This window comes from Podarcis erhardii, assembly GCF_964252035.2.
Source record: "Podarcis erhardii genome assembly, chromosome: 15".
NCBI classification, from domain to species: Eukaryota; Metazoa; Chordata; class Lepidosauria; order Squamata; family Lacertidae; genus Podarcis; species Podarcis erhardii.
In genome coordinates, this window is record NC_138505.1 from 24005925 (window position 1) to 24067512 (window position 61588).

At 48.2% G+C, this 61588-nt stretch overlaps 1 protein-coding gene across 3 annotated transcripts; it reads left to right on the forward strand.

The window, feature by feature from the left end:
• Positions 1-571: 571 nt before the first annotated feature.
• AP1B1 (adaptor related protein complex 1 subunit beta 1) lies at positions 572-51684 on the forward strand. 3 transcript variants are annotated; one of them, XM_081841774.1, is made up of 22 exons: positions 572-677; positions 12318-12379; positions 16018-16123; positions 21297-21432; positions 23973-24218; positions 26230-26420; positions 27886-28107; positions 29552-29672; positions 30372-30467; positions 31404-31519; positions 32679-32844; positions 33964-34062; positions 35175-35434; positions 37721-37922; positions 39717-39737; positions 40489-40629; positions 42547-42692; positions 45065-45194; positions 46933-47017; positions 47434-47520; positions 48828-48982; positions 51473-51684. In XM_081841774.1, exons 2-22 carry the CDS (start codon positions 12343-12345, stop codon positions 51545-51547), a joined length of 2838 nt encoding a protein of 945 aa, XP_081697900.1. In that variant the 5' UTR covers positions 572-677; positions 12318-12342; the 3' UTR covers positions 51548-51684. The 3 variants fall into 3 exon arrangements, with proteins under 3 accessions (XP_081697900.1, XP_081697899.1, XP_081697898.1); XM_081841772.1 differs by lacking the exon at positions 572-677 and adding an exon at positions 12135-12156; XM_081841773.1 differs by lacking the exon at positions 39717-39737 and having other exon boundaries at positions 575-677.
• The last annotated feature ends 9904 nt before the right edge of the window (positions 51685-61588 follow it).

A 61588-nucleotide genomic window follows, 5' to 3' on the forward strand; every position in this document is an offset into this window, starting at 1 on the left:
ATTCATTCTGGAGGTCCGTTCTTAACCTGAAACTGTTCTTAACCTGAAGCACCACTTTAGCTAATGGGGCCTCTCGCTGCCGCTGCACCACCGGAGCATGATTTCTGTTCTCATCCTGAAGCAAAGTTCTTAACCGGAGGTAATATTTCTGGGTTAGCGTATGTAACCTGAGGTACCACTGTAGTCCTCTGGAAGGACAGTGTGGGCTGGCAGCCAGGTGTGAAACCTTTATTATTTATTATTATTATTATTATTATTATTATTATTATTATTATTATTATTATTATCTTAATAACCATTATTGCAGGCTCTTCGGGGCAGGGCCCTGCCCTTGCCCGTTATGCCTGCCGCCTTGTGCGGGGAAGGAAGGAAAGAGGGAGAGAAAGAACCTCTCGCTAACCAAAAGAACCCTCAGCAGGCCAAAATCCGAGAGCCCGGGCGGATGAAGCCGGCGCCCCTCTTTTTCTCTTCCCCCGCCCTCCTTCCGGTCCGTCCCTCCTTTCGCCCCGGCAGTGCTTCTGCGTGGCGTTTTCTTGGCCCCCCCCCCCGCCATCCACGGCTGCTCCTCCTCCTCCTCCTCCTCCTCCTCCCCCCGCCGTCACTTCCGCTGGGGCCAGAGCCAAGAGAGGGCGAAGCGGCTGCAGCCGGAGAGGAGCTCAGCGCCAGCGGCTCCGGAGGTAGGCAGGGAAGGGCCCGCCGGGGCTGCCTGCTCGACCAGCCCCGAGTGACCCCACTACCCCTGAAGGGTTAAATGCTTGCGTGCTCTAGGGGAGGGGGGGTCAGAGCCCCTTTGCCCCCACTGCTTTTGGGGAGGAGGGTCATGGGAGACCCTGCCAGCTTGCTTACCTTGCTTATGGGGCAGGGAGGGCTATATGGAGCTCGCTTTGCCCGCCCTTTGGGGAGGGGAGTCTATGAAAGACCCCCCCCCCTTGCCTGGCTGTACTTGGAGGTTGGAGGGCAGATATCTCTACCCCACCTCGCCTGCTTATGGGGAGGAGGGTCGTGTAGGAGACCCGGCCGGCTTGCTCAGCTATGGGGTGGGCAGGTTGTAAGAAGCTCTCTCTCTCTGCCCTCCCTTGGGGGCCCGTGACAGACTGCCTGCCTGGGGGGCAATAGGGGATATCCACTCCCCACCCATCGGCCTGTCCGCTTATGGGGGGTGGGATGGGGCAGTAGGAGACCTGTCCGTCTGCCCTTGAGGAGGGGGGGTCCGTCTGCCTGCCTCTCTTACCTATCCGTACATAATCTTCAGGCTAGAGAAGATTGCTCCCCCCCCCCCGTCTGCCTGCTTATGGGGAGAGGGACTATTAGGAGACCTTCGACCTTCCTCCTTGCTTGCTGTCTACCCCTTGGAGGGGTCTGTAAGAAACACCTCCCTCCCCGCCGCCGCCGCCCTCTCAGTCTGTTCTTGGAGATTAAGGAATATAGGAGATTACTCCCCTGCTGCCACCTGCCTGTTGGCCTGCCTGCTTATGGGGAGGGGGGCAATAGGAGACCCTGCCTGTCCATCTGCCCTTGAGGAGGGGACTGTAAGAGACACCCCCCCCCAAAAAAAATTGCTTGTCTCTATGCATTGGGGGCAACAGGGATAGACCTTTACTGTACTTGCCTGCCTATATTATATCTATGGGGAGGGGGCAGTAGGAAGCCTGGCTTGCCCCTCAGTGGGGAAGGGGCTATAAAAGACGCTGTACCTGTGTTTGTTCATGGAGGTGGGGAGCCAACCTCCTTATGGGAAAGGAGCAGAATAGGAGATTGGCTGCCCTGCCGAGGGGGGGTCCCCACTTCCTAAGTGATGTCTGGAGAGCCCCATTGCACAACTCTTTGCTCCCCCCCCCCATGCCCTCACAGTTCGGGTCAGGTCTTAAACTCCCCCCCCCCGACACCTGTGAAAGCCTTTTAATAGTCATGGGTCGATTGTCCTACCTCTTGTTTGTGTGTATGTTTCTGTGAGCTTTACAATATTAAGATGGGGGGGGGGAGTGTACCGTATTTTTCGCTCTATAGGACGCACCCGACCATAGGACGCACCTTGTTTTAGAGGGGGAGAACAAGAAAAAAAAATCTCCCCTTCTCTACCCAGCGCCCCTTCAGCAAAGTGGGATGCTTCCCACTCGCTGTCATGGCTTCTCTAGCCCCGCACAACCTCTCCGGCAGGGAGAGGCTGCGCGCAGCTATAGCAATACCCCCACCTCCCGCAAAAGCCCACAGGAACTGCGCACCCATTAAGGAGTGCACAGCTCCTGTGGGCTTTTCTACGAGGAGGGAGAAGGGACTGACTGGCCGCTTCAGTCCCTTCTCCCTCCTGAGGAAAAGCCTGCAGGAGCTGCGCGGAGCTTGTGTGCGGATTTTGGGGGCTTTTCCTGCCTGCCTCCCCTCTGCATTCGCTCCATAGGACGCACACACATTTCCCCTTCATTTTTGGAGGGGAATATTGCGTCCAGCCACTGCATCTGTTAACAATCACTGGCTTGTGCTTCTTTTCAAAAAAATACTACAAGCCAGTGATCCCTGAGCATGCATAAAGTGCATTCGATTAAGAGAAAATGGGTTTCATGATTTTGGAAGATATTACCAGTCTCCAGTCACGGCTTGAGTCTTGTTTTCTTTTCCCTAGAAATATCTTAGCTGCTGGGAATGGTCTGGCTTGGTCAGTTGGGCAACAAATGACCAACAAGCTAGTGTGTTTTTCAGGTCTTACAGCACAAAGGTCAATATGCTCCCTCCTCAACCTCTGACATGTTATTGGGTGAGGGGCTCTGCTTCTTTTTAAAACATGGAAGGTTGTGTAATGTGCATTAGCGCTGTGGCAGCATTTTGTGGGGGAGGATCTAGGCCCTATAGATTTCACTGGATTACAGCTCCCATGGTCCCTGACCATTGGCCATTCTGGCCTAGTCTGATGGGAGTCCAATAGTACTTGGCAATTTACTATCCCTTTAAAGGGTTAACTGCACACATAGTGTATGTGTGTGTTTTAGGGGGGGAAACACTATTGACTATTAAGTGCACACGCAGAATTGCAGAGTTGAGAAGGGACTCCAAAGGTCATCCAACCCCCTGCAATGCAGGAATCACAGCACGTAAGATACAATCCATGAACTGGAACATAAGGATGTCCTCTCTTTTTTTGGTACACTCAGCTGAGCTATGATTGGTGCCATGCAGTTGTCTATCAAGCGCACCCTTGGTGGTATAGGAAAACAGGAAGCTGCCTTATTGTTCAGACCTTTGGTCCAACTAGCTCAGTATTGCCAATACTGACTGGCAGTGGCTGTCCAGAGTTTTAGGTGAGGTCTTTCCCCCAGCCCTACCTGGAGATGCCAGGAGTTGAACCTGCCTGCAAAGCAGATGCTCTTCCCAGTCCTGGCCTGTTGTGATGTAACGTGTTCAGTGGTGTAAAGAATATAGAGGCAGGGAAGTTCCTGGTGCACATCTCACCTCTGTCATTTGCTAGAGATTGTAGCTCTGTGGGAGCTCTCAGCAACCTGAACAAACTACAGTTCCCAGGATTCTTTCTGGGGGGAGGAAGCCACGACTTTTAAAGTGGCGTTGGAGTGCTTTAGGTCATTGTCACGGTACTTCCAAGTGGTCGCTAGATCTTCCTGCTGCTGCCTTTAATTGGATGCGTGTGGATGGGCACTCACTTGGTTCGGTTGCTGCAATAAGTAAGAATCACATTGAAATGAACAGGCAGCTAAGTTTTCCTGGATTCCCCCCCCCCAACCCATTTCCCCTTAAGCCACAAGTAACTAACTTGAGAAGATGTAGGTGAGCAGGCAAACAAGGTAAAGAGTTGTGGACTAAACTTACAGCACTGTTTTCTCCCTGAGATCTGGTTCTCTCTCTCTTGTTTGAACCATTGTGCTTGATTTTCTTGTTCTTTCATCCCAGTCCTTTTATAGGTGTGAGGGTAATAATGCGTGCCTGTTAGGCAAATTCTTCACCTTAACACTCTAAATAGTCATTCCCCCAACCTGGAGCCCTCTGGATGTTTTTAGACTACAACTTCCATCATCCACAGACAGAATGTGCTTGTTGTAGATGATGGGTGTGGTAAAGGTAAAGGGACCCCTGACCGTTAAGTCCAGTTGCGGATGACTCTGGAGTTGCGGTGCTCATCTTGCTTTATTGGCTGAGGGAGCGGGCATATAGCCTCTGGGTCATGTGGCCAGTATGACTAAGCTGCTTCTGTTGAACCAGAGCAGCACACGGAAATGCTGTTTGCCTTCCTGCTGGAGTGGTACCTACTTATCTACTTACACTTTGACATGCTTTTGAACTGCTAGGTTGGCAGGAGCTGGGACTGAGCAACGGGAGCTCACCCCGTCGCAGGAATTCGAGCCGCCGACCTTCTGATCGGCAAGCCCAGGGTTCAGTGGTTTAGACCACAGCACCACCCGCATCCCTGATGGGTGTTGTAGTCCCAAACAATTGAAGGGCCTCAGGTTGGGATAAGGTTGTTTTAAACATTGTCTAGGCACTCGTGTTGCAGTCCTTTGTGTGTCTGCTCAAAGTTACTCAAAGGGAATCATTGAGCTATATATTATGCGGCTGTTCATCTTAGTCCTGTGTTCGCAAAAAGCAGTTATGTGGAAGAAATCCCTCTGCTTTGTATCGCGTGTTTAATGTCAATTCTTGCCTGTTTTGGGGATTGTCGGTCTCTAAGCCTGTAGTTCTAGCTAGCGGACTTTCAACTCCCTCACACAGGTAGCGGGGAGTTGTTTACGAATTTGCTGCAAAGGCAACTGACCTGTAGGGTGAACTCTGCTTATTTATATTTTTAGGAATTGCAAGCCACTGATATCTCTCTGCCCCCATTCATCTTTGTAAGAGCCAAGTTGTGTGAGATCTGCTTAACCAATTATTTGGTTATCTCCCTCTGTTTCTGAACTTCCCTGGTCCGTGCCGTTGCCCACATAACCCAAATGGTGCTTTCCTTGTTGAAGAGGGAAGTTTTGGCAGGCTTGAATCCCAAGGTTTGAAAAAGCAAATTAATTTTTTAAAAAAGAAAACAGGGGATAGGAGAAGCCCCCTAAAGGGGGTAAATGCAGACTGTTATATAGACTCTCCCTTGTAAACAAACAAAAAATCAGCCTGCAGGTGGAAAACTAGCCTGCTGTGCTAGATTTCTACTTGCAATGAATTCCTCCTCCACATAGCAAGAACGTCAAAAAATGTGATTCTCCACCTCCAGTTTGGGAAGTGGCATAGTCTGCTGTGGCATCTTGGGCCTCTACCACCTGATGTTTCCGCTTGCCTAGGCCAGCTCTGAAGAACGTTGAGGGAAAGCTACTTTTTGGTTTCCCAACACCCTGAGTTGCTGCTTTGCAGCTGGGCTTGCAGATGACTCAAGGGAGATGCTTGCCTATTTTCAGGCTTCGAGGAAAGCTGCTTCCTCTGGAGGTTCTCCTTTCTCTGACTTCTCTATTCCCTTCCTCATAATTACAAAACAACCTCCGCCTCGTGACTCGCTGCTCTTCCAGCACTAAACTTAGATAAAAGTGTTAAGCCAGCCCTTGCCAAACTGACACCCTCCAGATGCTTTGGGGCTGTGATGCCCATCAAACCCAGCCAGCGTGGGGCCGGTGAGAGTTGCAGTCCCAAACTTCTGGAGCCTACCATTTTGTGAATTCTTATGTTGTTGTTTAGTCGTTTCATCGTGTCCGACTCTTCGTGACCCCATGGACCAGAGCACGCCAGGCACTCCTGTCTTCCACTGCCTCCCGTAGTTTGGTCAGACTCATGTTTGTAGCTTCGAGAACACTGTCCAACCATCTTGTCCTCTGTCGTCCCCTTCTCCTTGTGCCCTCCATCTTTCCCAACATCAGGGTCTTTTCCAGGGAGTCTTCTCTTCTCATGAGGTGGCCAAAGTATTGGAGTCTCAGCTTCACGATCTGTCCATCCAGCGAGCACTCAGGGCTGATTTTCTTAAGAATGGATAGGTTTGGTCTTCTTGAAGTCCATGGGACTCTCAAGAGTCTCCTCCAGCACCATAATTCAAAAGCATCAATTCTTCAGCAATCAGCCTTCTTTATGGTCCAGCTCTTCCATACATACTTCCATACATCACTACTGGGAAAACCATAGCTTTAACTATATGGACCTTTGTTGGCAATGCCAACTTCCCTTTTGAGTGAAAACGGGTAGCAAAGAGAGTCTGGCATCCCCGACTTGGTGCCTTCCAGATGTTTTCGGCTGTAGCTGCCCTTCGAGCCAACCAATGTGTCATAGGCTGAAGAACTCTAGATCTCGAGGGCACCAGGTTGCAGAAGCTACCATGGACCATTTGCCCTTTGAGCCCAGAAGACCTGAGAAGGAGATTTCTTTTTCCCCAGACCTGCTGTTGAAGAACCTGTGGATGGCACCTGCAGCCAGAAGTGGCTAACCTTGTAACTCTTCAGAGGTGATGGACTCCCCTTAGCCACAGCAGCCAGCTTGACCAGGGACAGGGGGCTGTCAGGGTACAGCATCTGCAGCAAGGATAGCCAATGTTGTGCCCTCCAGGCATCATCAGTCCCAGTTGAGGTAATAGGAGTTGTAGTCCAACAACTTCTGGCTGCCCCTACAGGTCTCTTGAACCCCTGCCTTAAGTCAAGGGCTCTATCACTTTTAGAACAGAACAAGTGCAGGATGGATAAGGCCATCTGGTCCAGCACCCTGTTGTCACATTGGACAACTACTAGATGCCTCTCTGCACAAGAGCACTCTCCTCCCCTGTGGTTTCTTGGCAACTGGTATGCAGAAGTATGCCTTTGATAATAATAATAATAATAATAATAATAATAATAATAATAATAATAATAAAATTTATTTATACCCCGCCCTCCCCGGCCAGAGCCGGGCTCAGGGCGGCTAACATCAATAAAATCACAGTAAAAACATAATAGGGGAAAAGGGGGGGGGGACCCAATTTAAAATACAGGTTAAAATGCAATTTAAAATGCAGCCTCATTTTAAAGTAGCTAATAAATCAAGACCATAAGGGGAGGGAAACATAAGGGTCAGACCGAGTCCAAACCAAAGGCCAGGCGGAACAGCTCTGTCTTGCAGGCCCTGTGGAAAGATGTCAAGTCCCGCAGAGCCCTAGTCTCTTGTGACAGAGCTTTCCACCACGTCGGGGCCAGTTGAAACCAATCTAACCTCCTTGAGGCTCGGGACCTCCAAAGTGTTGTTATTTGTGGACCTTAAGGTCCTCCGTGGGGCATACCAGGAGAGGGAGTCTCGTAGGTACGTGGGTCCTAGGCCGCATAGGGCAGAGCATAGCCATCAGGACTAGTAGCCACTGAGAGCCTTACTTCTCCATGAATTTAACTTTTAAACAAGCTCTTCTAAAGCCACCCAAGTTGGTGGCCATCACTGCCTCCTGTGGCAGTGAGTTCCGCAGCTATGCCTTCCCTGAATCTTCCCACATTCACCTTCCTTGGGTATCCCCGACTTCCAGTGTTATGAGAGAGAGGGGGAGAAAAACATTCCTCTGTCTACTTTCTCTGTGCCATGCATCATTTTCCTATCATGTCTCCTCTGAACTCCCCCTTAACTTCCCCAAACTGAAAAGTCCCAGAGCCGGCAGCTTTTCCTCAGTGATCCCCTTGATCACTTTTATCACTTTGCTAGCCCTTTTCTGAACTTTTTCCAACTCTTACAATATCCTTTTTGCGGTGTTGCAACCAGAACTGTACTCACGGTGTTCCAAATGCAGCCGCACCGTGGATTTCTTAGAAGGGCGTTATGATATTGGCCTCCTTATGATATCCTTCAGTCCTCAAAGACACAGAAAAGGTGACTAGCAAGTGTGCTGCTGGCTATATTCTGACACAATTGATCCATGTTCCCCCCCACCCCACGCACACTCCGCTTGTGAATCATCTGTTCATCCCGGAGACTAGAAGATGTTACTTGCAGACCTGCTGTTAACAGAACATGTTTTTAAAACTGGGAAAGCGAGAGATAAATTGTATTTATTTATAAAATAAAATGAAATACCGTATTTTTTGCTCCATAAGAAGCACCTGACCATAAGACACACCTAGTTTTTAGAGGAGGAAAACAAGAAAAAAAAATATTCTGAACGAAACAGTGGATGTATGATTTTTGTGGTTCATGCTGTGGCCACAGACATGTGATTTGACGGTGAGTTTGGGGTAGCCCAATGCGAAAATCCTGAGGAGCCATGTGGATACGTGCTTTGTAACCACATTTTTGTGCCATTGCGGCCCCACGAAACAGTGGATGCGTGATTTTTTGGGTGCAGGCTATAGCCATGGACATTCTATGTGATCTTAATTAAATAATCGAAACATTTATATACCACTATGTCACGTGGACTGCAAGAAGATCAAACCTATCCAGGGAAACCAGCCCTGAGTGCTCACTGGAAGGACAGATCCTGAAGCTGAGGCTCCAGTACTTTGGCCAGCTCATGAGAAGAGAAGACTCTCTGGAAAAGACCCTGATGTTGGGAAAGATTGAGGGCACAAGGAGAAGGGGATGACAGAGGACGAGATGGTTGGACAGTGTTCTCGAAGCTACCAGCATGAGTTTGACCAAGCTGCAGGAGACAGTGGAAGACAGGAGTGCCTGGCGTGCTCTGATCCAGGGGGTCACGAAGAGTCAGACACGACTAAACGACAACATGTCACACACACACACACACACACAAATCAAAGCTGGTTTGCAACAATACCTATACACAATAAAAACCACTTAAGAAATCTAAAAAGCAGAGATTGTCAACTAGCTGCTACAGAAAGGCTTTGGCTGGGGCATGACAGTTTCCTGGAAGGGGTTTCTCCAGTGAGGTCATTGCTTCTAAGGCTTTCCCATTGGAGTGATGTGGATTTCACCCACCCCTACGCAGGAGTGAAAGTCACTGGACAAATCTGAGCTTCCTTCTCATAGCTCCCCTTTTGGATTATCAAAAATATGCTGATTTGGTCTTCCGAGATTGCAGCGACCAGCTGCGTCCTTCTAAGTTGCAACAGTGAGGACTCGGAGTACCGGTAATTAAGGAGGGCGGCTTTGGGTCAGGCTGGACATCTGTGCAGGACAGGGTTGGCTCTGCGCTGTGAAAATCTCACTCCGGAGACCTTGAACTTGCTTGATTACCAACTTGTTTCCTGAAGACAGTGGAAAGGGAATAGCAGATAAACAAGTGATGTAATGTGATGCCTCCTGAATTTCAAGTCCTCCTGGAAAGTGGTGGTTTCTGTAGCGCCGTGGTGTATCCAGCGTGGGATAGCGGTTAGAGCAGCGGTTCTCAACCTGTGGGTCCCCAGATGTTGTTGGACTACAACTCCCATCATCCCTGAGCTAGCTAGGGATGATGGGAGTTGTAGTCCAACAACATCTGGGGACCCACAGGTTGAGAACTGCTGGGTTAGAGTGCCAGGCTAGGACCTGAGATACCAGGGTTTGAATCCCCACTTGGCCATGGGTTGGGTGACCTTGGGCCAGTTGCTGCCTCTCAGCCTAACCTGCCTTGCAGGGTTGTTGTGAGAATTCATTGAGAGGGGCAGAGCAGCACACACACACCACCTTGAACTTCCTTGGTGGGACCTAAATGCAATCAACCCATGAGTGAGACAGGTCTTTGCCCCAAGCAGCTTACAATCTGACCCTCTCTGCTGCTGGGTGAGGAGAAACAGGTGAAAACAATGTGAGTGTAGTTTTATTAAATTTGCAAATCTCTTCTCATAGCAACGTTCCGAAGCAATTTACAACACAATAATGAAAATACACAAACATGATGGCTATGTGCTGCCTCCGTATATGCTGGGGCAATAACACTTCTGAATACCAGTTGCTGGAAACTTCAGGAGGGGACGATGCTGTTGTGTTCAGATCCTGCTTGTGGGTCTTCCACAGGCATCTGAGTGGCCAGTGTGAGAGCAGGATGTTGGACTCGGTGGGCCTTTGGCCTGATCCATCGAGGCTCTTCTTCTTTTCTTAGGTTTCAAAGTGTGGTTTCCAAAAACCTGAGGCTGGCTCAGATGTCACAGCCAGCCACATTTTGGTGAAACGTGAACAAGCCTTGAATATCACTTTGGGGTTTCTTTGACATCCTCCATATCGTAATTCCCTCCTCCCTCTTTCTGCTGATTTTGGTCTGCATGAGCGAAATGTTTTTTGCTTGCTTGCAGACCCAGGACTGGAAACCAGTCGCATGCCTCCAGTGCAGATTTGAAAGAAAGTGCAAAGCCTGTTTTTTTCCTGCATTCAGATGATTTCTCAAAAGCCGTGGCTTGCCTCATAAACCAGGAAAGGGGAAACAGCAGTGAGTGAGCCATTTGGCTGTAGAGCAAGCCACCTTGCATGCAGGTGGTCCCGGGTTCAATACCAAGGGTCTCCAGTTAGGGCTGGGAAAAGCCCTTTCCCCAAGCCATCAAGAGCTGCTGCCCGTCAGTGCAGACAGTACTGTGCCAGATGGACTAAGGACTTCAGACAGCTTCCTATGATGAGCAAAGTACCGTATTTTTCGCTCTATAAGATGCACCAGACCACAAGACGCACCTAGTTTTTGGAGGAGGAAAACAAGAAAAAAAAATATATTCTGAATCTCAGAAGCCAGAACAATCCCTCTTGCTGCTCTGGCTTCTGGGATAGCTGCGCAGCCTGCATTTGCTCCATAAGACGCACACACATTTCCCCATACTTTTTAGGAGGGAAAAAGTGCGTCTTATAGAGCAAAAAATACAGTACCAAGCTGTAGATCGACCTCAATGTCTGAACCAGTCCTTAAGTGTTAGGAAAAGCAGTTCAACAGTGCTTAGTCCGGCTCGGACAATGGCTTCAAGGAACCAGATGTGTACTGTGCTCCTCCTTCAGGGATCCAGTTGCTTTGCTGAAGCTTCGGCCTTTTCTTCTGCTTTGGAGCTCAGAATTCTCCCAGAGGCTGGTTTTGAAGGAAGACTTCTTTCTGAACCAAAAATATCCAAGCATCACCAAAAACACCCAAGCATTGACTGTCTTTAGCAGTCTCTCTTTGAATGCAGTGTCTCTCTGTAAGTTGGTGGTGGTGTTTATATAATGCAGGAACAATCCTAAGCTTCCAGGAACAGGCCTGCAGGGACCCAGGTTTATGGAGGGCAATAGACCCACGGTGCTATTAGGTGGTCTCCATCATTCTGTAGAGAAGGGCAGATTATGCTTGGTTGGAGGAAAGAGGTTGGTCCATCTAGCTCAGCATTGTCTATTCGCACTGGCAGTGGCTTTCGGGGTTTCAGGTGGGGGAGATTTACAACCCTTGAAACGCCGGGAATTGAACCTGGGACCTTCTGCATGCAGGGCAGGTGCTTATATATAAATAAAAATTATTATTATTATTATTATTATTATTATTATTATTATTATTATTATACCTCTGAACCATGCTCCTTCCCCTAATTCAGGCACCCCCAAACCCGGCCCTCGACCTGTTTTGGGACTACAACTCCCATCATCCGTAGCTAAAAGGACCAGTGGTCAGGGATGGTGGGAACTGTAGTCCCCAAACAGCTGGAGGGCCGAGTTTGGGGATGCCGGCCCTAATTGAAACCCTCTTTCAAAGGCCATGTGCTTCATGCATGCAAGGTCCTAGGTCCAATCCTGGACATCTCCAGGTCTGGTTGGGGAAAGACTCTTGGCTGAAACCCTGGAGAGACCTGCTTCCAGCCAGTGTAGGTCGGTCGACTAATGATCTGAGTAGAAGGCACCTTCCTCTGTTCTCCTTGAAAGCCACTTAGCCTGAAACCCACCAAGAGCTGTTCTCCTTGAAAGCCACTTAGCTTGAAACCCACCAAGAGCATCCCATTATGACAGTGGATTCCTGATGTGAACTGGGTGTTTGCAGTTTGTGCGTGTGTGGCACTTCTCTTTAGAACTGCCTTGCTGATCCTTTCATTGGCACTGAATATGCTGGTTGTTTCTTCACTCCTGGCATCTCCCCAGATGTTTTTTTTTGGGGGGGGGGGTTGTTATCCAGCAAACCTGCTGGTGTCTCTCTGCGCGTAGTGTTTTTAAAACCTGATCTGTGGGTCTGACCACCCACCGTTGCTCTTCTGAGAATTCCCCTTCCACACCCTGCCAAAGGCTTCTTCCAGGGACTTAGCAGCCTCTGGCAAACCTTGTTAAGCCATCTCTGAAAGTCCCAGATAAGAGCCTCTTCTCCAAATGCTGGTTTCTCTTCCCCTCTCCTTTTTAAATTTCTGAATTTGTCCTTTCTCTCCCTTTGTGTCCTTCCTTCCTTCCTCTCTGTTTATCCTTCAGGGTTCGTTGGGCGTTAAAACCTCTTCTTCTGCCGCCTGCTATATTTTTATTCTTCTTTTTTCCTCTTTCAGAAGCAGCAACAAACCAGGAACCAAGATGTCAGACTCCAAGTATTTCACCACCACCAAGAAAGGTAATATGGGTTGCTTTTAGATTGTGTGTGTGTGTGTGTGTGTGTGTGTGAGAGAGAGAGAGAGAGAGAGAGAGAGAGAGAGAGAGATGCGTCGAGAGCCTGATTTCTACAAATGGCAATCCAATCAAGGCTATAAAATTGTTCCAGGACTCTTTCCATGCCAGAGCGGCAGGTTAGACTCTCCCTAATCATAGGAGGAGAAGCCATAGAAAAACATATCAGGGAGACACGTTTGATGTGCTTTTTAATATTTTAATATATGCTGCAAGCCACCCAGAGTGATATACATTTTTATATATGCTGTAAGCTGCCCAGAATGGTGGCATTGTTATCATCATCATTTTTTTCTTTTCTTTTTTCTTTTTTTATTGTTTGTTGCTTCATTAGTTTTAACAAGAAAAATTACAGTCAACCAAAAGAACCAAAGAATACTACGATTTACAAAGGATAAATTAAATTCTTACAACATAACTTCCGTTGTGACTTCCAGTCACCCCTTCGAGAGTCCCAGTCATCATTATTTTCTATGCCTGCCTCCTTCCTGAAATGCTGTCTTTCAATATGCAGAAATCTCTTTCTCCCCCCGCCCCCCTCAAAACAGGAGAAAACTCTCAACCATGCAGGGGAGCTTAAAGAAACTTTATTTATAGTTCGTTATTTTATATTTTTGGTAATGTATAAAAAAGCTATAAAGGCAGATGAAAATTATAATTCGAAGAACAAAACAATAAAATAGGCACACAGAATAAGTACAGTTGCAAATGGGTTAAAATAGCAAAGGCGAAAGAAGAAAGTGAGAATAAATGTTTCCTTCACATGAATAATATTAGTGTTACTTGGTTGTCAAGTCTAGTTTTGTTCTGTTGTGCATGTAATTAAAGGAATGGCAAAACATATAACAAGTTTCTGGAAGTTCTAATATTTTTATTTATGAATTTATATGAATCGCCTTTTGCATATATCTCAAGGCAACTTATAGGCTTTCCCCCCATTTATTTTAATAACTTGCATACCATCTAGCATCGGTATCTCTAAGCAGCTCATATAAGTTAACAGCCATGAAACCACAAGCAAAATCTAAGCACGTAGCATCAAAATACCAGAAGTAAAATGTTAAAAGTGAAGTGATGCTTATGGGCTTGTTGTAATGCCTTCAGAGACAGGGCACAGTTTCCCCATGACCCTGGCTGAAACCCTAAGCCCAGGGGCCGGAAACCTTTTACAGCCAAGGGGCGGTCCACCGTCCCTCAGACCATGTGGTGGGCTGAACTGTATTTTGAAAAAAAGAATAATGAACAAATTCCTATGCCCCACAAATAACCCAGAGATGCATTTTAAATAAAAGGACACATTCTACTCATGTAAAAACATGCTGATTCCCAGACCGTCCATGGGCCGGATTTAGAAGGCTATTGGGCCGGATCCGGCCCCCGGGCCTTAGGTCGCCTGTCCCTGCCCTAAACTGTGGTTAATCTTAACTGCTGCCTGTTGAAACAAGCCAACTTCACAACTGTGCAAATCAACTCCAAATAGTTTTTAAAGGGGTACGAAAAGCAACCGAAGGTAGCTGTTCCTTTTGCGTTGTTTTTAAACCTAAAGCAGAAACCATTTTTCCAGCTTGAAAAGCCGGCTAAAACAGAAAAAAGCCCTCACCTTGTTTCCACAGGATAGGAGCATGCCATATGTCAACAGGGATGCTGTTCCATGAAACCGGGGCAGCTGCGCCGAAGGATGATGATGATTATTATTATTTTAGTTTTTCGTTGTTCTTAATCTTTTTTTAAAACTGAAGGATTATTACATCCTGCATTTTGTCTGCTGCCGCTGGGATTTGTTCGGATGAGCGGCAGTTCAGGAACCTGCAAAATAATTCATAAGCTGGTTGGAGAGCATAGGAAGCAGAATATTGATTCATTTCCCACGTCGCTTTGCCCGCCCCCCTTGCCACAGCAGACTCTGAAAACCTGAATCGTGGAGGCAGAACGCATGAGCAAGTGGTGGCTCCGTGGTAGAGCCATCTGCCCAGCATCTCCTGGCAGGGCCGGGAGAGCCTGAAACCTGGCAGAGCAGCTGCCTGTCACTGTAGGTCAGGGGTCGGCAACCCGCGGCTCCGGAGCCGCATGTGGCTCTTTTACACCTTTGCCGCGGCTCCGGGGCGGATACTAGAGAGGGGAGGAGGCGCATTGTGCGCCCCGACACTCCCCACTGTGGCGGGCGCTGTACTGGCTGTGACGTCGCATGGGGGTGGTGCGTGCGTTAGTCATGCACCGTCCCAACGTCACCTTCCCGCCCGCCCGCCCGCCCGCCCGCCCGCTACATTGTAAGGGGCATGTACACTGGTCACTGCATTGAAAGGGGGCATGTACGCTGGTCACTGTTTTGAAGGGGAGTGAAGAACACACACACACAAAAAGGGTAACTTGTTAATTTAACGTTTATTTCTATAGGAGGAGTAATTCTGAGGGGTCAAGCAAAGAAATAATTTAAAAAGTGACAAAAATGTTATTTTTATAATGACGAGTTTTGCAGCTCCCAGTTTTTTTTTCTTCGGAAACGGGTCCAAGTGGCTCTTTTTGTCTTAAAGGTTGCAGACCCCTGGTGTACGTAATCATAATCATATTTTTTATTTATACCCCGCCCTCCCCAGCCAAGGCCGGGCTCAGGCCGGCTAACAAGCAATAATAAAAACAAGTTGAATGAATACAACTTAAAAACAAGATTAAAATACAACATTAAAATATTGAAACATTAAAATATTAAAATGCTGCCTCATCACAGGAGGAGAAAGGAAAAAGAAAGAGGGGGAGGGAATCAAATTGGCTCCAAGCCAAAGGCCAGGCGGAACAACTCTGTCTTACAGGCCCTGCGGAAAGAAATCAGATCCTGCAGGGCCCTGGTCTCGTGAGGCAGAGCGTTCCACCAGACCGGAGCCAGAGTTGAAAAGGCCCTGGCTCTGGTTGAGGCTAATCTAACTTCCTTAGGGCCCGGACCACTAGGGTGTTGCTATTTATGGACCTTAAGGTCCTCCATGGGGCATACCGGGAGAGGCCGTCCCGTAGGTACGAGGGTCCTAAGCCGTGAAGGGCTTTAAAGGTCAAAACCAGCACCTTAAATCTGACCCTGTACTCCACCGGGAGCCAGTGCAGCTGGAAAAGCACTGGGTGAATATGCTCCCATGGCAGAGACCCCGTGAGGAGCCTCGCTGCAGCATTCTGCACCCACTGGAGTTTCTGGGACAGCTTCAAGGGCAGCCCCGCGTAGAGCGAATTACAGTAGTCAAGCCTGGAGGTGACCGTCGCATGGATCACTGTGGGTGATACTGGGTTAGATGTGTCATTGGCCACCTGGGATTATCTAATTCTTTTGGTGTTCATAGTTTAAAGGTAGAGCACCTGCTTTGTCTGTGAAAGGTCCCAGATTCAACCCCCTGGGGCATCTCCAGGTGGGGCTGGGAAAGAATGGCACCTTAGAGAGCTGCTGCCGGTCCGTGTTGGCAGTACTGAGCTAGTCTGGGCTTCCTGTGTAAGCTGCTGCTCTTGAGTGCTGTTGTGCTGCCTGTTGGGGTACTTTCTCTAGGTGCTGAGCGGGACCTCCTGCCACCTTGATTTAAACTTCCACGGTTTTTCCCCCCTCTCCAGGGGAGATATTTGAGCTGAAGGCTGAGCTCAACAGCGACAAAAAGGAGAAGAAAAAGGAAGCTGTGAAAAAGGTGATCGCGTCCATGACGGTGGGGAAAGATGTCAGGTACGTTGCCATTCTGGAGATGCGTTGGTCCAACATCTGAGCCAAACTGGGGTCTCCAAATATGGTGTTGGCTACAGCTCCCATCAGCCCCAGCCAGCGCAACTGGGGCTCAATGGCTGTGCTGGCCATAGCTGTCAACCTTCCCTTATTTGGTAGGAAACTCCCTTATTCCAGCGCCGTTTCCCACTGCTATCCCGGATTGTTGATATCCCGTAAATTTCCTGGATTTCAAAGGAAGCGGCTCCTCTCCCTCCCTCCCTGCTGGCCAGGGAGGCTCTTCAACTGCGTTGCTCATCTGCGTTGCTCACCAATAAGGAGTCTGAGAACGACTGGGGGGGTGGAGCTTGCATGCCTTGTGCCGATCAAATCGGCCACATTGTCTGGGGACTTGCCTTTGCTTCAGCGCTTCCCAGCAGTGTGGTGGTTTCCTTGCTGCTGTATCCCTTTGCTGGGTCGCTGTGCTGTGGGAACCACCACTTGAGGCTTCATTTGGCTGCTGGCTGGGCTTTCTGCCTTTGGGCCTTTGGCTTGGAATGCACCTGTGCTTGGAATCGGATGGATATATCGTCATCAATGGCCCACTCACCCTTGCTGGGGATAAGGTCTGTCTGGAGTGGGGGCACATGGGAGAAAGAGAAGGAGCGTTGAGTACATTGGTGGGCGGCGATCTCGTGGGAGGGGAGCTTTTGGATTTGTTTTGAAGGCTCCTTCCATTGACTGTTATGGGGGAAAGGAAAGGAGCTGGTTGAGTACAATGGTGGGCGGTGAGCTGCTGCTGATCCCTTATTTTGGATGCTGATCCCTTATTTTCAAATCTGAAAGTTGACAGCTATGGTGCTGGCTGATGCTCTGCCCCATTGCAGGTGCTCTCCCACTGAGCTTATTGCCTTCCCCATGGATTACCTGGTAGATTATGCTTCAGGGTGAAGCCCCAGCAACTGTTTCTCTTCCCCAGGCAGTCTTGACTGCCTGCAGACTGTCTTGCTTGCCAGAGTGGTGCATGCTCTGGTTATCTCCCGCTTGGACCACTGCAATGCGCTCTACATGGGGCTACCTTTGAAGGTGACCCGGAAACTACAACTAATCCAGAATGCGGCAGCTAGACTGGTGACTGGGAGTGGCCGCCGAGACCATATAACACCAGTCTTGAAAGACCTACATTGGCTCCCAGTACGATTCCGAGCACAATTCAAAATGTTGATGCTGACCTTTAAAGTCCTAAACAGCCTCGACCCAGTATACCTGAAGGAGGATCTCCACCCCCATCGTTCATCCCGGACACTAAGGTCCAGCTCCGAGGGCCTTCTGGCGGTTCCCTTCCTGCGAGAAGTGAGGTTACAGGGAACCAGGCAGAGGGCCTTCTCAGTAGTGGCACCCGCCCTGTGGAACACCCTCCCATCAGATGTCAAGGACGTAAACAACTGACTTTTACAAGACATCTGAAGGCAGCCCTGTATCGGGAAGTTTTCAATGTTGTTTTTTATGTGCTGTGCCCAGAGTGGCTTGGGAAACCCAGCCAGATGGGTGGGGTATAAATAAAATAAGAAGAAGAAGAAGAAGAAGAAGAAGAAGAAGAAGAAGAAGAAGGCTGGGTAGTTTTAAGCATGGCTGTGATTTTTGAGAACATAAGAAGGGTCTGCTGAATCGGGCCACTAGCCCATCTAGGCCACCCAATGGCCACCTTGATTCCCCAATCGGAAGCCCGCAAGCAGGACCCGAACACAAGAGCGCACTCCTGATTCCTGTGGGAGGAAGTTCCACATTCCCACCATACGCTGCATGAAGAAGTCCTTTCTTTTGCCTGCCCTGAATCTTCTAACGTGAGTTCCGCCCACGAGTTCCGTTGTCATGAGAGCCAGGCTGAGAGATTCCTGGCTCTCGGCTCGCTGATGCCGTTCCTAGAATGATCATTTTGGAAATGAGAGAGAGGTGGAACAAGTGGTGATTCTCACAAGGCCCTCTGCCTGGTTTCATTGACTTAGCCTTTGCCTTCTGCCATAGCTGTCACCCGTCCCTTATTTGGAGGGAAACTCCCTTATCCCAGCGCTGTGTCCCGCTGCTGTCCCTTATTGATGATGTCCCTTAAATTTCCCGGTTTCAAAGGAAGCAGCTCCTCTCCCTCCCTCCCTGCCGGCCAGGGAGGAGGGAGGCTCCAACTGTGTTGCTTGGCTGTGTTGCTCACCCAATAAGGAGTCTAAGAACGACTGGGAGGTGGAGCTTGCATGCCTTGTGCTGATCAAATCGGCCGCGTTGCCTGGGGACTCGCCTTTGCTCAGCGCTTCCCAGCGGAGAGGTGACGGTGGTTTTCCTTGCTGCATCCCCTTTGCCGGGTTGCTGCGCTGTAGGAACCACTGCTTGAGGCTTCGTTTGGCTGCTGGCTGGGCTTTCTGCCTTTGGCTCAGAGGGGCTCAGAAGTTGAACATACCTGTGCTTGGAAAATCCCTTATTTTGGCTACTGATCCCTTATTTTCGAGGCTGCTGGTCCCTTATTTTCAAATCTGTAAGTTGACAGCTATGCTTCTGCGCACCAAAGCTTCAAGCCATCAGCCTCGCTTCTAGTTAAAGATGTGTGGTGTAGGAATAATCCGGGTTCCGGGCTTCTCTGTTTGGATTAAGGAGGTCGGCTGCGTCCTTGACCTTCAGGGAGCAGGACTCTTCGCACGTGCTGAGCATTTTGCGGCTTTGAAATTGGACCAGGGAGTAATTCCGTTCATTTTTATTTATTTGACAAGGCCTGTATACCACTTGGTCATGGCAAAACCTCGAAACGATTTAGAAATAGAACACTGAAACAGTTGAAAGCAACTATTTATAGAGCCCTCCTGTGGTGCTATGGGGTCAGTGCGTCTGGCTGTTAACTAGAAGGTTGGTGGTTTGATCCCACCCAGGGATGGTTGTGGGCAGAATTCCTGCACTACAGGGGGTTGGACTAGATGACCCTCGGAGTCCCTTCCAACTCTACAATACTACATTCAAAAATGAATTAAACTCTAGGATAAGGAGGGTTGGGTGGGAAGCCCGCACCGAAATTAAAACACATGTCAACATGCCTGGATTGGCTTGCCTGAACAGAAGTGTTTAGCAGGCACCAGAAAGTGTACAGCAAAGGCATCTATCTGATACCAATCGGCAGGGAGTTCCGAAGTGTCAGCATTGCTGCACTAAATACCGTATTTTTCGCTCTATAGGACACACGTGACCATAGGACGCACCTTGTTTTAGAGGGGGAGAACAAAGGGGGGGAATCTCCCCCTCTCCTCAGCGCCCCTTTAGCGAAGCGGCAGGAGAAACAGAGCCCCTTCTATTTCTCCTCCCGCTTGGCTGAAGGGGCGCTTCGCAGCTCTCCCTCTCTGCTGAAGCCAGGAGAGTCTTGCTCTCCCGGCTTCAGAGAAAGGAACCCGAAGCCTTTGGAGCACATCGCGAGGTCCTGCTGCGCTCCAAAGGCTTCAGGTGGCTATCCCTGAAGCCTGGAGAGCAAGAGGGGTCGGTGCACACCAACCCCTCTCGCTCTCCAGGCTTCAGTGAAAGCAACACGTAGCCTCCGGAGCGCGGAGGGAGCGCTCCCTCTGCGCTTTGAAGGCTTCGCGTTGCTTTCGCTGAAGCCAAGGAGCCTGCATTCGCTCCATAGGACGCACAAACATTTCCCCTTAATTTTTGGAGGGGAAAAGGTGCATCCTATAGAGCGAAAAATGCGGTATATCATTTTCTTACAAATGCAGAACGTGCATTTTGTGGCACGTGTAACTTTGCCAGTTCTGTAGATCAGAGCAGTCTAGTGGGGCATCAATGGGGTAAGACGACCTCACAGGTAAACTTGGTTCCAAGCTTTCATATACTAATAGTCACAACTTTGAACTTGGCCCAGGAGCAGATGAGCAGATGAGGTGCAGCTCTCTTGAGCAGAGGAGCTGTATTCCTTCCAGCAATTGCATAAGGGAAGCCCCACTTAGAGCATATTGCAACAATCCAGCCTTGAAGGAACCAATGCACGATAACAAGGAGGGAGGGAAAACGTAGTAGTCGGGGCCAGGAAGAGAGGCCTCTGAATGGTGAAGCCAGAGCAGTGAATCTCAACACAGGTACTGATTTAAAAAATGAGGATGAAAAAATAACATTTAACTTTGCTTTCTCCAGCCTACTGCCCTCCATCTGTTCTGGGCTAGAAATCCTATCGGCCTCTGTTAGCACAGCTCTCTGGCTGGATTTCTTTGTGCAGGGAATTTTGGTTATGAACGTCAGGAGTAGCAGTAGGAAGCATTCAGCGGTGTGATTGTCCAGTGGTCATTCTCTGCAGGAATATTGTAACCAAGCAACAGGCTGTCTGGACAGACTTAAGTTAGCAAAGCAGTTGCAAAGCCTTCAGGCAGATAGTCCAAATCTGGCACAGCAACCTGGGAAAAGTTAATATCTTTTTCTAGCTGGCCTGGTAGATTTAGGGATTCCTCGTCTTTCTCCGGTGGGGCGATGGGAGGAGAAATTGGTCCATCTCTTTCAGTACGGTCTGTACCAGGGCTTCCCAAACATGGGTCTCCAGCTGTTGTTGGACTACAACTCCCATCATCCCTAGCTAGCATGATGGGAACTGTAGTCCAAAGACAGCTGGAGACCCAAGGGAAACCACACTGTCCTCATCAGCTTTCTAGGTGTTCCCAGCCCTTCTTGATATACCACTGGGGATTGAACCTTAGGACCTTCTGCATGAAAAGCAGATGGTCTACGCCACCAAGCCCCAGCACTTGACGCCCCTGGAAAGTCCAGAAGCAGGACCTGGGTGTGAAAGCAGCCCCCTGTCTACTCCCAGCAGCTGGAATTCAGAGGCCTCCAACGTGGCTGCCTGTTGTCTTCCTGCTATAGACATCTGAAGGCTGCCCTGTATTGGGAAGGTTTTTTTAAAATGTTTGACATTTTATTATGTTTTTATATGTGTTTTGGAAGCCTCCCAGAATGGCTGAGGCAACAGAGCCAGATGGGCAGGGTATAAATAATGAAATCATCACCGTTATTACTATTATTTCCAAGGCTTACGTTTTTCCTGGCCCATTGACCAGCTGCTCTAAAGCAGCGCTGCCTGGCGTCAAGGGTGTGTGTGTGTGTGTGTGTGTGTGTGTGTGTGTGTGTGTCTCCCCATCTGTATCCTGGTTCCTCACGCCGCCTGCCTGTTCTCCGTTTCCAGCGCTCTCTTCCCCGACGTCGTGAACTGCATGCAGACGGACAACCTGGAGCTCAAGAAGCTGGTTTACCTGTACCTGATGAACTATGCCAAGAGCCAGCCAGACATGGCCATCATGGCTGTCAACACCTTTGTCAAGGTGAGTTGCAGGAGCAGGAGCAGCACCTGCTCTCTAAACCATGGGTAGGCAAACTAAGGCCCAGGGGCTGGATCCGGCCCAATCGCCTTCTAAATCCGGCCCGCGGATGGTCCAGGAATCAGTGTGTTTTTACATGAGTAGAATGTGTCCTTTTATTTAAAATGCATCTCTAGGTTATTTGTGGGGCATAGGAATTTGTTCTTTTCCTCCCCCCCAAAAATATAGTCCAGCCCCCCCACAAGGTCTGAGGGACACTGGACCGGCCCCCTGCTGAAAAAGTTTGCTGACCCCTGCTCTAAAGTTTTAAAAATGGAAGTGCCCATTTTCCCCAGCGGACGAGCATTTCGATCTTTCATTGAGAGTGTGAGTGTTTCATAAGTATTATTTATTTATTTCACGAAATTTGAAAGCTGCCTGATTGTAAAACAACAACAACCTCAAAGCGGTTTACAAAAAGAATAAAACAATGAAATGACTCAACTATTTTAAAACATTCAAAAGTGAGTTAAAATCAACGAGAAGCTAAGAAACAAACAAAACCCCCAGCTTTGAACGCAGGTCAGCATTCTGTGATGTCCATATAAATGAAAATATTTTTCAGCAGGTGCCAGAAAAAGTCCAGCGGAGTGGCCTATCTGATGTCAATAGGCAAGGAGTTCCGGGGGTGGGGTGGTGTGTGCCACAATCACACTAAAAGAAAAGTCGATTTCTTACAAATGCGTATTATGTGGGATCTGTAATCGTGCCAGTTCCGTTGATCAAAACAGCCAGCTTAGGCGAAGAAGGGGGTCATGCTATTTCTCTATGGCTATCCCATACAAAATCTCAGCTTTAAGGCAAAGCTAAAGAGTGATCAGGACGTGGGTGGCGCTGTGGTCTATAAACCACAGAGCCTAGGGCTTGCCGATCAAAAGGTCAGCGGTTTGAATCCCTGTGACAGGGTGAGCTCCCATTGCTTGGTCCCTGCTCCTGCCCACCTAGCAGTTCGAAAGCACGTCAAAGTGCAAGTAGATAAATAGGTACCGCTCCGGCGGGAAGGCGAACGGCGTTTCCGTGCGCTGCTCTGGTTTGCCAGAAGCGGCTTAGTCATGCTGGCCACATGACCTAGAAGCTGTACGCCGGCTCCCTCGGCCAATAAAGCGAGATGAGCGCGCAACCCCAGAGTCGTCCGCGACTGGACCTAATGGTCAGGAGTACCTTTACCTTTTTTAAAGAGTGATGATGCAGTCTGTTCTCCCAGTCATCACCCAGGAAGATCACAAGCAGGACCTGAGTGCAACAGGACTCTTCCCACTTGTGATTCCCAGCAACTGGGATTCAGAGGCATTGCTGCCCCCCACTGCGGAGGCAGAGCAGAGCCTTCATGGCTAGTGGCTGTCGATAGCCCTCTCCTCCTCTTACAAATTTGTCCAATCCTCTTTCAAAGCCATCCGGATTGGTGGCCACCGTTGGCTCCTGTGGCGGTGAGTTCCACAGTTCTATCTGCCCTGAAATTTCCCACAATTGGCTTTGAGTTCCAGTGGACATCGGTGTCTACTGTGGAAGAGAGTTCCATAGTTTGACAACGAATTGTCCTTTCTTTTACCTGTCCTGAATGTTCCAGCATTCAGCTTCATTGGACGTCCAGAAGTTTCTGGTGTTACGAGAGAGGGAGAACAACTTTTCTCTATGTGCGCCATGCATAATTTTATAAGCTTCTGTCACGTCCCCCTTTGCTCGTCTTTTCTCTGAACCAAGAAGTCCCAAACGCATATGTGGTGGCCTTGTCGTAAGGTTAAAAGCTTACTGGTAAATGCTATACAATGAATTGAAAAGGATGTTCAGAATAACTTTTGTGAGGGGAAAAAACAACAACAACCAGAAGCTTTTCTTTTGGAAATTAAAGGGACAGAACTACCTAAATTGTATAGAAATTTATTTATGTATGCAACTACAGCGGCAAGAATGCTACTTGCCCCAAAGTGGAAAGAAGTCCCAGTAAAGGAAGAACGGATACAGAAACTTATGGAATAAGCAGAAATGGCAAAACTTGCCGGAAGAATAAGAAATCAAGATAACAACCTTTTTATAAAAGAGTGGAAATGCTTTATTGAATATTTACAGATAAATTGCAAACAGATAAAAACATGGGCAGGATTATTGTAATAACCTGCAGTTTCATAAGAGTATATATTTAAAGTAGATGATTAAATGAGTAAATTAAATGAATTTGGATATGCAGAAGATACAAAAAAATAAATTTAAAGAACCTCATAAAGAGGGGGAAGGAAGTCAAATTTGTTAAATTGATTGTATAAGTAATGAAATGTATAAATTTGAAAAGTATAAATAAAAACTTTTTTATGGTAGCTAAAAAGGTGAAATACCTGGGAATTTGGCTGACATCGAAAAATATAAACCTGTTTAAAGACAATTATGAGAATGTATGGAAAGAAATCAAGACTATTCCTCATAGGCGAGTCACTCCACACCTCGAGTGTTTGGGTTGCCCTATTCCGAACCTTTTCCCAACTCTGCGATGCCTTTTCAATACCCCACAGGACTGCGAAGATCCCAACCCCCTCATCCGGGCCCTGGCGGTGCGCACGATGGGCTGTATCCGGGTCGATAAGATCACCGAGTACCTCTGTGAGCCGCTGAGGAAGTGCCTGAAGGATGAGGACCCTTACGTGCGCAAGACGGCGGCTGTTTGCGTGGCAAAGCTCCACGACATCAACGCGCAGCTGGTGGAGGACCAGGGCTTCCTGGACACCTTGAAGGACCTCATCTCAGACTCCAATCCTATGGTGATGGACCCCTTCTTGCCTGGGGGCGGGGAGGGAGGGGGGCTTGTCCAGGCTACTCCTCCCCTGCCCCAGCTGAACCAAGCTCCGCTAAAAGCTTTGGGTCCGGAGGGATTCCCAGGTAGTCGAAGGGAGGAGCTACTACTCCCAGCCTTCGCTAAGTTTGTAGTAATAATAATAATAAATTTTATTTATATCCCACCCTCCCCAGCCAAAGCCAGGCTCAGGGTGGCTAACAACAAAAAAATAGTACAACATTCTAAAATCATTTCATTATAAAAGTAATTCAAATCAAATGGATGGCAACCATTGGGCCACAGCTCCGTGAAGATTGCAGAGGGAGGGAGTCAGGCTGTGCCCTGGCCAAAGGCCTGGCGGAACAGCTCTGTCTTGCAGGCCCTGCGGAAAGATGTCAAGTCCCGCAGGGCCCTAGTCTCTTGTGACAGAGCGTTCCACCAGATCAGACCCACAGCCGAAAAAGCCCTGGTTCTGGTTGAGGCCAGCCTAACCTCTCTGTGGCCCAGGACCTCCAAGATGTTTTTGTTTGAAGACCGTAAGTTCCTCTGTGGGACATACCAGGAGAGGCAGTCCCGTAGGTACGAGGATCCAGGCCGTATAGGGCTTTAAAGGTTAAAACCAGCACCTTAAACCTGATCCTGTACTCCACCAGGAGCCAGTGCAGCTGGTATAGCACCGGGTGAATGTGATCTCGCAGCGAAGACCCAGTAAGGAGTCTCGCCGCGGCATTCTGCACCCGCTGGAGTTTCTGGGTCAGTCTCAAGGGCAGCCCCATGTAGAGCGAGTTACAAGAACCAGCTGCAAAGAGTTCTTCTCCTCCGTTCCCCTACATAGTTAGCTCAAATGTGTAAGGGCCGTCGGGAATTGCTAGCGTCCGTGATGGTTACCAAAAACAAGGAAAGATAGCAGGTCAGGAATACGTCCCCCTGATCGGCTATCTCTCTGTCTGCAGCGCCTGGCCTGGAGCCAAACTTGCATCTTTGAAATGGAAGCAGTTGAGCGGCAAAGTGTTGCCTGCCGTCTTGCACGTTTAACCAGCCTTGGAGAAACGCCCAACCCGAGCGCTGCTCCTTTTCTTCCCCCCACCCCACCCCGCTCCACGCTTCCTACATTTTTAAAAGGAATGTAATGAGAGAACTATCGGCCGCCTCTGCAAACCAAGTTCCAAATGAATTTTTAATTTAGGCCAAATGGCCTCGAATGCTCCTTGGGCCTGTGGGTTGCTGAGAGGAATAGCGGTCTTGCTAGGAAGCCTTGCTTCACGCAACAATAACATTCGGTTTAATTTTATTTCTATTTCGGTAGGGGTGTGTTCTTTTCCACACATTTCTGTACCCCTGGTGCCTCCAGGAGCATTTTCTGTGGAGAGATTTTTTTTAAGAGGCAAGAGCTGCTGATAACTATTTGCCTGGTGAGGCCTACAAGACTTAGGCCACATTCACACCCTACGTTTAAAGCACTACGATACCACTTTAAACAGTCATGGCTTCCTGCAAAGGATTCTGGGAACTCTGGTTTGTTATAGAGCAGGCATGGCCAAACTTGGCACTCTGTTTTTTGAGACTACAATTCCCATCATCCCTGACCACTGGTCCTGTTAGCTAGGGATGATGGGAGTTGTAGTCCCAAAACAGCTGGAGGGCCAAGTTTGGCCATGCCTGTTATAGAAGAAGCCTCCTTTCCCCTCATGGGGCTACGATTCCCAGAGTTCCCTGGGAAAGAGAGATTGACTGTTGGAGCACTTTGGGAATTATACTGAGCTAGACAGACCTGCAGCTGTAGCTCAGGTGGCAGAACATTTGCTTTGTATGCAGAAGGTCACAGTTCAGCCCTCAGTATCTCAGTGGGCTCGGCAGGACTCCACCTGAAACCCTGGAGAGCTGCTGCCAGTCAGAGTAGGCAGTACTGAGCCTAGATGGACTAACGATTTGACTCAGGATAAAGCAGCTTCCCATGTTCCTATTTTCACAGATTACTCTCTTTTGTTTTCCCCCAGGTGGTAGCTAATGCTGTAGCAGCCCTCTCAGAGATAGCGGAATCTCACCCCAGCAGCAACCTGCTGGATTTGAACCCACAGTCCATCAACAAGCTGCTGACTGCCCTGAACGAGTGTACGGAATGGGGCCAGATCTTCATCCTCGACTGCCTGGCCAACTACATGCCCAAGGATGACCGCGAGGCCCAGAGGTGAGAGCTGCGGGTTGGCTCACTTACTCGAGCCCCGTGTCGACCATGCTGCTTTGCAGGCACCGTTGTGCGAGGTGCCCAGAGACAGCCCAGTCTGTGTGCAATTTGTGTGTCTGTCTGTCTGTCCGTCCCACGCCTCTGTTTTTGTTATCAACGGAGCCAAATTCTTTACTGTAGCACTCTGCTTCAGAAGACTCTGTACAGATTTTTTTTTGAGAAAGGGCATCATGTTTAGAGGAAAAGCGAGTAAGAGGAGATATGGAGAAAGTGTTTTTATCCTTCTCTAGAACTCCTGGACTTTGGAACGTTGGAATATTCAGATGAAAGAGAGGATTTATTTTAAACTATGGAATTCGCTGGCAGTGACGGCTGCAGACTCGAATGATGTTAAAAGAGGATGAGAGAAAGTCAGGGAGGGCAAGTCTATCAATAGCTCCTACCCACAATGGCTATTCTTGGCTTCCCCAGTCGGAGGCTGCATGCTTCTGAATACCAGTAACTGATGGAAGCTTTGTATTTTCCTTCCTCCTCTTTCTCTTTCTTTTTTATTTCTTTTCCTTTTTGTATTTTATTTTTATTGTATTGTGTTTTTTATTTTTTATATTATTAATTTAAACATTTTTATTGAAAGTTCAAAAAGTACATAATTATATTTGCACTAAACATGGAGAGACATAAATAAAAGAGAGAAAAAGAGAAACAGCACCTGTGTAGAAGGGAAAATAAAGGGGGGAGGGAGGAAACACAAAACTGTATACCGTATTTTTCACTCTGTAAGACGCACCAGACCACAAGACACACCTAGTTTTTGGAGGAGGAAAACAAGAAAAAAAATATTCTGAATCTCAGAAGCCAGAACAGCAAGAGAGAAAAAGTGAGTCTTATACAGCAAAAAATACGGTTCTTTACAAGGTTGTTATTGTACTTTACCAGATCTTAACCTGCTACAGTATTTGTAAGAATGGATTCCAAATATCATTGAATTTATCCGTGGCAAGCCTGTGTTTATATGCAAGTTGTTCATATGTTGCGAGTTTGTATAAGTCTTCAATCGTAGAAGGGAGACACATTTTTATTTCTCCAATCCATCGGTATCAGTCTTTTTGCTGTGGTAAGGGCATGTAGAGTGTTTTTATTGTTTTTATTTGGATTAGTTTGTTTTTATTGTATTGTATGTTAAACAGTTTTATTATTTTATTTTATTTTATTTTTAAATGAAAAGAAATAGCAGCTGGAAAATGCAGGTCCTGCTTGTGGTTTCCTGAGCAGGGCTAGCACAGAGCACAACTCTTCCTTTTCTGCCATTTTCCCAGATTGCCCAATGGCTGCAGTGCAGGACCACAGAAAACAGGGTTTTGTTGGTTGCACCTAGGAGGCTGGACTGGTGGGTCAGTGGCTTTGTGAAAAATCTCCTCTGGCATTTGTCTGCTGCATCTTCCTTTTCCTTCTCTTCCCCCCACTGCAGCATCTGTGAGCGAGTCACACCCCGGCTGTCCCACGCTAACTCCGCTGTGGTCCTCTCGGCTGTGAAAGTGCTGATGAAGTTCATGGAGATGCTGTCAAAGGACCTGGATTATTACGGCACTTTGCTGAAGAAGCTGGCTCCCCCACTCGTCACCCTGCTGTCTGCTGAGCCAGAGCTGCAATACGTGGCTCTCCGAAACATCAACCTCATTGTGCAGAAAAGGTGATGATGGATGCTCTGTTGGCTACAGGTGGGCAGGGTGGTTGGCAGGTAGCACTGCTTCCAGGGATACAGCGAGATGCTCTCAGGCATGTAACTGGGTTTGTTGGGGGTTTTGCTAAAGAGGTTTCCTTTTATAACAAATATAAAACAGAGAAGTTGTTGTAGCAACAGGTGAAAAACCAGAAGATGAGAAGCAAAACTATAAAACAGGCACATGGGTTAAAATACCAAAGTCCATGGGAAATGATCCACAATGAATTGGGGAAAAAATGTTTAAAAAGTACTTTCCCAAAAAACCCAGAGTCCTTTCTGTTGGGGATAATTCAGACTGAAATTCCCAGGTGTCAAAAAAGGTTATTTATGTGTGCCACTACTTGCGACCCGTGTTTTGTTGGCCCAAAAATGGAAAACGAGCGAGGTCCCAACCAAAGATGAATGGCAACTTAAGTTGACAGATTATGCACAGACTTAACATATTGAATAAGAGAACAAGAAGAACATACGTTTAGAGAAAATTGGAAGACTTTTATTGAATATGCGGGAAACAACTGTGTACAGCTGAAAATGCTGGCAGCATTAAATTCAACAGTGTAAATAAGTTACGTTGGATGTAATAATGGAATACTGAATGGTATAGTTCTGTAAAATATGCAGGGATTTATGATATGTAAAATGAACCATGGAAAGAGAAGAAGGGAACTCATTGATATCTTAAGGATGTAAAAATGTCAAGTATAGTTTTGAGATTTGTCAGGCTTGTGACGAGGGCTGACTTGAAAATGATGGTTCCATTACAAAACATAATTAAAGGAATGCCAGATCAAATGAAAAGTGTCTGGAGGTTCTAGACCTTGTCGAAATATCAAATTATGCATAGTTTTTCCATTATAGCTATATTTCAGAGTGAGTGGTACCACTCATTTGGGGGCTGTTTTCCATTGAGTTGCAATTGCTATGTGAGCTGCCAAGATCATATATAAGACCTATGGGCATGTAAATATGTTTGTATAGAAGGTAGATCTTGCAACGGTCCAGAACTGAGACCCACCTCTGACTCCCAACCTGCAACATGGCACCTACTTTTACAGTTTCACTTTTGATTTACAGTATAATTACTGTACCGGTGCTAACAAGGCACACGATTCATCCTAAAGTGACACTTCCGAGAGCAGTGTTGCCTAATAGCTCAGTCGGTAGAGCACGAGACTCTTAATCTCAAGGTTGTGGGTTTGAGCCCCACGTTGGACAAAAGATTCCTGCAATACAGGGGGTTGGACTAGATGACCGCCGCGGTCCCGTCCAACTCTACCATTCTATGCTATTACTAAATGAAAACATCCAATTTATTTTTTTTACTTAAAGATTCTTTTGCAATCTATAAGTTGCACAGCTGGGTATGTTTCTTCTCCGGATCTCTTGATCACATCTTTTCCTCTTCTCCCAGACCTGAAATCCTCAAGCACGAGATGAAAGTCTTCTTTGTGAAGTACAACGATCCGATCTACGTCAAACTGGAGAAGCTGGATATCATGATCCGCCTGGCCTCGCAGGCCAACATTGCACAGGTAAATCATCCTCTTTTCTCTCTTCCTCCCCACCCCCTGAATTTGCTTCGGAGTCTCCACTGCCCTGCAAGGATGAAGACTGAAAGGAATTGCAATCCCGCAAGATCTGGAAGGCACCCACTGTTTGGGAAGGCTGAAGCCAGCTATTGCCTCTAAAGAACACATTCCACTCTTCTCTCCTTCCTGCCCCAATTTTTCAGCACGTGCATTTTCTAGCTGCCACTCAGCATTTCAAAGTTACTGAGCATGCTCTGCCCTGGGCTTGCTTTTTCCTTTTTTTCTTTGCCCCACATCTTCTGATAAAATGGCCTTGGTCCTGTATATACCTGAAGGAGCGTCTCCACCTCCATCGTTCAGCCCGGACACTGAGGTCCAGCGCCAAGGGCCTTCTGGCAGTTCCCTCCCTGCGAGAAGCCAAGTTACAGGGAAGCAGGCAGAGGGCCTTCTCGGTAGTGGCGCCTGCCCTGTGGAACGCCTTCCCAGTAGATGTCAAGGCAATAAACAACTATTTTACTTTTAGAAGACACCTGTTTAGGGAAGTTTTTAATGTCTGACGCTGTATTGTTTTTGATATTTGGTTGGAAGCCGCCCAGAGTGGCTGGGGAGACCTAGTCAGATGGGCGTGGTATAAATAATAAATTATTATTATTATTATTATTATTATTATTATTACTACTACTACTACTACTATTATTGTAGGTTCTTGCCGAGTTAAAGGAGTACGCAACGGAAGTTGATGTGGACTTCGTGCGGAAAGCCGTCCGGGCGATTGGCCGGTGTGCCATTAAGGTCGAGGTGAGCCAAAGTGTGGTCCAGAACATCTGGAGGGCACCAGTTTGGGGGAGGCTGGCATCTATCTGGGAGAGTGGCCTGATTCTGCAAAAGGCTTCACTTCAAACATACTTGGCTTTCCAAGCTTTTAGAGGCTGCAAGTAGGAGAGCACAAATGAATTTTGCATTCTGTGTTGTGAACCTCCCCCCCTTTTTCTCTTTTTGGGGAGGGTGGGGGCTGAAGACATTAGGGAGAGGAGCAGAGAGTGTTCTTGCACTCGAATTGTGCTTGCAGACTTCCCTTTGAGGCACCTGGTAGGCCCCTATGAAAACAGGATGCTGGAATCACTGGCCTGATCCAGCACGTTTCTCTGACATCCGGTAGATCTTGGCTCTTTGGAAACGGGGGTTTGACCTCTACAGAGCCTTCCAACATTAAAACTGGTTTTTCGAGGCAAGCGGTGTCCATAGTGCTGAAGATCAACATGTCTTTGCACAGAGAGCCAGGTTTTTTAAAATACAGTGGATGCTCAGGTTGCGAACGTGATCCGTGCGGGAGGCACGTTCGCAACCCGCAGTGCCGCATCTGAGCACACGCAGGTTGTGATTCGACGCTTCGGCGCATCCGTAACCTGAAAAAACACAACCTGAAGCGTCTGTAACCCGAGGTATGACTGTAACAGCGTTGGGGGCATCCCTCATAGCATGGGGGTCCTGCCTCCCCCTTCCCAATTGGTCTTCTCTAGTGTGCAGAAGGCTGCATGTGACTCTTGTTTTGTTACAGCCAGGAAATTCCTGGCTTTCCTGCTGCTGACAACCCACCCTTGCTGGGAGATAACCTAGGTGTCCTTTAACTTCCCTGTTTAAAAGCAAGCATCCGTAGTTTCTCCTAAGCCTCTTGGCTAAACCCCAGTTCCTCTCCATGCAGCCCCAACCCCCTTTCTCTTTCTTCCTGCCCAGCAATCGGCAGAGCGTTGTGTAAGCACCTTGCTTGACCTCATCCAGACCAAGGTCAACTATGTGGTCCAGGAAGCCATTGTCGTCATCAAGGACATCTTCCGCAAGTACCCCAACAAGTAAGAAGCCCTCCTCCAAAAGTTACCGTCTTGATAACACATGGGAACATTTTATTGTTTATTATTCGTTGGTGTTTTTAAAACTGGTGGTTTGGAATAGCTCAAGTCGGTAGAGCGCGAGACTCTTAATCTCAAGGTCGCGGGTTCGAGCCTCACGTTGGGCAAAAAATTCCCGCAGTGCAGGGGGGTTGGACTAGATGACCCTTGGGTGTCCCTTCCATGATTCTGTGAGAAGGCAGTAATAATAATAATAATAATAATAATAATAATAATAATAATAATAATAATAATTTTTTATACCCCGCCCTCCCCAGCCAAGACCAGGCTCAGGGTGGCTAACAAGCAATAATAAAAACAAGCTGAATGAATACAACTTAAAAACAAGATTAAAATACAACATTAAAATATTGAAACATTAAAATGCAGCCTCATCACAGGAAGAGAAAGGAAAACGAAAGAGGGGGAGGAAATCAAATTGGCTCCAAGCCAAAGGCCAGGCAGAACAACTCTGACTTACAGGCCCTGCGGAAAGAAATCAGATCCTGCAGGGCCCTGGTCTCATGAGGCAGAGCGTTCCACCAAGCCGGAGCCAGTGTTGAAAAGGCCCTGGCTCTGGTTGAAGCTAATCTAACTTCCTTAGGTCCCGGGACCACTAGGGTGTTGCTATTTATGGACCTTGAGGCTCTCTGTGGGGCATACCGGGAGAGGTGGTCCCGTAGGTACGAGGGTCCTAGGCCGTGATACATGAGCAATGATAATGATACAATGAAACCTATCCAGAAATATAGAGCCTTCGATTTTTCTTTTATTTATATGTTTTGCATCAGAGCTGGCTCTTGATGATACGGGATGCCCAGCACATGCAGAGCTAGTTCTTGGCCTTTGAAAGGATCTATCCTGTTGTTCAGAGGCATTCCTATCCTACTTTTCCACCAAGGGCCCTTACATAGTTCTTTCTCTCTCTCTCTCTCCTTATTTTATCCCCCAGAACAGCCCTGTAAGGTAGGTCAGGCTGAGCAGGGGCAGTCGGCCAAATGGTGGGATTTGAACCCTGGTCCTCTCCCGGGTTGTAATCTGATGCTTCTCTAACCGCTGCGCTGCACTTGGTTCTCTGCTGTCTCTTAGCTCCTCCCACCCCTCCTGTCCCCCCGACACGCAGGTACGAGAGCGTGATCGCCACCCTGTGCGAGAACCTGGACTCCCTCGACGAACCTGAGGCTCGGGCAGCCATGATCTGGATCGTGGGCGAATACGCAGAGCGCATAGACAACGCGGACGAGCTTCTGGAGAGCTTCCTCGAAGGCTTCCACGACGAAAGCACCCAGGTGAGACGGGGCAGAGTCTTCCAGGTGGGGTGGCTGAGGATTAGGCAGCAAAGGTTGCAACGATTCCCTCCAGATTTCCCCCCACGGTGCCTTGCCTCCCCCAAGCAGCCAACCCGTGAAGATCTTGCACCCCTCCAGGAACCCTAGAGGTTGTGTCTTGGGCGATGCACCTCTCAGGTTGTACGTCAACTTCATTGGCACCTCCTGTAGATGCCCGTTAAGATATTTCTCTTCCTTAATCAAGATGTTTCTCTTCCTTAATTTATAACTAGTATCTTGTAAACTTCGGCTCAACCTTGCATTTGGCACTGCCTAGCCAACCTTGGCTCAGCCTTGCATTTGGCACTTTGATCACCAAAGAATGGATGCTTTTGAGTTATGGTGCCGGAGGAGACTCTTGAGAGTCCCATGGACTGCAAGAAGATCAAACCTCTCCATTCTGAAGGAAATCAGCCCTGAGTGCTCACTGGAAGGACAGATCCTGAAGCTGAGGCTCCAATACTTTGGCCACCTCATGAGAAGAGAAGACTCCCTGGAAAAGATCCTGATGTTGGGAAAGATGGAGGGCACAAGGAAAAGGGGACGACAGAGGACGAGATGGTTGGACAGTGTTCTCGAAGCTACGAACATGAGTCTGACCAAACTACGGGAGGCAATGGAAGACAGGCATGCCTGGCGTGCTCTGGTCCATGAGGTCACGAAGAGTCGGACACGACGAAATGACTAAACAACAAAGCAAAGTGCTCAGCCCAGCCCAGCTTCATGCAGCCTCCCAGTTTAGGGGAGTTAGAACAATAAAACAATGAGATAAAACAATAAATGAAAACAACAAAACGAAGCACTAAAAGGAGTTAAGAAATAAAATGGAAGAGGGGATAAAAACGAATGCTAAGGGTTGGTTATAGAGCAGAAACTTGCCTTAGAGTTGGCCTTACAGCTCAAAACCCTGCTTCAAGCATTCAGCAGCCATCTTCCTCCTAGATGCCCCCTTTCCCTCCTGCAGCCTCCCGTTCAGACTGCTTGTGCCAATTTCTTCCAGGATGGTAGCAGTAGAACGCCAGCTGTTGCATGCAGAAGATCCCAGGTTCAGTCCACCTTTTTTTCTTTCGTCCACTGCAGGTGCAGCTGCAGCTGCTGACGGCCATTGTGAAGCTTTTCCTGAAGAAGCCCACCGAGACCCAGGAGTTGGTCCAGCAGGTCCTCAGCCTGGCTACACAGGTAGGGGAAGAAGAGGCAGCCTCGCTTTGCCTTTGTAAACCTGGAGGCCCCCTTTATGTCCTTGCAGGGGTTCTGCAAGGTAGCCAGTGGTGCGGAAGCTTTGTCAGTCTGGACGACCTCCTGAGGACCACATGCCAGGGGTGGGAGAGGCCAGAAGCAAAAGTGGGCGGAGCTACAGATGCAAATTTGACCCTCTGTACACTAGAGGCTAGTTTCTACGCAACAGTTGCACGCTCCTTTCCCCCCTTCATCCAGGGAAAGCAAGAGGCACGACTTGAGTTCGGGGACACTTCCAAGCCAGGAGAAAACACTTCAAGGAAGGGGGTGGTGACCTGAGGAGAGGCTTAAGATCCAGAATTATTTATTTATTACATTTATATACCAAGGGACTGGAGTTCAGACTGGAGTTCAGGGACATTTCTAAGCCAGGAGAAAACACTCCAAGGAAGGGTGCGGTGACCTGAGGAGAGGCTTAAGATCCAGACTTATTCATTTATTACATTTATATACCAAGGGTGGTTCACAGAGTGAAATACAGCCGTACCTCGGAAGTCAAACAGAATCCATTCCGGAAGTCTGTTCTGTTCGACTTCCAAAACCAAAACACGGCTTCCAATTGGCTGCAGGAAGCTCCTGCAGCCAATCGGAAGCTGTGCCGGACGTTCAGCTTCCAAAAACCATTCGAAAATTGGAATACTCACTTCCGGGTTTCGATTGTTCGAGAGCCGATTTGTTTGGGAGCCAAAGCGTTTGAGATCCAGGGTACGACTGTACAAGATAAAACACAAGCAAATGATTAAACAGTTTTAAACTTGCCCTGGATTTATGTTCATCGCTTTAAATGCTTTCAGGCCTTTTTTTTTTTTTTTTTTTGGCAGTCACAAGGACTAGAAACTTTGCTTTCTTTTTAAATGAGAAGTGTCAGCACTCTGACATCTGGCCTCTGCAAGGATGAGAAAGAGTGAGGCAGAGCGGCCTGCATCTATTAAGATATCCAGTGTGTTAACTGACCTCTGGGCAGGTTTGGAGAGCCCCTGGTGTGAAAACACACACACATGCTCCTTTCCTTGTCTCTCCCCCCCCCCCCCCCCCGCGCGGCTCCCACCACTTAGGATTCGGATAACCCCGACTTGAGGGACCGTGGCTACATCTATTGGCGCCTGCTCTCTACCGATCCTGTGGCAGCCAAGGAGGTGGTTCTGGCAGAGAAGCCACTCATCTCTGAAGAGACGGACCTGATTGAGCCAACTCTGCTGGACGAGCTGATCTGCTACATCGGCACACTGGCCTCCGTCTACCACAAGCCCCCCACTGCCTTCGTGGAGGGGAGCAGAGGCATCGTCCATAAGAGCCTCCCTCCACGAACAGGATCGTGAGTACTCTTTGGTGGCAGCGGTGGTTGTGCAGGGAGAGGTGGTTCTGTTGTTCCTCTCTACACTCCACTTGGTCTTTGGCTCTCTTTTTTTCATTCTATTTATAAAAATACCATATTTTTCGCTCCTGACCATAAGACGCACCTAGTTTTTAGAGGAGGAAAACCAAGAAAAGAAATATTCTGAACGAAACAGTGGGTGCATGATTTTTGTGGTTCATGCTGTGGCCACAGACATGTGATCTGATGTTGAATTTGGGGTGACCCAATGCAAAAATCCTGAGGATCCATGTGGATCTGTGCTTTGTAACCACGTTTTTGCGCCATTGTGGCCCCATGCAACAGTGGGTGCGTGATTTGTTTGTTGCAGGCTGTAGCCATGCAAATGCTATGTGATCTGATGGTGAATTTGGGGTGACCCAATGCAAAAATCCTGAGAATCCATGTGGATCCGTGCTTTGTAACCACATTTTTGCACCATTGCAGCCCCAGGAAACATTTTTTTGGTGTAGGCTATAGCCACGGACATGCTTACATACCGCCATGCATTTTTAAAAAAAAAAAAATCTAGAGTGGTTTGCAATGATTCTGCATAACGCCATACAAGAGAAAGCATATAAAAAAAGAAACCAGCAAACTGTTAGGGAAAGGAGTGTTCGGCATTCCCTGCAGAATAGGAAGGGTTTTCGGCAGGTGTTGGCACAGGTGGTGCCTGCTGGATTTCTAGTGGCAGAGAGTTCCACAGGGCCGGGCCAACGACACAGAAAAGGCTCAGTTTCCCGCTGTTGTCTTGCCAACTCGAGGAACGGCCAGATGATCCCACTGATCAGGCTTGGGATACAAGGGTTCGGGTGGTCCCTGAGGCACCCTGGACCTAAGTCATTCAGGACTTTACAAATGAATGCCTTGAGTAGTAGAGGGGCAGCTGGTGCAGGTGCTTTAAGAGCCATGTCTCGTGTTGCTTGCCAGATGCCCCCGTCAGCAGCAGTCTGGCCTCCGCATTCTGCACCAGCTGGAGCATCCAAACCAGGCCCAAGGGCCTAGAGGATGTTGCAGTGATTAGCCTCAAGGTTACCAATACATTGACTACTGTGGTTGTAGCCAATGTAGCACAAAGCTGAAATCACTTAGCGGTCCATGTGTTCCACGGGCGAAATGTGCTGTGCCAGCAAAACGTCACTGTGCCAGATTGCCGGAAACTTCGCTGCACAGTAGATTTCACAATCTCTTTCATAGCCAGTTTCCGCTAGCCACAACTTCTGCATTGGGTTCCACCCGTCTGCTGCCGGTGCAAGGGGCCCTGGCGTAGGGTGGCTGGGTAGCAGAAATAGACACACACTTTTTCTTTTGGGGGGGGGGTTAAAATAAATTTTTACTAATTTTTCACAGTTACATTTTCACAAGTGAAAACAGCAATTAACTCACATTTCTACCAAATCTAAATTTATACAAGTACCTTTTCACGAACCTTCTCTTCGAGTCCAGAGATCCAGAGAAAGACACACTCTTGGGTCGGTGGTTCCCAAACTCCCCTCCGCACCCCACTTGGAAATTGCTCATGGTCTCCGTAGACTGCTGTTGCTACAGCAGGCAGAATAATCATTAAGCCATGTGCTGGACAAGATCCTGTATGGTACATAATTGGGTTTTTATTGCTGATTTTTATTTTTATTCCATTGAATTCAGATCGGGATACAGTGGTGCCTCGCAAGACGAAATTAATCCGTTCCGTGAGTCTCTTCGTCTTGCGGTTTTTTCGTCTTGCGAAGCAAGCCCATTAGCGGCTTAGCGGCTATTAACGGCTTAGCGGCTATTAACGGCTTAGCGGCTTTAAGAAAAAGGAAAAGAACTCGCAAGATGTTTTCGTCTTGCAAAGCAAGCCCATAGGGAAATTCACCTCAAGAAATGGAAAACTCTTTTGTCTAGCGAGTTTTTCATCTTGCGAGGCATTCGTCTTGCGGGGCACCACTGTACAATAAATGCATTATGAGAAATGAAAGAAGCGATAAAAATGCAATTAACCATCACGCAGCATCTCGCCCAGCGTATTATAATCACTACGGCAGACAGAAAATTCACTGATTATATATGAATATTTTATGCAGGCATGCAATGAAACACACACACACTCCAAAAAAATGAAGCATGCAAACCGCTGGTGGAACATGCGCCACAGTTTGCGTATTCCTGATCTGTGTCTCTTTTTTTGGAAGGAAGGAAGCAGGCCATTTTTTAATTGTCGTCTTCGTCTCTTCCTCACCACCCCACCCTATACTATGAACACAGGAGCGAAAGCGCTGAGAGCCCGGATGTTGCTCCAGCGGGCGCCCCCCAGGCTGAGCAGCCAGCGGTCATCCCGACACAAGGAGACCTCCTGGGAGACTTGCTGAACCTTGACCTGGGACCCCCTGTGAGCGGCCCTCCCGTTGCCACCTCGTCGGTGCAGATGGGCGCCGTTGACCTTCTCGGCGGTGGCTTGGACAGCCTGGTAAGCCCTAATCCTGCCCTCCCAAAGATTTGCAATGGAAGAGGGTGCAGCGTTTTCCTTGGAGGACTTTGAATCCTCAAAAACAGCAGCATTAAGTGTGGCCGCTGACGTTATGCTCTGTTGCTGTCGGTTCCCTGTCTGCACATGTTTCACGCTGCCTGTGTGTTTTAAGACTGTGTGTAGATATACAGCCGTGTCCAGCTTAAGTAATACTGAGTAGACCCACTGAAATTAATGGACCCAAGTTGGGCCACGTTCATACATTTAAAGCTATGGGATACCACTCCAAACAGCCATGGCTTCCCCGCAAAGGATTCTGGGAATTCTCCTTGAGAGTTTTTACTAAGCCCTTCTATTCCCCTCCCGTAGCCACGGTTTCCAGGGCGGTTTAGTGGTCAATCTTCCTTCCCTGGAAACTGGGAATTGTAGCTCTGTGTGGATAATGGGGGAGTCTCTCCTAACAACGCCATTAACAAACGACAGCTCCCAGAATTCTTTGGGGGAAGCCATGACTGTTTAAAGTGGCACCGAAGGGCTGAAGACGTAACCTCTTCGCTCTTGCCTTTTCAGCACGATTTGTATGTTTCAGGAGCTGCCTCGTTTTTTGTTATTGTCCATTGTTTCAAATTGTGTTTTAATTCAGTAACCCGCTCTGGGACATTAGGGTGGAGGGCAGGTAATAGATAACAGCAGCAGCAGCCTCAGCAGCAGTAACAACAACAGTCGTAGTTAACAGTAAGAATAAAAATAAATAATGTACAGTCTGAATGTGGGCTTAGCTGTGTCCTTTCATTTTCCTACTCTGAATATGACTTAAAACAACTAGACACAATCCATTAATCTTTGGTCCCGTTTTGCACAGAGAGGCAGCTGAGGAATCTGTCCTTTCTCACACCTTTTTTGGATAAGTGGGGCCAAAAGGTGCCCGCTAGATGTTGCTCAGGGTCTCATCACACCCCCAGGCAACATATCCCAGTGGTCAGGGATGATGGGAACTGTCGTCTTATCTGGAGGGCATCAGGTTGGCCACCGTCCACTTTAGGACATAAATGGTTAGGTATGCATGGGCAGTGGAGGATGAGCCCCTTTTCGCAAGGCTGGCAGGGACACGAACTCAAAGCTCCGCTGGGAGTTGGCAGAGGCAAAACTGTTCAGTGTGAACGATTCCCAGTATAGCTGAAGGAGTGTCTCTGCCCCCACTATTCAGCCACTGAGGTCCAGCTCCGAGGGCCTTCTGGCGGTTCCCTCACTGCAAGAAGTGAAGCTACAGGGAACCAGGCAGAGGGCCTTCTTGGTGGTGGCACCTGCCCTGTGGAACGCCCTCCCCTTAGATGTCAAGCAAATAAACAACTTTCTTACTTTTAGAAGACATCTGAAGGCAGCCCTGTTTAGGGAAATTTTTAATGTTTGATATTTTATCATATTTTTAATACTCTGTTGGGAGCCGCCCAGAGTGGCAGGGGAAACCCAGCCAGATGGGTGGGGTATAAATAAATTATTATTATTATTATTATTATTATTATTATTATTATTATTACGGGCAGGGCAGAGCAGAGGGGTGCTGTGTTCTTCTTGTGGGGAGCTGTCTTGTAGCGCTGTGGCTGATAGCATCTGTGTGTTGTAGTCTTGAGTGACTAACCTCTCTTTCGCCCCTTCTTGTTTTGTCTCTTTCCCTCCCCCCCCCCAAATCCTGGCTATTCTCTCCCTCCCTCCCTCTCTCTCTCTCTCTCTCTCTCTCTCTCTCTCTGCATGTGGCTGTCTCTTCTCTTCCAACTTGCCTGCTGCTTCTTGGAGATGGGGGACGAAGCTGAAGGGGTATGGTCCAGCCCTCTTACTAGCTTTCCCTTCAGTGAGCCACCCCCTTCCTCCCCACCCTTCCCTCCACTCTTTCCTGCTGGGAAACCGGGGCTGGGGGGAGGGCGGGGGAGGGAGGACGAGGTGGATGGTACTCTTAGCAGTATTAATTGCCTTCTACCTGATCATCTCAAAGTGTGAAGTACACTAAAAATGCAACAAACCAGATCTATCTAAATACATAAATTAGTCTGACCCAACAGGCATGTGTGTGTGTGTGTGTCTCTGTGTGTGTTAATGGCATGTTCTTGGGAGAGTCCCCCCTCCCAGCCCCCTCCCATGTGTTGGTTTATTCATCCTGTGTGTGTGTGTGTGTGTGTGTGTGTGTGTGTGTGTATAAATGCAGAGAAGGTCTGCAGCTCATGGCCTGCACAAGCTCCCAGATTCAACACCTGGTTCGACTCCAGGTAGGGCTCAGAATTTGTCCTGCCTGAAACCTCGGAGAGCCACTACCTGTCTATATAGACAAGGCTGGAGGTAGATGGACCAGTGGTCTGATGCAATAAAAGCTTGTGCATTTGCCTCTTCTTTTAAGTCACGAAGTGGCCCTTCCCAAAGGGGTGCCAACTGCTGCAGCTCTATGTAATGTCTTTTGCTCCTCCGCTCCCTACTCTCAAGCCACCTCCTGTAGGCACATGTCTCCGCCCACCCCACTGCCTTTGGAGTTGCCTCTGTGAACTTGTAACATCTTGGTGTCTTTGTCTCCCTGCAGATGGGAGGCCCCAGTTTCACAGCACCCAGCGCAGTCATGCCCTCCAACTTGGGAGCGCCCCTGGGCGGGGGCTTGGGAGACCTCTTCGACCTGGCCGGCGGCGTGGGAACATTGTCCGGGTCCTACGTAGCTCCCAAAACGGTGAGTAACACTGGCCCCCGAGGAGTGCCAGGGGCCAAGTGGCTCTCAATATCATTGCTTGTAAGATGCCTCGCACCTCTCTGTGGGTAATGGGCTTCTTTGCTTTGGCTAGACCCAATGGTAGGGCCGGCCCCAACAGGGAAAGAGAAGGCCTGAGCTCCCTAGGTGCTCCATGAGTGCATTGGACTAGAGAAGGGATGGGGAATGTCTGTGATCCTCCAGATGTTGTTGGACTCCAGTTCTCATCAGCTCCCCCAAGCAGCATGACCCGTGGTGAAGAATAATGGGAGCTGTAGTCCAACAGCTTCTGGAGGCCACAGATATTCCCCATCCCTGACCTGGTCTGATGCTCTCCTGGAGCTCCCAGTGAGTATCAGGTTCTCTCATACGCTGTTGGGGCCGGCCCTACCATTTGGTCATCATCCCTGATTATTGACCATGGTGGTTGGAGCTAATGGGAGGACTACATGTTCCCCATCCCTAGACTAGTGCGGGGTTATGTAACCTGCACCCACTAGTCCCCCCAGCAGCAGCAAAATCCACAAATTATTGTTATTATTTATTGCGTCAAAAACTTCTAAGTACTGTAGAGCAGTTTTAAAAAATCGCCCTGCTAAGTAGACTTACAGTTGAGAGGGATGAGGTGCTATCCAATGTCAGCCGTACTCCGAGCAATCAGTGGGGTTGTGTTACTAGTCAAATTATAAATTACAGGCTCCTCAATGTTGAGGACCCGTCCTGTAGAAGTGTAAGCTATAAAAAGAATGGATTGGGCCCAGGCTAAGTTTGCTGAACTTGGGTGTCCCATCAGAATTGGTGGGAAAAATTAAAGAGTGCTTGTACAACTTAATTTTACTCACAGTAGACCCATTTCAATTAACACCATCGTGTTCATTTGTTTTAGCGGGTCTTTTCTGTGTAAAACTGAACGCTGCCCTTAGTCTTGACATCGTTCCAGTTGAAATCCACATGATTTCAAAGTGAGACTGACTTAGTCCAGATCGCACTCCAACATTTGGGTAGGGGGGCAGGTTCTTGTTAGGATTTTTTTGTTTTTCATTTTATAACATGCAGTTGTACCTCAGAAGTCGAACAGAATCTCTTTGGAATCAACTTCCAAAACATTCGGAAACCAAGGTGGCATTTCCGATTGGCTTCACTTCAGGAAGCTCCTGCAGCCAGTCGGAAGCTGCACCAGATGTTTGGGTTCCAAAGAACATTCACAAACCAAAACACTCACTTCTGGGTTTGCGGTGTTTGGGAGCCAAAACATTCGAGTGCCAAGGCGTTTGGCTTCCAAGGTACGACTGTATATAAAAGAGAGCAATTATAACAACAGATTAAAACGAAAAGAAAAGAAAAACTGTAAAACAAGTCACATACGGTTTAAATAACAGAGGTAATGAAAGGAAAAAAGTGGGAATAAAAGTTGTATTTTCACAGATAAATAATAATATTGCCGTATTTTTCGCTCTATAGGATGCACCCGACCATAGAACACACCTTGTTTTAGAGGGGGAGCTCCGGAGGCTCCAGGTTCCTTTCGCTGAAGCCAGGAGAGCAGGACTCTCCTAGCTTCAGCGAAAGGAGAGGCAAAAGGAAAGGCTTCAGCGAAAGGAGCAGCCTTCCCGCTGCTCCCAGAGTTTGTCGGGGCTGGCGGGGGAAGCCCGGGTCCCCCCCCCCCAAAGCCCCAGGGACCACACATTCGCTCCATAAGACGCACAGACATTTCCCCTTAGATTTTAAGAGGGGAAAAGTGTGTCTTATGAAGCGAAAAATACGGTAAGTGTTCCTTGATTGTCAAGTAGAGTTCCAGATTTTCCAGGCTTGTGACGGTGGTTTCATTGCAAATGGTGGCCCTGCAATGAAGGAATCTACCCCCAATGCATCAACTAATGTCGCCTTGCACCATTTCAGGTCTGGCTCCCGGCAGTGAAGGCCAAGGGTTTGGAGATTTCGGGTACCTTCAGCCGGCAAGTGGGCTCCATCTCCATGGACCTCGTGCTTTCCAACAAGGCCCTGCAAGTCATGTCTGACTTCGCCATCCAGTTCAACCGGAACAGGTAAAAGCCGCCGCCTCTTCCCTTTCTATGCTGTGTTTCAGTGTGGCCTTCTCTCCCCACCCCCACAAGGAGTCCTCCCATGCAGAGGAGGCGCCATAGCCAGGGAGCCTCTTGTGATGATCCTTGTGTCGCTGAATGGCTGGTTTGATGAACCAACCTTGCCCTCTAAGAAGTTGACTGAAGAGGCTTAACCAGCTAGGATGGGGCGGGGAATATTCTTTCCAGCCCGAGAGCCACATACCCTCATATACGACCTTCCAGGGGCCACATGGCAGTGGTGGGCAGGGCCAGAGTCAAAACTGGGCAGGGCCACAGTACTGCGCCCGCCAGTAGCATGGCCAGGGGTAGCAGTCCTTGACGGAACATTTGAAAATTGCTGAAGTTCTTGGCAGACTGCTTAAGGCAGCAATTCCCAAACTTGGGTCTCCAGCTATTTATTTATTTTTATTACAACTCGCATCATCCCTAGCTACCGGGACCCAGTGGTCAGGAATGATGGGAATTGTAGTCCAAAGAAACCCCAGGTGAAGACCCAAGTTTGGGAAACACTGACTTAAGGGGGAGTTTATTTATTATTTTTGCCTTTTGTAATGCGCTGTGCTAGAGGCGGTAGGATATTGAATTGGATCCTTATTGTTTCTTGCATATTGCATTCGGTTGCATGATGTGTCTGTGCCATTTACTAATTCCTGTGCCAGTCAGTTGGTTGCAGAGCATGTGCTTGGGGAGCGGAAGTTCCCAGGTTCAGACCCCAGCAACTCCAGGCAGGGCTGGAAGTGTCCCTTGCCTGGAGCCCTGGAGAGCTGCTACCAGTGAGTGTAGGCAATACTGAGTGATATGGACCAATGCATCTGACCCAGTCTATACAGCAGCTTCTTATGTACCCCTCACACTCTTGCCAGCTTCCTGCCTCCCTGACGGAGACTGACCCGGCATCTAAACTCCTTTGCCAAAGAAAGCCTGTTGCTGATTTCTTTCCAGAGTCTCTTCTAATCTTAAACAGGAGGGTTTTGTAGCAGCCCTTTAAATATTTCCTTGTGTTTACACTAACTTGCATCCTTTCTTTACGATATGATGGGGATTTATATACAATAATTTAATTAGGAAATGCACTGAGCACTGTATTCAACAATGGATTATAGGAAGGGAGAATGCAAGAGGCAAGATGTATTTTTGCTATTAGCCTATCTTCTGAGATTAAACAAAGCACAACTGTTAAAATGGTTCCAGCTAATCCAGTGAGACTTCTAGGGTTAGCATTTTAAGTTCTCTAAAGACTTGTGTGTATGGCAATATAATGTTTAACCTTCTCTCAATCATGTGTTGCTAGAGAGGTTTGTCACTGGCTAATGGAAATTTAATGAAGTTCAGACTGCATAATCTAGTATTAATTGTCATTAACATCTGTATATTTGTAAAGTAATATGTCTGAAGCAGAAGTCATTTTACCGTTTTTATAGCTGGCAGCATTAAACCTTAAACGTTCATACTATCAATAAAGGTTTTTATTTTTATGATGTGAAGAAAAGAAAAGAAAAGAAAGCCTGTTGCTGCTGCTGCCGCTGCTGGTTGCAACTTGCTGTCTTTCCTCGTCCGTATCCCTTGCAACCCCTGGTGTTGCAAGTAAATAAGGAATATCTGTTGCCCACTCAAAATGTGTCCAAGAATCAACAGATGCGGCAGTGGAGAAAAAGAAGACAAAGTTTATTGCTGAGCAATAAAGACCCAGTGTAATAGTTTCCAGAGCCTGGGCGCCGAAGCCACTGTGCATTGGGTTTTTATACCTGAGTACAAACAGCATAAAACATGACATATTTGTATGTTGCAGCAAAAATCAAACCAATGAGCGCGCACCAGCTCTTCCTCTGCCCATGTAAAGAATACTTCTGCTTTTCTCAGATAGTGCGTCAATTTGCCCTTTACCCTAATTTTCAGCAATAAAGAGGAAAAGAAACCTATTTGGCCGTTGAAACCTGAATAACCCCCACCATCTTAGACTTAGAACATTGCATTGTGGCTGACTGCTTTTTCCTGTTCCCTAACTCAGCCCCATCTCGAGAGCCTGAGAAGCTGTCTGGAGAAGGTTCCCTATAGAAAATGCCAACACATCAGATTTATTGTTTCCTTCAAGCACAATAGCAGGGCAGAGAGAGAAATAGGGCAGAGAACAATTTCTGGATTTTTAAGATTTAAGCACTTTTAGCTCTGCTGAAGCCTTAGTGATTTGAACATCATTAGGATACATGGATATATAAAAATCATCATTAGGATATATGGTTATATGATTATATAGAAATCATAAAGGTAAAATTCTTCCAGGTGGTCTTGCCGCACCGGGGGCCCTCCCCTTCTAACTGGCTGTTCCCTTTCAGCTTTGGCCTGGCCCCCGCTGCACCCCTCCAGGTCCACGCCCCTCTTGCTCCGAACCAGAGCGTGGAGATCTCCCTTCCCCTCAACACGGTCGGCTCGGTCATGAAGATGGACCCCCTGAACAACCTCCAGGTGAGCCAAGGTGGCAAGGGGCCAGCAGCAGGTCATGTGGTGCAGAGGCCGTAGTTCAGCGGCAGAGCCCCTGCTCTGCATGCAGAAGGAAGTCCCAGGTTGTGTGCCAGCTTCAGTCCCCGCCATCTCCAGCCTGGGCTGGGAGAGAGACTTCCCTGTGTAAAACTCAGAAGAGCTGCTGGCAGTCAGTGCAAACAATACTGAACTGGATGGACCCACGGTCCGATTCAATATTGGGTAGCTGTTTAACTCTGGTCTAGTTTTTTTAACCACATGGACTAGAATCTTAATGTGGTCTGTAGCATAGTGGAAGAGCATCTGCTATGCCTATAGAAAATGCCAACCCCCAATGGCATTTCCAGGTAGGACTGTGAGAGAGACCCCTGCCTGAACTCCCTGGTTGTTGGTGTAGACAATGCTGAACTGGACATCTATTTATCATTGGGTATCTATTTATCATTTCTATTCTATTCTGTTTATTTATATCCCGCCTTTTCCTGTCACAGGGATTCAAGGCAGCTTACAACGAAAATAGAAAAAGCGAAAAACATTGGGGGGGAAAGCAATCATTTTATAAAAAAACACAATTAAACGTCAGTAGAATTAAACTTTTAAAAAGTCATCTCTATATCCTCGTTTTAATCCCAAGGGGAAATATTGAAAAAAATTAAAATTCCTGCCTATTGCACAAAAGGTCATTCAAGGCAGTTAACAATGTTAAAAAGAAAAACCATTAACAGTGGCAAACTTGGAGTGATCCAACATCTAAGGATCGTCGGAGACTCCAGAAGCTGTAAAACAACAACACAGCTTTTGTTTGTCACTTGATGGCCACTTTCCAGTGCTTCTATCTGTAAGAAATCAGAAACAATCTCAGGACAAAACGGGGCAAGGAAATAATGAAGACAGAGCTCCAGTGGTTCAGGACAATTTGTTCTCCCTATTCCAGGGAATCCTAATATTTGTGCAGGCAAAAACAAAAGAGGAAGAAATCTGGTAGAGAAATAATACATTTCCTCTAGTATTTTTAGATCTGGCCATTTGTATCACACCTTTCCCTCCAGCGACCTCAAGGTGGCGTGTGTGCTTCTCTTTCTCCCCGTTTTATACTCACAACAACCCTGTCAGGTAGGTTAGGCTGAGACATTGTGACTGGCCCGAGGGAAACACTCTTGTCTGGAGCTCTGGAGAGCCACGCATCAGTCACATTGATAAATAAAAGGAAACCCCCCCCCCCTTTCGTTTTGCCCATCATCAACCCACACAACAATGTGGCAGGGTTATCCACATGCGATGTTATTGCAAGAACATAAGAAAAGCCGGCTGGATCTTTCAGGGGCCTGTCCTAGCCCAGCATCTTCTTCTCACAGTGGCCAAGCAGATGCCTGGAATTGTAGGTGATATACTTGCAATTTGGCAAGTATTTATGTTTGTGGTTCTGTACAGTTCTATGGAAAATCAGTGGAAGCTTTTACACACGCACGTGCATGCACGTTTACGCAAGCCTTTGCAAGGCACCGGCTTCTGTTTCGGCAGGCTTTGTCCATAACGCTTTGGAACACATCTTAAGGGCTAGAAACTTGAGTAGTATTCTGAAACAAAGTTCTGTTCTGTGCTCTTGCAGAATTGCGGCTTGCGTTTCTAGCCCAGCTCTGGAATGTCTGTTGGTGGGTCCCAGCCTAGCCAGAGAATCTTATCTTCTTCTCCACCCACCCCCCGCTTCTCTGTTTGGTTCCAGGTGGCTGTGAAGAACAACATAGATGTGTTCTACTTCAGCACCCTCTACCCTCTGCACATCCTCTTTGTGGAAGATGGGAAAATGGGTAGGTTGGTGAGAGTCTGGAATGCAGAAGACGGGAAGACCCTGAAGCTGGAAGGATGAGAAAGACTTGGGTGCCTCCTCCAGGAGTAGCATTTTTGGCCGCATCCACACCATGTGTTTTAAGCACTGCAATACCACTTTATACTGGAGAGCCGGTGTGCTGTAGTGGTTAAGAGCGGTAGACTCGTAATCTGGGGAACCGGGTTCGCATCTCCGCTCCTCCACATGCAGCTGCTGGGTGACCTTGGGCCAGCCACACTTCTCTGACGTCTCTCAGCCTCACTCACCTCACAGAGTGTTTGTTGTGAGGGAGGAAGGGAAAGGAGATTGTTAGCCGCTTTGAGACTCCTTTGGGTAGTGATAAAGCGGGATATCAAATCCAAACTCTTCTTCTTCTTCTGCTTCTCCCTCCTCCAGAGCGACAAATGTTCCTGGCTACCTGGAAGGACATCCCCAACGAGAATGAAGCACAGTTCCAGATCAAAGACTGCCCTCTTGGTGCAGGTGAGAAAAGAGCTGTCTGATCTAGAATAGCTGCTGACCATGTGCTATTATATGCCCTCCTGTTCTCTAGAGAGCTCAGGCCAGCTTCGCTGTGGTTCCTAGGCACATAACGGCGATGGCAAGCTGGAATTTGTAAACTGGTGTGCTGTTGTACTAAGGAGCTAGGGCAGGTTGCCGCTTCCACTTGTATGGGCCCAGCAGTAGAGACTCTCCAGTAGAGAGCCTTTTGACCTGTGACAACCGGTGCCCTTTGGGACCAGTAGGGCAGAAGGCAGGCAGCCCAACAGTAAAAGGGACCACTGATTGTTAGGTCCAGTCTCAGACAGCTCTGGGGTTGCTGCGCTCATCTCGCTTTATTGGCTGAGGGAGCCAGCGTACAGCTTCCGGGTCATGTGGCCAGCATGACTAAGCCGCTTCTGGCGAACCAGAGCAGCGCACGGAAACGGCGTTTACCTTCCTGCCGGAGTGGTACCTGTTTATCTACTTGCACTTTGACGTGCTTTCGAACTGCTAAGTTGGCAGGAGCTGGGACCGAGCAACGGGAGCTCACCCAGTCACGGGGATTCGAACCTCCAACCTTCTGATCAGCAAGCCCTAGGCTCTGTGGTTGAGACCACAGCGCCACCCGCGTAGTAGGTGGCGCCAAAGCCAGTGACAGGCACAGCCAACTCATTCTTAGTTTCTCCTCTGTCCTCCTCCCTTCTGAGTTCTATAGGAACAGCTCTGAGACTTAGGAGGAGGAAGAAGCTGATTGGACACTCCCATGCCCTTGACTGGTGGTTAAGTAGGAAGGCTTGCAGGTGGGGGCTGACTGAGTTTGGTGGGGCAGGGCCGTTACATTACCCATTGCGGTGTAGCGGTTAGAGTGCTAGACTAGGACCTGGGAGGCCAGGGTTCAAATCCCCACTTGGCCATGGATCTCACTTGGGTGAGCTTGGGCCAGTCACTACCTCTTAGCCTAACCTCCCTTGCAGGGTTGTTGTGTGGATTAAAGAAGGGGAGGGAAAGAATGTTCATCACCTTGAGCTCTTTAGAGGGGGGGAAAGCAGGATGGAAATGCACTGAATAAATTTAATTTTCCTAGGAAGCTCCTTATACTGAGTCAGACTCATTGGTCCATATCGCTCAGTATTATCTACACCAACAGCCAGCAGCAGTGCAAACATAAGAACTAGGAACTTGATTCTTTCTTTTCATCCAAGAGCTGGACATCTCAGGCAAACTGAAGCTGGCGCCCATTCCGTTTTGTGTGCATGTGCAATAGCGCCACGATTTATTTGCATGTGTGTGTGTATCTGGTCCCACAGATGCAGTTAGCAGCAAGCTTCAAGGAAGCAACATCTTCACCATTGCAAAGAGGAATGTTGAAGGCCAAGACATGCTGTACCAGTCCCTCAAGCTGACCAATGGCATCTGGGTCCTGGCAGAGCTGCGGATCCAACCTGGGAGCAATAACTTCACGGTAGGGCCCTTCTTGTGCACCTCCCTGCTCTTTGCAGAGGTTCTCTGTATAGTTCTATCATTGTTTTAGGCATAGATAAATCTGTGATATTAACAGGTGCTTTTAAAATTTGCTGGGTGTGGTGCAAAAATCATTGCCCACCTGCTCACCCCACAGATAGCACCTTAGATCTTCCCTTCCCACCTTATGAAACTCCATTTTCACAGAGTGACCTTTCCCCTCCCTTTAGAACATTGGAAAACAGCCAAGAAGGACAAAGTGATGAAAACCTTGCAGTTTTATTGTATAGTAAGATAAGCCATACCCCAGGCCTGGTGCAAGTAGTCGGCTGGGTTGGGCACTGGCCAAGTGTCCCTCTCCATCCTGTCCCGGCCACACCGCTACTTATCAGACCCATGCCACCAGGGCCCACAAGTGCCTGATCTGGCTGACTGCTGGTATCAGGCCTGTGGAATTTCTAATTTTTGCACAGTGCCTAAAAAAGCAGCCTCAAAAAAACAAAACAAAACAAAAACAGGTGAGGGAGGAGGAATTGGCCAGGTTAAAAAGCTTGTGAATTTCTTAAAACTCAAACCTCATTGGGGAGAGCATTCCCTAGTCAGGGTGCGGCCACCAAGAAGTCTCTCTGGTTTCCCCCCCCCCCCCCATTATTTGGGGTCTCTGGAGAAGGGCCTGTAGTTGAAGCCCCACCCTTTCCATACATCTGAAATGAGACATTGTTACCAGAACCATATCCACCTGCTTCCCCGCCCCATTGGATAGAACTGGTAGTGTGTTCTTGTTTTCCCTTCCTGTTTTGGTTATGAAACATTCTTCCTCCCCACATTTGGGGTGACAATTTAATCTATTTGTATGTGTGTGTTTTTGTTTTTCCATGTCCATCCGCCCTCCCCATGGGCCCGCCCCTCCCTGATCTTTCAGGATTTGGAGGTTAGCAGAATATTTGTGTGCTTTTCATTTTCATTATTTTTTTTTAAAGAAATCTTCTGAATCCAGCTGCTTACTCTCCACTTCACCCCCTGCCATTTTATTCCAGCCCCTCCCCCTGCCAGCTTGTGCCTGATGTTCTTTTTGGCAGTGCTGCACCACCAAACAAGCACCATCCTAACAAATAACAGATTGTGCCAGCGGTGGGGGGGGGGAGACTTCAGAAGAGCAATGACACCAGTGATGGGGGGGGAGGAAATGGGTGTTAATCCAGATGTTGTGGGACCCACATCAGCATCGGCAACCATGTCCACAATGGTCAGGGATGATGGGAGTTGTAGTTCAGCAGATGGCTGCAGGTTTCACTGTCACTGAAATAATACCTTGCTCATTACCAGAGTTTCTCCTTTCACCTTGTTTGGCAAGGCCAGCCTACCCTTTCAGCGGGTACTAGGGCGGTTCATAAAAGACGTGTGGTTTTTTTTAAAAAAAATGCCTGGCACAAAGGTCTTATCTTACTACACTAGGGATTATATAGCTATATCTGAAATTTCATGCACATCAGTTAATATCTTGACCCTCCTCCACGAAAACAGCTGTTTACTTGGCTGTTTTCCTGTGTCGTGAAGGCTGAAATTTCAGTTCAGTGGAGCAGGGTCAAGATATTCACTGATATAGCTATATAATCCCTAGTGTAGTAAGATGAGACCTTTGGAGCAGGCTTTTTTTAAAAAAAGGATTTTTATGAACCGCCCTAATGGGTACCCCTCCCTTTCCCAGGTTATTAACACAAGCTGGACCAGTGCTGTCTCTAAAAACCCTAGAGAGACAAGGTGGTGTAGTGGTTGGAGCAGTTCCACCGACCTGGCAGCTTCTCGATGACGCTGGACTTGCGAATCCCATCATCCCTGACTCAGTCCCTTGCTGACATCAGCGCCTTTGATAGAGGGAGGGATTGGCTGTGTCCACAATGGCTCCTCCCCCCAGCCCCGAAGAATCCTAGGAGTTGTAGTTGGTTAAGGGCACTGAGAGTTGTTAGGAGAGAGCCCTCTAGTTCTGCTCATGGAGCTACAATTTGCAGAGATGCCTGGAAAAAGGCATTGACCACTCTGGGAATTGTAGCTCTGTGAGGGGAACTGTAAAGCTCTCTCCTAACATCTCTTAATGAACTACAACTCCCAGGATCCTCGGGTGGGTGGAGCCATGACTACTTAAAGCAGTAAAGCGGTGCTTTGATTATATGGTGCAGATGTGACATTTGTTTCAGGGGAAGGGAGAGGAGGGGAAACTTCCAATCTGGAAAAGGCCGCCTTGAGCTAAAACTGCAGCTGCCGCTCTCTTTTCCACCCACTGATAACTTGGCATAACCGTCCTCCTTTTAATCTCTGAGCATGTCGTCTTTTGTTTTTTTCCTCTCCCCCCGTCTCCTGGATTAAATATGCTCCAGTTTACTAACACTGCAGGCCTAGTAAGAAACTCTGCACTTCTGTGTTCAGAGGGAGAGAAAGAGAGGGATGTATACATAAATACATATGTTTCCTTCTTCCTCCTTTTCTCCTGCAGCTATCTCTGAAGTGTCGGGCTCCTGAAGTGGCCCAGCACGTTTTCCAGGCCTACGAAACCATCCTGAAGAACTGAAGTCTCCTCCATACGCTGCTGCTGCTGCCCTTCCGTCTCTTTTCTGCCCCTTCCCTCCTGAACCCACCTCCTCCTCCCCGCCCCCCCCGCCCCATCCCAGAAGCGGTGGTGAGATTTCATTGGGACCAACAAACAAAACACCCCAAACCCCTCCAGGCCTGCCCCTCTCTTTGTGGAATCGAATCCCTCCCGATGCAAGCTGTGTTTTCAACGCTTCTGAAACGACGGCATTAATCGCCTACAAATTGGGAACCAGCAAGGAGGGCAGGGGTGGGGTGACGTGGGGGGATGTTGGAGAGCAACCAGGATCCAGTCTTCAGCTTCGGGGGAAACGTAGAGGTGCTGGGAAGAAGATCTCTGCAGAGGGGATGGGAGATTTTTCTGTGTGGGTGTGTGTTGCATGTCAACTTAAGAATTCCTGCCTCCTTGTTCCCCTAGGCTGACGTTCTGCCTGTTCTTGAGAGCCCTGCACTCAGCTCTCTCTCTTTTGCCCTTTGTACATGTGCAGAAGTTGATCAGTGTGAGATCACGCGCACCGTGCTGTGGCTACGCGAGTCAGGGAGGTGGTGATGTTGATGATGATGATGCCCATGCACCTTCTTAGCGTCTCCCCACCCCCACCCCACCCTTTGCCGTCTTGCTAGTCTCTCATCTGAATAAACAATCAAACGCTCCTAGTGCTGAAAACGAAAGCGAAGTGGTTTGTGCTTTCTTTGCCCAGCCTTAAAAAAAAACACCAAAAAGATATCTGTGCATGTTGGGGGTGGGAAAATTAATAATAGTAATATTTTTTATTTATACCCCGCCCTCCCCAACCAAGGCCGGGCTCAGGGCGGCTAACAAGCAATAATAAAAACAAGTTGAATGAATACAACTTAAAATTAAAATACAACATTAAAATATTAAAATGTAGCCTCATCGCAGGAGGAGAAAGGAAAAGAAAAAAGAAAGAGGGGGAGGGAATCAGATTGGCTCCAAGCCAAAGGCCAGGCGGAACAACTCTGTCTTCCAAGCCCTGCGGAAAGAAATCAGATCCCGCAGGGCCCTGGTCTCAAGAGACAGAGCATTCCACCAGGCTGGAGCCAGAGTTGAAAAGGCCCTGGCTCTGGTTGAGGCTAATCTGACTTCCTTAGGGCCCGGGACCACAAGGGGGTTGCTATTTATGGGCCTTGAGGCTCTCCGTGGGGCATACCGGGAGAGGCGGTCCCGTAGGTACGAGGGTCCTTGGTTAAAATTGTGGGTAATCACTTGCTTATATAGCAAGGGAGGTGGGATTGGTGACCCTGCAGATGTTGCTGCCTGTCATTTATGCCAACAGGTCTGTAGGAACAGAGGATGCTGCCTTACACCGACTCAGACCATTGGCTCGATATTGTCTTTGACAATTGGTTAATCTGCGGAACTCACTCCTGCAGGAGCCACCGACTCGTGTGTGGCTTTAAAAAGAGGGCAGGGCAAATTCATGGAGGAGAAGATGACATATCCACGGTTACCAGCCACAATGGCTATGCTCTTGTCTCCACAGTCTGAGGCAGTAATGCTTCTGAGTGCCAGTTTCTGGAAACTGCAAGAGGGGAGTGATGGGTGGGGTATAAATAATAAATTATTATTATTATTATTATTATTATTATTATTATTATTATTATTATTATTCCTGTTTGTGGACTTCCTATTGGGGCATCTGGTTGGCTACTGTGAGAGCAGGATGCTGGACTAGATGGGCCACTGGTCTGATCCTGCACGGCTCTTCTGGTGTTCATGGGAAGCTTGCAAACGGAATCTGAGCACATGAGCACTCTCTCTTCATGTGGTTTTCAGCAGCTGGAATTCAGAAGTTTTGTTGCCTCTGACAGTGGAAATAGAATGCAGCCATTAAGGTTAATAAGTTCAATAGCTGACATTTCAACTTTTCTTTTTTCCCCTTTTTCCTTTTAAAGATCTGGCTGCAGATTCTGAGCATCTAGGTAAATTTAGACTCTGGGCTTAATGGTCCTTTGGGAGGACTCAGTTAGACAGCTGTCAGTATTGCATCAGTGGTGAAGCATACAATGCCTGAACCAGATTGGCCTGGGATTAGGCAATTTTCTATATTTGGGGTTGGGGTGGGGAGTGAGATTTCTCTCCTGCTGGTGTTGGCCTCCATGAAAAAATGGGAACAGTTGAGTCTGCCCCAAATGTTCAGCAGCTGCCTCAAAGGAGGAAAACGTCTGTTTTCCCTATGTGTTGTGTAGGCAAAGGCTTGGCTGTCTGTCGCAACGAATGTGTGAGGATGTTGTGTGAATGTGCCCACAGGCAGCTGGTGCCAACCATCACGGCTGCCTCCTAGCAGGCAGTGTTCACACCCACGAATTCATAAAGAATGCTCAGCAACCCAAGAAATGTGAACTCTAACTTAGGAAGAGAACGCCTGAGCTCCAGTGAATCCCCATAGATGTTCGTGTTGACTTTTAATTTTCTCCAAACTCTATAGAGCGGCAATGGGGTCCTTCTGGGTAATGTCGGGCTCCAGCACTCCATAAGTATCAGCCACCGACAATCACGGATGGTGGGAGTTTTAGCACAGCAACATCTTGAAGCTGCAGCCTCTGGACTGTCTTCAAGGGCTGCCCCACATTCAGTGTAATACAACAGTCTAGGCAGGAGGTCAGCAGAGTGAAAAGGGAAATGCTCATAATAGGTGACATGATAGAAGTTTACAAAACGCAAGCATGACATGGAGAAAGTGAGCAGGATTCGGACTTGTGGGCATCCCATGAAGCTGAGTGTTGGAAGATTCAGGACGAGATTTCACCACACAGCAGAGAGTTAAAACTATGGAACTCACTCAGGAGATGGTGATGTCTACCAACATAAATGGCTTTAAAAGTGGATTCGACAAATTCGTGAAGGAGAGGACTACTGATGGATGCTAGCCACAATGGCTATTGTCTGTCTCCATGATCGGAGGCAGCCCTGTTTCTGAATACCAGTTGCTGGAAATTTCAGGAGGGGAGAAGGTCCTTGTGTTCAAGTCCTGTTTGTGGGTTTGGCTGTTTGGCTACTGTGAGACCAGGATTCTGGTCTAGATGGGCCGTTGCCCTGATCCAGCAGGTTCTTATATTCTCATTCCTGCTCTGGGTGCCCTCCACGTTCTAGGCATTCTGGCTGGGGAGATGATAGGAACCCAAAAGACCTGGAGCATACCAGGTTTGGGGAGGCTGGCCTAAAATAAGGGAGAGGAACTCATGACCCACCCACCCCGAACTACAACTCGCAGCATCCCTGATTATTGGCTGTGGCAGCTGTGGGGCCTGGTTGGAGTCATATTCCAGCAGACTACACATTTATCAAACTGCTCTACTGCTCAAGTACAACGATCAGCTGGTTCGATATATATAACTTTTGCATCACTTTCCAGAGTGCTTATTTGCAGGCTTGGTGAAGAATACTTAAAATATGGCCTTTCCTGCTGGCTCCTTCTGCAAGGGCATCTCTCCCCTGCCTCTCTTTGCATAGTGCTAAAAAGCCATTGCTGTTTATCCTCCTCTCCCACTGCCACTCCTCCTGGCTCCTGGGTATTGTCCCCATCCTATTAAAGCTCTCAAAAGCCTCCTGCCTCTCAGCCTGGCATCAAAGCTCTCAGTGTGCTGGGATGCTTGTCCACTGGCCCCAATTTTATTTTTTGCTGAGTGAGCTGCACAGATTTGTGGGCAAGAGCTCTCTCTGTGTGCTGTTCTATCGCAGCAGTTTGGCCAAGGAGAACCAGGCACTGTGGCAAAGCCTTGGGAGTCCACCAGAGGTCCAGTTGCAAGCCCGAGGATGTAAACAAAGCCCTGCTCAACTGCACTTCTTGAATCTAGGATTCTGCTTCCAGCCGCATCCAGTAGGGAAGGACTGATCTGCCAGTTTGGGGGCACTCTCCGTTTCTTGTTTTTCCACCTTTCCACCTTGACTTGCAAACTTTTCTTTAAAAAATGGCACAAAAAAAGAAGGCAGTGACTCACCCATGGCTGGGTCAGTATTTGAACCCGGGGTATCTAGCCCCCACCACTGGCATGTGGCCCCCAGCAGGTCCCCCAGAAAGGAATGCAGCCCCTGGAGCAGGGGGAAAAAGGTTCCTCAGCCCTGATAGTAGGCTTGGGTTTTTGTTTTCCTTTTTGCCAAACCTGACGTCTCACTCTCCCCGTTCCTCAAACCTTGTTCCTAAAATACTCCTTCCCCATGCCTCTGTTTTATATTGCCAGGCCGCCTCCACTCTGAACAGTCACATGGTCTGCTTATTCCTCTCCGCAAGTTTTGCCCATCTGCTCCTTAAATGTGCTAATTCCTTCCAGCTACACGTTCAGCTTTTCCATCTGAAACAGCTGCTCTCTTGGAGCAAGAGGGGTGCCTCGTGCCTCCACAAACCCCAAAGGAGCCCTGTCCGTTTCCTGCTCCTCTAGGAAGCTCCTTGCAGCCTCAACCCAGTTTGTCTGGCCTTTATAAACCGGGATGAAAGCTGAAAGTGCCGTATTGTTTACACATGCCATTTCTACACTTCTTTGGATATAAACCTTATCTCTATGCGGTGTGTGGAAAGCGAACGCAACGCCGTGTGGGGCTTCCCTTGTGCTTGATCCAGAAGCTGCAGCTGCTGCAAAACGCTGCGACATGATTGCTGGTGGGAGTTTGGCCTTGTCAGCAACTAACACCTGTGAAACCAAAGGGTGTGACGGAGGCAGGAAAGCTACCTTTGCTGCCTTCACAGCCATGCAGTGATGGTATACTCTTAAGACAGTGCTTCCTGCACTTATTCAGGCTAAAAAAAATTAATATTGTAGGTTTGGGAGATCCATCTGGATCAGGCATAGGCAAACACGGCCTTCCAGATGTTTTGGGACTACAACTCCCATCATCCCTAGCTAACAGGACCAGTGGTCAGGGATGATGGGAGCTGTAGTCCCAAAACATCTGGGGGGCCAAGTTTGCCTATGCCTGTTCTTGATGATCCCATAAGTCAGGGGTCAGCAAACTTTTTCAGCAGGGGGCCTGTCCACTGCCCCTCAGACCTTGTGGGGGGCCAGACTATATTTGGGGGGGGGGAATGAACGAATTATTATGCCCCACCAATAACCCAGAGATACATTTTAAATAAAAGCACACATTCTACTCATGTAAAGCACCAGGCAGGCCCCACAAATAACCCAGAGGTGCATTTTAAATAAAAGGGCACATTCTACTCATGTAAAAACACGCTGATTCCCGGAACGTCTGCGGGCTGGATTTAGAAGGTGATTGGGCTGGATCTGGCCCCCAGGCCTTAGTTTGCCTACTCATGCCCTAAGTCCCTTCTAACTGCTGAGGTCCTGTGCCCAGTGAGGTTAAAATAGGACAAGAAGAGGTTGCTTCCGGGTCATGTGGCCAGCATGACTAAGTCACTTCTGACGAACCAGAGCAGCGCAGGAAAACGTCACCTTCCCGCCAGAGCGGTACCTATTTATCTACTTGCACTGGTTTGCTTTCGAACTGCTAGGTTGGCAGGAGCTGGAACAGAGCAACGGGAGCTCACCCCATCACAGGGATTCAAACTGCTGACCTTCTGATCGGCAAGCCCAAGAGGCTCAGTGGTTTAGACCACAGTGCCATATGTGTCCCAATAAGTGACTACCAATAAGTGATGGTGAGCTCCAGGCTAATGGGTGGGTCTTTTCTTCACCCCCCCTTACCTAGCTGCTCGGTAGAAGAACAGCCACTGTTGTGGGGAAGCTGGAATCAGGCTGTGGCTAAGCAAGAAGCAGGATCTGCTGGAATGCTAATGATGTGAGCCACTCCATCCTGTGCTCAGGTTGCATACATGCGTATATATCTTAAAAGCACCACAATCTTTGCTGAGCCTCGTTCCAAGGAAACAGAACCCTAGGCCTGAGGTGCCTGGAATTTCTTGACTGCTCTGTGATTGGGGTGGCATTGAACATGCTTAATAATAATAATAATAATAATAATTTATTTATATCCCGCCCTCCCCAGCTGAAGCTGAGCTCAGGGAGGCTAACAACAATAAAATAATACAATATTCTAAAATCATTTCATTATAAAATTAATTCAACCATTGGGCTAGAGTTCTGTGAAGATTGCCAAAGGAGGGAGTCAGGCTGTGCCTTGGCCAAAGACCTGGTGGAACAGCTCTGTCTTGCAGGCCCTGTGGACAGATGTCAAGTCCTCTAGGGCCCTAGTCTCTCGTTCCACCAGATGGGAGCCACAGCCAAAAAAGCCCTGGCGCTGGTTGAGGCCAGCCTAACCTCTCTGTGGCCTGGGACCTCCAATATGTTTTTGTTTGAAGACCGTAAGTTCCTCTGTGGGACATACCAGGAGAGGCGGCCCCGTAGGTACGAGGGTCCTAGGCTTTATAGGACTTTAAAGGTTAAAACCAGCACCTTAAACCTGATCCTGTACCCCACCGGGAGCCAGTGCAGCTGGTATAGCACCGGGTGAATGTGATCTTGCAGCGAAGACCCCATAAGGAGTCTTGCCACGGCATTCTGCACCCGCAGGAGTTTCTGGGTCAGTCTCAAGGGCAGCCCCACGTAGAGTGAGTTACAATAATTCAGTCTGGAGGTGATCGTTGCGTGAATCACAGTGGCTAGGTCAGGGTGAGAGAGGTAAGGAGCCAACTGCTTAGCTTGGCGGAGATGAAAAAATGAGTGGAGTGGGGATTTAAAGCTATTGTACCCGGCTGGGGATGATAGGAGTTGTAGCCCAAAACACTTGGAGGGCACCAGCTTGGGGAAGTCTGACGATGCGATTATCTTTCTCATGTGACATTCCCCCCACGGAGGGTGTTTTTGACTGGCATCCCATGAGGGTCTGCTAAGCCCCTCTTTGTCTGCCCTCTTAATCGCATTCCCACATCGATTTGCCACAGTGCAGACAATGATGAGAGCCCGTCCTCTGGCGAGAGCAGGCTACGCTTTTTGCCGCAATCAGAAATTCCTCCTCCTGATGAGCTTTTGTGCCAAGTGGAAGCTGACAGACTCCTTGCAGCGAGCAGCCCCCTCTCTGCTCCTTTCAGGTCAGGACAATCAAGTGATTTCAACATTCTGGAAGGAACAGCATTCTCCAGGAACTCAGGCGGACGGGCTTTCTTCCCCTCGCACAAGCCAACGGATGGAGTTCGTTGAACAAAAGGGGCCTGACTTAAGGCTTGCAATCACGGAAACACCAGGCAGAGACTGGCCGTCAGCCTTAAACGTTGTCTTGTGGTCTACAATCTCGGCAGGAAGATGTACAGACTGTGAGCAACTTCATCTTGTTGCAGAAATAAGGCGATTCAAGGTTGTTTCAGCTGCACAGGCACCTGGGGGGGTGTTCTTGGGTCATTCAGAGGTCACTGTGTTTCTCTGTAGAACTTGGAGTTCTGCCTGTCCAAGACAATCAAGATCCTTCCCTCCCTCTCCCCCCCCCTCACACACACACACAAGAGGGGAGAAATGAGAATTGCTTATATACCCAGTAAATCACTGTGGCTCGCAGGAGAGCTCGTCTTGCAAATTCCAGTGTAACCCGGAGCAGGGATTTCAGACTGACAGCCCTGTGCTTTGGAACAGCATGCCTGTTGAGATATAACAGGTGTCCCCTCTCTGCACTTTCTGGGAACAACTGAAGACATTTCTGCAAGCATTCCCAGCTGGGTGAATGTCTCCATGGGTATCTGTTTTGAATTTTCTTAATTATTTATCTGACATCATTTTCTGCAGCTTTTAACTGTCCTTTAGCTGTTTTATTGAGGTTTATGCATCACCTCGACGCATATGTGTGGAGGGCAATAAATATATTAAACACACACATTGCTATGTGTCTGCATGAAGACCAGGAGATTAAGATCATGGGCAAAAAAAGAGCTTTAAGCTGAGTTTGAGAATTGGCTATGCCCTGACTGCAAGGACTATCCAGGGTCTACAGCGGAGGGTCTTTCCCAATTCGGATATATTGTATCCCACTTGGGGTTGCTAAGTTGGATGAGTTTGTTCCCTAAAAAGTGACTTGGGTGGAACTTGAATCTGCAACTTTTGAACACCTTTGCCTTGCCTTCTGTAAGCCCATTATCCAGTTCCAATTTATAGAGGCTCTCAATGGCTACTAGCCAAAACAGCTAAGTTATACCTCCACCGACAGAGGCAGTGTGTCTATGAATGCCCTTTGCTGGGAGGAATCAAAAGCAGAAGGAGGGCTGTTGAGTTCATGTCCCGCATTTGGTTGGCCGCTGTGAGAACAGGATGCTGTACCAGATGTCTGAACCTGATCCAACAGCCAGATTTTTCTTATGTTCTTCTGAGTAACAGTAAAGGAGCACTGTTGCCTTCATGCCCCACCTGTAAGTTTCCTGGAGCCATCGGAAGGGCCACTGTGGGATACAGGGTACAGGATACTGATCCAGCAGAGCTGCTCTAATGTTCTCTTCCATGCACCCTCACCTGGAAAACAGGGGTCAGTGAGAGTCTCTAAGCCCCCTACCCTGCAGGAACAGGAGTAGAACAGTCTCCCATTCATCCAGTTCACTTCAGTATTGTCTGCACTGACTGGCAGCAGCTCTCCAGGGTTTCAGGCATGGGACCTTCCCAGCCCCACCAGGAGATGTGGCAGATCAAACCTGGGACCTTCTGTATGTTCTACCAATGAGCTACTGCCCTTCTCCCACTTGCATGTTGGAAAGATTCAGGGCAGGTAAATGGGAGGACTTCCTCCCACCGTGCCTAATTAAACTATGGAACTCCCTCCCACAGTAGGCAGGGATGGCCACCAGCTTGGACAGCTTTGAAAGAGGATCAGACAGATTCACGGAGGAGAGGGCTATTGATGGCTACTTTGATAGCTACTTTGGCCACCTCATGAGACGAGAAGACTCCCTGGAAAAGACCCTGATGTTGGGGAAGATGGAGGGCACAAGGAGAAGGGGACGACAGAGGATGAGATGGTTGGACAGTGTTCTCGAAGCTACAAACATGAGTCTGACCAAACTGCGGGAGGCAGTGGAAGACAGGAGTGCCTAGCGTGCTCTGGTCCATGGGGTCACGAAGAGTCGGACACGACTAAACGACTAAACAACAACTACAACAAGCTATGATGGTTATGATCTGCCTCCACAGTAATGCTTCTGAATACCAGTTGCTGGAAGCTGCAAGCATGGGGAGTGCTCTTGTGTTTGGGTCTTTCTCGAGGGTTTCTTATTGAGGGCATCTGGTTGGCTACTTTGAGAACACGATGCCGGACTGGATGGGCCACTGGGCTGATCCATCAGGCTCTCCTTATGTTCTGCCATTTGCAAATATTAAACAGTAAGTCTGGGGAGAGTTGTGATGTTCGTGATGGTTCATTAAGACCTTCACCTTCCTGCCAGACTCCTCGTTTCTCAATCAGGCTGAGTCGGGTGTTTTGAGTGCAAGGCTGATATTTCTTTTTATAGCTGCGGTAATTAAATCATTTCGTTAGCAGCAGGCTTGAGGCAGGGAGCTGCTCTCCTACACATTCCACTGCGCTGGGTCTCCAGAGCAGACTTGGGAATGCTGGAAAGTTGTCGCGATTTCCTGTTAGAAACAGCTGGTTGGCGGTAGGGACGTGGGTACTCTATTATTTTTCTCACGACAATTTTCAAGGGCGTTGGGAACGCCAAATATACTTTGGTTTCTATAGTCCTATGAACACATAGCTGGGAAATTAAAGACTTATCTCAGAGTAAACTGTGCTGTTAAATCAACTCAAGGCCAAGCCGCCATGCACGTTCCTCGTTAAAATAATTATCTTGGGGTCTTTTTCTTGTTGAACTATTTTTCTTAGCTCAGTGGAAGAGCATCTGCCTTGCATGTAGAAGGTCCCAGGTTTACTCTCCAATGGCATCTCCAGAAAGGGCTGGGAAAGACTGCTTGCCTGAAACCTTGGAGACTCACTGCCAGTCAGTGTCAACAATACTGAGTTGATATAAGGCAGCCCCCTGTGTTTCCACTTACCCTTAATTAGAATCATGTGGACTAGTACCTTCATTTTCTTTTAAAGCGGTAGGATCATAGCTCACAGGCAGAGAACATGATT

Coding starts and splice junctions, on each gene's coding strand:
- AP1B1 (XM_081841774.1), top strand. CDS start 12,343: ATGTCAGACTCCAAGTATTTCACCACCACCAAGAAAG. Junction 28,108..29,551: donor AACCTCATTGTGCAGAAAAG/GTGATGATGGAT, acceptor CTCTTCTCCCAG/ACCTGAAATCCTCAAGCACG. Junction 48,983..51,472: donor CTGGGAGCAATAACTTCACG/GTAGGGCCCTTC, acceptor TTTCTCCTGCAG/CTATCTCTGAAGTGTCGGGC.